Genomic DNA, 72089 nt, shown 5'->3' on the forward strand with positions numbered 1-72089 from the left:
GCAAGGCAAGGCAAGTTTATTTATATAGCACCTTTCAACACAAGGCAATTCAAGGTGCTTCACAAAAATGAAAGACATTCAGACAAAGGCATTTAAAAACAGTCATTAAAAAGAAAAGATAATAAAAGAAACATTAAAAGAAAAAATACATGAATAAAAAGTTACAGTGCAGTTTAAGATATGTATAGTTCACACAGAAGTTCCATTTTACTGATGCCTTTCTTTAAGGTTTCTCCGAACATGAGCTGTGTACGCATGGCACATACGTCCCGAGCAGCACACAGAGAAAACCAGCCAGGACAGAGTCCCTGACACTGATTCCCTGGGGCTACTAGCCCCAAATGTTCATTCACCAAAAACGAAACACAACCGCTCAGTTTCAATTAAAAGCAGCGGCTAAAAGAAAAGTCTTCAGCCTAGTGTTATTTATTTCCATGTCTTTTTTTGTAGAAGCTTCTGGAAGCCACTGCAGAGGGGCTAAAGAGCTGCAGCTGGTACCCTACCCCTGGCCTAAGTGATACAAATGAATATGATAGCATTACATGAACATTGTAAAAAAAGTACATGAGATACAAAAACAAAAAACTGAGGGTGTTGACCAGCATGGACCAGCATATGTTGTGTTTTGGTCACCAGCATGGTCCACCAGCATGGACCAGCATGATCCACCAGCATGGACCAGCATGGACCAGCATGATCCACCAGCATGGTGACCAAAACACAACATATGCTGGTCCATGCTGGTGGATCATACTGGGGACCAGCATAATATGCTGGTTTTCTGGTCAACAGCATACCAGCATGACCAGTATACAAGTGACCAAAACACGACATATGCTGGTTTTGCTGGCATACCAGCAGACCAGCAGACCAGCATAGACCAGCATACAAGCGACCAAAATACAATGCTGGTTTTGCTGGCATACCAGCAGACCAGCAGACCAGCATAGACCAGCATACAAGCGACCAAAACACAATGCTGGTTTTGCTGGCATACCAGCAGACCAGCAGACCAGCATTTATCTATCACCAGCTTAAGTTATTATTAAATATACAATGTATTCTGGTAACTATCAAAAATAAAGACATTGTATAGTGTTCATAACAGTATTTTTATTTAATAAATTATACATTAACAATACAATAATATTACAACAAAACCTTACATCTAAATAAATATATCATCTAAAATAGATGCATTTGATTTAAAAAATAACAAATATAATTCAAAATTTAAATAGCAACAAAGAAATTATAAACATTTTTTTTTTTTAAGTATTTTTTTTCTTTTTCTTGTTAATATCCATTATCTTCTCTGGTATGTATCTTCCGGTCTTTGCAAATCAGGCCAGCATTTCTTGGTCCTGCACGTCTTTCTCGTACAGCCACTGCTTGAAGCAAACTGAAAATAAGAAACAACAATGTTTTAACAAATCGTATTAAATTAGGTGATGACAGCTAGTGAATAAGGAAATAAATGAAATATTGAAGGTCCTAATATTCAGCATAGCAGTTTTGCAGATAACAAAGTAAGACTGTGACATCACATCTGGAAGGGGTGGGGCTAACATGTGCTCCGGCTCCTCTGGATATCAACAGCCAGCCGACATCGGCACACACACACACACACACACACACACACACACACACATTTTAAACTGGGGACAAACAAAACAGCAACAACCTGGAAAGTACAAGCATTGAGTCAGCTGTCGAGAATATTCAGAAAGCCTGCCGTAAAGTTGAAACCTGGGAGGTGAGCAAAGCGAGGAGGACACCGGAAAGGAAAGGAGGAAGGTATCCGGATTGCTGCGAGCTCTTGGCGAGAGACATCCCCGGACGGTGCCGCCTGCAGCAGCATCACCATCAGCATGGAGGGGGAGAATCACGGTTTGTCGTCCTCCCACTAATATACACTGTTTTGCATGTTGTGGGCGTTTACAGTCGAGCCCTTTAAAGTTGTCTACCCCTGTATGTTCGGGGTTTCAAGCATTGCTGGATATCTGCTGTGCCAAGTGTTTGGAAATGACAGACTGATGTTGCTGTCAGTGTGACAGTGTGGTGGGACTGTCACTGAGAGCATGGCAGACTGTACTGTGTATAATTTCCTTAATTCATAAAGGGACTCATTACTTGATTACATTGAAACGCTTTCACAGGAAAGGGAAAATCCTGTTGTGTGTTTAGATGGCATCTTAAAACAGGTGCCCCCTTTGGTATTCATGCCAAAGGGGTATACAATTATCTTTGATTAATTATTTAGCATCGCACTGCAGCTACAGTATGGGAGCATTGTGGACACTGTAGAAATCCACATAGACAGTAGAGTTAATGCAGTGAAAGACAAAAAAGTTCCGTTCCTGGGGGAATTGAGATGCAAAAGGATTTATTTATAAGCTGGCTTCTCTTCTGAGGTGCATATAGGCTGTTCAGATGACACAGTTTCACAAAATGCGTTCTTGTAAAACTGTCTTTAGAGGAAGTTCTGAATCACGCATAGGGTGATTTCCTCCCCGCCCTGTTGATGTCAAGGCCATGATGAGCTAGCTGATGGCTCAGTTTGGGCAATGATAGAGGCTTTGCCTCAATTATTTAGCAGTTTCGTTTTTTCTGTGAGCTTAATGCATCTCAAAATAGAACCATCAGAAATGGCCTCATTGCAAAACTGATGCTCTGTACACAGAAGGGAGGGCTGGTACCCCACATAATTGATCCAAAAAAACTGAGATCTAACCTTACTACCAATGAGGGCTTTATAGTTATAAAGCTGTATTTTGTTTCCTCACTTACCCAGCTAAAGTATTGCCCCTTGATTGTGTTTTTGACATAGACACAAGGAACATGTGACTTTTCACATACATAATGTTTGTTTCGAGAGGATAATCATATTAATTTGCAGTCGTCTTCCCTTGTCAGTACTTTTCTATGTTCAATGAATAGGGCAATGATTATGTAATTATCTGCTAAAGTGTGAAGCACAAGAGAAGGGACATGCCAAAACTCCTAGCGCATTCAAATAACACTCTCACTGTCCCTGACACCTCTTTAGTCAAATCAGGAGCTTGTGGATCAGAATGAGTAAGTAATATCATCTCTTGTGTCTGAGCACCGTGACTGTTCAGCGTACTTGAAGCTGAGAAGGGGGGAGGATAGAAATAATCCATCCGCTGTCAAGATTCAAACAGACTATTTTCGTACAGCTCTACTTTATTATTGATGCAGACTTATGCAACAACCCCATGCTGTGTATTTGAGGATAATCTTTGCATTTTACAGTCTTGCAGTGTCATGTGTAAAGTCACCGGCTAAAGATTTAGGACAGAATTACCATACTGTGTTTTTGAACTGTGATGGTTCCCTAAATCAGCAATCTCTGGATTCATTGGGTTGTGCTCTGTTTCAAGCCTCACTTCAAAGGCTTTGAGCTGCACGTTGTCAGAATCATCATCTTTTTTTCTCGTGCTCTTTTGCAATCTACCTGCGCTTGTCAATGCAGCTCAGTTTTCCTTTGCATAAAGAGATGTGTGCAAACAAAGGAAATTGTGTGCTGGTTTATAGGTGTGGTGCACTAGCTGCAGGTGTGGTTTCTGTGGTTATGGGTTTCGCCTTCGCTCTCAGTTTGAAATATAGGAGCTTCTGCTGGTCTGTAATAAGTTGATTTCAACTGTATACTGCCACTCTCTACCAATCATCAGACAGGTTTACTCCTGCACAAAGCTCCTCTCTCTTTCAAAGCATACTCTGTCAAAGCAGCAGCAGCAGCCAAATCTCAGAGGACGTGTGCAGACATATCGTATTCCTAGTAAAAAAAAGTGTGACATGAAAATAATTTTTTTTAGTTGAAATATGTCACTTCAAGGTGAATCCAGGTCTGCACTTGTGCTGTAGGCCTACTTAATAAACCAAGAAAAGCTACAGTGTAGAATAGTAAGCTGATGAAAGCATCACACCTTTATTTTCCATCATTAAATCTACACCAATCAAAGAGAGATGAAGATTAAGGGAAGCACATAGAGAAAAGCATTAAAGGCATTGAGACAGGAAATGACACGTGGGCTAGGGTGTTGCTGATAATGTTGCTTAAATCCATATTCAGCCTGATAAGCTTTATTCCGGTGAGCATTTTGTTGAGTGGTTTCCGCATAGGTGCTTGTTCTGCTTCCACCCAGCTATTGTTAATCACTGAATGTGATGCTACAGTGTAGGAGTTCCACCAACACAGTTTGGCGAGCTCTCGGTTAGTTTCATACCCATATGGGGAAACTCTTTTATCACACAGGAGATGTGTCTACCTACCTGACTGTTTGAAGACAAACATAGGAGTATTTTTCATCAGATTCTCCCGCTAGACGTGCCTGCTGAGGCGGCGGGAGGTTTTCTGCTAGATTTTTCAACCTAGAGGAATTCAATCTGCTGTATGGTACATTTTACTTTGTGAATGACTAACGCCCTTCTGGTTTTAAGAATAAAAGGTGTTGTTCCATTCTATGTCCACCTGGTGGCATGTATGCATAACAGAGTGCATGTGTGGGTCCAGTTCAAGGTAGGGACTACACACTACACATGGTGGTAATGTGACATGCATTGATGCTATAGGAAGTTATTTTACCATTTAAAACCATCTGAGTGAGTAGACAGCGGCGTGTTTGTCGTTATGACTGCAGACTGTTAAACTGAGCAATGTTTATGCCCCAAAAATCCTTACTCCTTAACTTTAAATGTTAAAGGTCCCATATCATGCTTTTCCAGTTATTACCCGTACCCTTGTGTGTTATGTAGCTTTTTATGCACCAAGTGACGTAACGACGACCCAATGGACCAATTGGTCCAAATGGACCAATCCGTGGAGCTCCTCACACACCAAGATCCCTTGGCTTCACTATCAAACGCAGTAGGGGGACCTATAGCGTCGATTTTCAACTATCAGGGAGTCCCATTGACTTCCATAGAGCTTTTCTCAGCCGCAGCTGCGTGGATCTCCACTCACAGTTTGCCACACATTCACGTGTGTGTGCTAAGGCTGAGTTCAGGCTGAGTTTCACCGTGTCTCGCTGTCTCGCAGACCCCACACAGCAACCAGGAAACGACACCAGTAATCCAGCTCATACTGTCCGCTCCTCGAGTCTCAGAGGGCGGAGCAGCGAGCCCTGCAACGTCCCGCTAACACGGCACCCAGACCCCACGCAGCATTCTCATCTGTTTGTTTGTATGTTTGTTTGTAGCCTTTATTTATCCAGCTAAAAAATCCCATTTAGATCAATGATCTCTTTTACAAGGGAGACCTGCCGTCATTACTGGTGTCATTTTCTGGCTGCTAACAAACGCCATTGTAACACATGAACACACATCAGAGCACAGTGGGCTCATAGGGAGGGGGGGAGGGGGGGGGGCAGGAGCTCCAACAAGGCGTTTGGGACAGAGTGAATACACATACTATACAGAGATGCTGTATGAGAAAACCAATTCGATTTTGGAACATTGAACAATGTAAATATATTCTAGTGTACCTCAACTATGGAATTATGATCAGTAGAAATGGTAGTAATGTTACATGGGATAAACAAAAAGGGGAAACAATCCTAGAAAAACAGTTCAACAGGGCTTTATTAAAAACTGTTCAGGGAACCTTTAAGTCGAGCCTGTAGTGACTGCAATCGGTGCTCTAAGTCTCCAACGCTGTGTTGCACTATAATAACCTGCAAGACCAAATGAGGCAATAGACATACTGAATCAAAGTTTACCGTTATTGCTATGGCTCATTTGCGTTTATGGCTTTCATTAGGGAACTTACAGTTGGCTATGGGGACTCAGGCCTTGCCACTTGGCAGTTTAGTCTAACACATTGACGTTATTTCATTTAAAGCAATGAACTGATAAGGAACTGATGTATTAAGGTATCCATCTATCTATCTATCTATCTATCTATCTATCTATCTATCTATCTATCTATCTATCTATCTATCTATCTATCTATCTATCTATCTATCTATCTGTCTGTCTATCTATCTATATATCTATCTATCTATCTATCTATCTATCTATCTATCTATCTATCTATCTATCTATCTATCTATCTATCTATCTATCTATCTATCTATCTATCTATCTATCTATCTATCTATCTATCTATCTATCTATCTATCTATCTATCTATCTATCTATCTATCTATCTATCTATCTATCTATCTATCTATCTATCTATCTATCTATCTATCTATCTATCTATCTATCTATCTATCTACCTGTTTACTTATTTAAACTCACGGCAGGTGCTGACTGAGTTGCTGCTGACAACACACTCTTATTCAGAGAGGTAATGTGGAGCAAAGCGGTAGGGGAGGAATATGCATATTAAAAAAGAGAAGACGACATTTGTGCTGACTTCAACGTGTACAGTGTCGCTATTCCTCCCGTGACAAGGCGATGTGCAGCTGCAGCACTAAACAATGGTCAGGACTGACTATGCAGTTCAGGTAGGGGTCACTCCAGGGCACTCGGCCCTCTGGCAATGAACTGAGCAATGATTGTTAGATCAGAGGTCATGTCAGAGCCTGGCAGGGTGAAGAAATGCAGTATATATCAGTTATAGCTAGATGGGTTCTGTAATGCCACCTAGCCTGAGTTGCTGACATGCTTGCCATTGATGAAGGGTCAAATTGATCATTAATAGTGACTGACACTAAATGAGAGAGCTGTTATTAAAGGGCCCATGTCATGCTTTTCCGGTTATTACCCGTCCCCTTGTTTGTTATGAAGGTTTTTATGCATGTAAACAGTCTGCAGAGTCAAAAACCCTCAAAGTACACCCTGTAGCGAGTAAAACTCTAACACAGAAAATACCTGTCTATGCTGCCCCAAAACGCCTCGTTGCAGATTTCTCATTTTCCATTGTTTGCTTCCTGAGTTCTGTGACGTGTGAACACCCAAAATAACAACAAATGACCGGATTGGCCCAAATGGACCAATCCGCGGAGCACCTCACATACCAGGATCCCTTAGCTGGTAAACGCTGTTAATAGACGAGTTGGGATCGCGGAGAAATGCTCTCCGCAGACCCTTTCTCACTGCGTTATAATCCTTTTTCTTACCCAATATCAAGCCACACTTATTGTTTTTACTTCGGCTGTGAGTGTTTGTGTGTGCTCAGGATGAGCTTGTTCTCGCTGTATCGCGACTCGGAAACCTGTCCGCTCCTCGCAGCAACGAGCCTCACAATGTCCCGACCAATCAGAGCACACTGGGCTCACAGGGAGGAGGTGGGGGGGGGGGGGGGGGGGGGGGCAGGAGCTCCAACAAGCCGTTTAGGACAGAGAGTGAATACCTGGTGAATACACATACTATACAGAGATGCTGTATGAGAAACCAATGTGAGTTTGGAAAATTGCACAATTTAAATCTATTCTAGTAGACCTCAACAAAGGAAATATGATCAGTAGAAATGGCCATGACATGGGACCTTTAAGGAGTTAGAGACTGTGTGAAATTGGCAGGTAGGCTAATTCAGAGTGGCAGGAGTTCAGGAGTTGGTAAAACATTTTGGAAATCCAAAATGTAATCGATTTGCGATGATTAGGAGCACATCTGTAGCAGAACCAGACACCAGTGTCATGTGATTTCAAGACCATGAAAATGTGACTGTGTCGCGGTGAATAACCTCAATAGCTGTGAAGATATTATCTGATCAAAACAAATGGCTCCCAGTGTTTTGCCCAGGAAGAAATTATTTATTTCACCCCGTTGCCAAGCAACAATGATATCTTGAATTTATATACAAGGCTTTTGAAGCCAAAAAAATGATGAGTGACTAGAAGCTAAAAAGCTACTGTGGAGATGGAACTCAAACACTGCAGTGCACAAAACAAATAAATGTGCTGCGGATATTTCTCCATGAGCCTGATGCACAGTAAAACAATTGAATGAACTGTTTCTGAAATGAATCCTCCCGTGGTTTCTACATTTTATCAGGCAAACTAGCTTCCAGCAAAAACAAAGTAACAGAAAATAGAGATCTGCCCTGAAGTTACATTAACATACGCTTTAAAGTACAAGCTGACTTTTCCATTTGTGTGTGCATTCTGTTATGTCTAAGAATATCTGCTTGAATTAGTATGGAAAGTATCAAGAGAGTGCAAGTGGGAGAGAAAGAGAGAGAGAGAGAGAGAGAGGAAGGGAGACAGAGAGGAAGAGAGAGACAGAGCAGAGGAGGATAGAGAGAGGCTGAGACACCAGCAAAAAAGGGGAACTGGGCGAAAGCAGAAGTGATTTCAGCGTCCTGGCAAGTTGCACATTCGCTCTAATCGAGAGGGAAGAGAAAGTAGGTGAGTGTGAGAGACTGGCCGGGGAGCGCAGGATTCATCCAGCAGCTGGGGTGGGGGGGGGAATAAGTGACCGAATGGAGTTCCTCACAGTTGGTGTCTCTCCTTGGACTGAGTGACTCCCAGCAGCCTAAGCGGGGACCTCCAGGCCTCAGTTACTTCCCCTGTTTCCATCTCAATCTGAATCGTCAGGAGGAAGCCCTCACACAGCCACCAACAGATCCCTCACATACACACCCATCACTGAAGCTATGGGGTCAGTGAGTGAACTCTGCGTGTCCAGCCTTCAGACGTTCTTGTGTCCAGCCGTGAAGCCGCTTCAGCAAGCTCCAGGTAAACTCACATAACTTTGGGCCTTATGGTGTTGTTGTACGATTGTTTGCAGGTCGCTTGTTGTTGCATTTCTTCCTGTAACATGGCTTAAAATAGATAAATCAACATCAATTAAAATATGTCTCATACTGGCGATAAAAACATGTTGCTTGGCAGTGTTTGTGTCCTTGTAGGTGCTTGTTTGACCACATTCACAAACACACGGGATGATAACAGCGGGACAGAAATAGAGGTAGCTTCCCGTGGCTAAGGAGGTTCTCTCATTAACTTAAAGCTCTGTGCACACACATGCTGAGAGGGAGCGGGCTAATGTTATTACTTACTGAGTAGATCTAATCTCCAGCAGGTCTCACACACTATCCCCAGCCAAAACCCATTGAACTGTTCAAGGTGACTTCTCACAACCTCTTTCACACATCGTATGGCAACACTATAACCTCAGGTAAAAACAGCCACATATTTCTGCTTTTTCCCGAGCATTAAAAAAGTTCTCCCTGTTGCTGTCTTCTTCGATAACGGGGACAGCATGTTGTTGTGTCTACAGAGATCGCCTCCTAACCTGCATAAACAACTCTCATAATAACAGATGGAGGAGAAGTTGAGCTGGCTAAGACGTTGACCTCTTTAGGAGCTTTTTCATACTCCCCATCTGTTTCTAAGACGTATCCCTTCACTTCACTGTAGTCATACCAGAATCTGAACTGTAATGGAGCCAGTTTGTGTTACTGTTTGTTTTGGATTGTTGGTTGTTAGGTGATGCAACTGCATTACCCTTCAGTGCAGGGTTGTGTACAGGTTTCTATTGGGAGTGCTTAAAACTATGTTGGCAGACAGTGTTGACATGACTAAAGCGGCTTCGCTGGGTTGTGGTGAATCAGCTGACTGAATGGGGAAACAGTGCTGTCTCAGTGATTTTAAAAACACCTGAATCAGCAGCATGGTCAAACATGAGAGGGGACTTCTTTTTCCGATTTGGTATTTCAAACGCTACGTAATCTAGAATGTTCTGTTCTGGTATCAAGAACATGGTGACAACAAAGATTATCCGATTGTTGTCTCGCTAAGAATAATTACTTGACACATTGGGTAGAATGGAAGAAAAGTTCTGGTTTGATATGTCAGCGGGTTGTCATTTGAATAGTTAGCCTCCAGTCTAAACTTAATATATTCCCAAAGGCTTTTTCCCAGCTGTCACCATCTGCAAGTGCCATTTTTTTGCATAAACCGTTATGAAAACCTACATGTTGAAATGGCAGCCGTTGCATTTTGGACTCCTTGTGGTGGGAAGGGTTTGCGCAGTATTCTGTATGGGTTGGTGTTTCTGTTTTTAATCATGAATCATGCTAGTGATTCATGTGTGACTCATCAAATGGTCGTGAGTTCTTATTGTATCATGTATCAGCATCACTACTAAATTACTCCTGAAATTGAGCCAAATGCTGTTTGACATGAACAAAGTTATGTATATGAGTGATAGATTAATAAAAGTCACCTGGCTGTTTCACTAGGTGACGTGACGGCTTATTTCCCAAAGTCTTTATGTTTCCCAGGGTAATTTACATTGATTATTTCAGTTGTCTTAGTCACTCCTCTTAACTAAGTAGGCCTACAGTGTTATGTCACTGCCCTTTCAGACTGTAAATGTTACTGTGAGTCTAACTTTCACAGTCTCTGAGTGTGACTCAACATGCCCAATGAATCTTCCCAGGGCACAGACTGGGACTGATAGCAGCCAGAGCATCGCCCAAAGAAGACGTGATTGTAATTTAGATGCTTAATATCAGCGCTATTTGCTCTCTTAGGCCTGGGGTTTGCCATGATTTTCATTTATGGAAAATAGTCCATTTGGGCTCCAGCGTCAGTTCAGGAAAAAGTGATTTATTTGGGAGCACCAACAAGCCCGTCAGTGAAAGAGTGTTCAGAATATTTGCCAAATCAGCTTGTTGTTAAGGAGGAGGGTGATGCTATGATAGCAAACGACCTCTGTGTGGGATCCTCGAGATCGTGGGCCTCCTTTTTTTAAGCTTGATATTACATTTGTTTTGGTTATTGGGTGTCTCAACTTTGTATGGTAAAAAAGTAATGAACACTGAATATTTACATGAAAGACGATTATAATGATGTCTTAAACGATACGTTTTTCTACTGGTAACACACAGTTTGATATGTTTTGGATTCTGAACAGAACAGTCCCTGCCAGAGCTTCAGAGAGGCGTGTGTGGGTATCAAAACAAAGGCGAATGAAATCCATACAGCTCAGTAAGCCAACTAAAGTCCCTCTGATTGCTTGGGAGGAATTGTTTTCTCTGAGTTCTTGGTTTTTATCTTGAGGAAACGCAGTGAAATTAAGAGGCGTTTGTGATAGAAAATAATGTTTTTATTGTGTTTTATACTTTTTCTCTGACATGTATGGCATACTGTATCTCTTATTGTTGCACTGCTGATGTACGTATATCGACGCTGTCCTAAGCTTTCATGCCTGTGGACACAATCCATCTACGAACAGAAGGGGTTTTATTGTGTCATTCCCTGACATGTATGCATAATGTATAACAGATGAACAAATGCTTTGTCAGCCTGCAGTCTACCAAGGCTTGTTGGGGTGATGTCAACTGCAGAAATGTATGCAGTGCAGAATGCTTTGTGTCTAGCCCGAGGAAGAGTGACTTCTAGACAGGCTGTCCTACTTCAGCAAGAGCTCTCTGAATTCTACACTCTCTTTCTAAAATGATTTGCAAAGCCCCATCTTCCGACAGCAGTATGTATATCTAATGTAAGAGTATGTGAGTTATACTGTAGGCTGCTTCAAAGGAAACGCCTTAGAAAGTATACAATCTTGCTGTTAAGGAAACGTTAAGATCATGTTGTATGATATAGCTTTATGCATGTAATACAAAGTGATGGCTGCCCACAGATTTATCTTAACTCAGTAGCACATCAGAAAGGTGAGCTATTTCCTTATTATGACTCAAGTCAGTAATTAATGGCTCAGTTCTGTGGGCTCAGAACAGTCTCATAATACACACATGCACACAGAAGGATTCACACTTGTTTTTCCGGATCCACACTTGTGTTTTTCAATGCACACACAAATGTGTTCCGTTTCATATACATGTAAACAAAATCCAAATACAGAAAAAATTTTAAATGTGTATTTTTGATCCACACATATTTGTTTTCCGTTTAAAACCTCTGAACCTGCAAACACAAACCGCTTTCTGTGCATGGATCGCTGTGCATTCGTGTGTGGGTTTTTTGAGACTCCCCTGACGGTCAGCCGATTCGTACTTGTAATTTTTTCTATCTATAGCCAATCAGATGTCTCCTCAATTCTAAGCCAATCACATGAGCGCGCCCCCTGAGGGTAGATTTCTTGCGTTTATGACGTAGCGCTTCATGTACGCACTTTGCGCAGTCCGGAGCTGACACGTCCATGGAGCTGACACGTCCATGGAGCCTGCCTGCAGGCGCTAATCTCAGGACACCTCCACTCTCAGTACATTGCCACTTTCCGAATGCTTTATATTATTAAGGTACAGCGCCACTTTCCGAACCATTGATGAATGTTTATGTGTACACAAAAACGGCAGGCAAAACCGTTTTAAATGTGTGTTTCCTGTATGGCGAATACAGCTGCTTTATTTATGTCTTCGCAGTTGTTGTGAGTGTGGAGGGAGCAGCTACAGGTTAGCTTAGCCTAATCGATCAGTGCATTACGAAGCCAGTGCTAGACGGTGAACTGTTAACGGGGGGAGACGAGACACGCAGCTCTGCATGATCACCTGATGCTCCGCCCTCTGTTTAGCGAGCTGACCGGATAGCGCAAAATGCGTATAATGAAGTGTCATGAACGCAATAAATCCTACCCTCGTGGGGGCGCGCTCATGTGATTGGCTTAGACTGGAGGAGACATCTGATTGGCTATAGATGAGAGAACTTACAAGTACGAATCGGGTGAGCGTCAGGGGAGTCTCAAAAAACCCACACACGAATGCACAGCGATCCAAGCACAGAAAGCGGTTTGTGTTTGCTGGTTAAGGTAAATGGTTAATGGACTGTACTTTATATAGCGCTTTATCCAGTCTTTAAGACCCCTCAAAGCGCTTTACATACTACATGTCATTCAACCATTCACACCCATTCATACAGAGCAGTGTACCTTACTCTAGGACCTAACATTCACACACCGTTGGTCATGCCATCGGGAGCAACTCAGGGTTAAGTATCTTGCCCAAGGATACATCGACATGTTGACTGCATGGGCTGGGATCGAACCCACAACCTTCTGGTTGAAAGACGACCACACTCCCTCACAGCCACGACCACACTCCCTCACAGCCACAGTCGCTCTTAAGGGGTTTTAAACAGAAAACAAATATGTGTGGATCAAAAATACATATGTAAAACTTTTTTCTGTGTTTGGATTTTATTTACATGTATATGAAACGGAACACATTTGTGTGTGCATCGAAAAACACAAGTGTGGATCCGGAAATACAAGTGTGAATCCTTTTGCGGATCATGAAATACAAGTGTGAATCCTTCTGTGTGCATGTGTGTATTATGAGACTGTTCTGAGCCCATACAGGTCTGCCCACTCCCTCCCTCGGAAAATTAAAGGATGGATTTACCTCTGACTGCACCTGTAAAATGAAAGTGGTTTCAGGATCAGCTAGTGCAATGAGTCATGTTGCATGGCGCATCAAAACTCCAGATGCAGCTAATGCCAAAGAATGCCTGCCATGCATGTAGAAATCGTAGAAACAGAGGAATTTTTCATGTCTGGTGTTTCCTTCTTTCAAGGTTACACAAACTACACTCTGGAAACTAATTTTGTTTGTAAGTATAATACATAATTACACTATATATTAATAAATTTTGCATGTGTGGAGGCCTTCCCAAATAATTGCCCTTATATTTCACAATTTAGGTATAGTTTTAGTGATATGTGTCCAGTGTGAGCTGTAATTACTCCAGATGATCAGCAGGGGTCATTCTTGGCATCTCTTTTGATTGTAACAAATACTTTTCTCACTTTTCCAACCTAATTCAGGTTATTTAAACACCAATATTTGCTGTTGTAGCTTAAGTTGTGTTGTTATGGTGATATGGCTAATAATAGAGCCTTGTGGTTTCAGGAACAACCCTGTGGTACAGTTACAGTTATAGCCATGATGATTGGAGAGTAGACCACTACATTGCCCCGGGCACACACAGCCGGAAACAAGCTAACCCTTCAGGCAAGACTCCCATTGGTTGTATATACATCAAGATCAATTTAGTTGAAATGTGCTCTCTGTATGGACACATTTTAGAAAGCCGGCTTTAAAAACGGGGGTCTTGAGTTTGAAAGAAATTGACATTTACTAAAAAACTAATATAGAGACTATCAAGTTGCATTTTGGGAAGAGTAGGATCCAGTGGAGGTTGGCTCATATAAAGTGCTAAAAACCATGATATTTCGGCCTCTGCATACTTTTTTTTACAATATTTTCCCCCAAGTTCACAAAATGCTAGCACATTTCAGAATTTGAAGACAGGGCTTTTTCTGCCTAACCAGTTGTAGAAACTTTCTGTGGGAAACAATATGGGGCAACATGGCTTGTGCAATGTCCATACAGCTGATTAGTTGGTCAGCCAGTTTTCACAAGAAGCTGGGGGGCACATTTTTAAACTCGAGAGCCAGGATTGCTCTCGAAAATCGGCTCTGTCACATGCAACCACACTGTAATCCAAGGGCTTAACAAAGTATGCCAAGATCAGCTATTTCATAACAAGGCTTTTGTGTGTTCAAAATGTTCAGCGATGTTATTGAGCTACTTTCAGCTAATGCAGATTCAGCTGCTGGAAAGTTGTCAAAAGAAGCTCTGTCCGAATAACTGATTCTACCTTTCCTATGTTGCAGACGGAGCAGCAGATGTGCTTAAGGACCAATATTATAAATAATGGAAACAAAATAGTATCGCCTGCCAGTATTTTTCAGTCGATTAATGTATGTTCAAATTGTTTCAAAAAAGTGTTGATGCATATTATTGTATCTCTAAGTTGTTATTTTATTGTATTAGCTTAAATTGTCAGGCATTCCTGTTTTTTTTCAAGCTAAATTGCCCTTAAAATTGTTAACAAAACCTTGTGAACAAAAGAGAAGAGTGATGAAATAAAAAACATTGTTCTTTCAGGAAATGTCTCAAACATACAAAAACAAAACCCTCTTTTACATTTCAGCATCTAGTATGACGCTGCTTTGACACTTGCATATTTAACTTCACATTTATTCAAGGGTCAGTTCTGTCAGGAAGTTGCAGACAACAACGTGTTGATATCAACTGAGGATCTCTTTATTTGAAGGTCAAACGGGGCTCTGGTTTCACTGGTACTGGGTTCTTCAGGACAGCAGCAGAGCTCTGGGGTATGGATGAACTTTCTAACAATGAATAGAAACTTTGTGTGAACAAGGTTCACTTCACGAACTACATTGTCAGTTGTTGAGTTTTGGCAGCACAACTGAGGCATTCATAGGCCACAGCTTGAAGCCTAGCCTCTCAAATGAAGTAGCCATGCAGACGAAGGCCTTTCAGGAGTGGGGTAGGATTTTATGCTTTAGGTATTGTGATGGAAACGTCTGAAGTAATGGAGACAGGACTCAGAGAGACATGGGGAGAGCAGGAACTTTGATGGCAAACACTGATGGTTTATTTGGAGCTTGGGCCGGATAATTCACAAGACATGTGCTGTGCCATGAGTTGGCGGTTGCCAAACCAATTCTGAAGATCTCTTCCCCAGACCCATGTATTTAGCTAGTTCTGAGAGAATAATCAACAATTTGCATAACAAGATAACACCATAACACCTCTATCAGTTTACGCCAACAGGCAGGAACAGGCAGACAACACACTGAGAGCACAGCAGGCCAAGGTTGCAGGCAAACTGGGTCAAAGGTGTGGGCCTGGGAAAATATTTCCCGACAGGTATTTAGACACATTTTTTTCTCCTAGTGAAACAGGATTGGAGAGTTAAAAGAAAAACAGGGAGGAGGTGTTATCTCCTCTCTGTGAGCGCAGCATTCCTCTTGGCGCTCCTGTGTTCATCGACAGGCAGCGACAGGCCCTCTCCTATCTGACAGCAGCACAGTCCAGCAGGTGTTATATAAACAGTAGGCTGATTTAGACTCTTTCAACATAAAAATGAGAAACTCTGTAGCTTTCCTGTCTGTCCTAACAGTTTTCCCTTAAAAATAATCCATGAAATATCTCCCTGCCAGAGCAATCATCAGATGTACCTTATCACAGTCAGCAGTAAAGGTTAGTTTACTGTGTTGATGGAGCAGGATGAACATGTCAAGGTGAATCCTGACAGTCTCAGCAGGATTTGGTAGAACCAGTTTTACCATTGGCAACACAGCAGTGTGTTTGCTACGTGGTTGTAGTCTTGTCGCTGGGATTCACCATTTTGAGTAGTGCAATAACAAATGGTTAATGTCAATCAACTATTTACCTAAACATACTGAAACATCCCGAATGAAAAGAAGACCTTTAGTATTTCAAATTTTAGCTTGTTTTGGTTATATTAATTAAAAATGAATGGCCAACCATAGCATAGGGCAAGTGTCAGTAGCAGCCCAAAAAACCCAGAACAAAAGCAAACAGACGATTTAAGTTGCTGAATAAATAGCGACTAATACCACGTATGGGAATATAGCCCACTGTGATTTCACTTGAAAATCCAACAGGTGTTTGAAAGTGCTTGTAAGTATGATTGTGTTCGCCACAGCCCACAGACCAGTGTTGCTGCTATTTTCTGAAGAGATAAAAGTCAGACTGCAAACACGTCTGCTCAGCGGATGTGGTGAATTCGCAATCGTAACATCAGCACCAGTGAACTGCAGTGCCTGTGTGTGTCAATCACTTTTCTCTCCCTGCCCCCACTCAACCCTGTCCCAACAGCAGCGTGTGTGTGTGTGTGTGTGTGTGTGTGTGTGTGTGTGTGTGTGTGTGTGTGTGTGTGTGTGTGTGTGTGTGTGTGTGTGTGTGTGTGTGTGTGTGTGTGTGTGTGTGTGTGTGTGTGTGTGTGTGTGTGTGTGTGTGTGTGTGTGTGTGTGTGTGTGTGTGTGTGTAAGGCAACAGCAGACTCGTCATCTGGCCCATTTGCTGCACCTTCAGACTACGAAAGTCAGCTGTGACGGGAAGCTGTTACCGGATAGGGAGCGGCTCCTACAAATTAAAGTTCAATTAATCATAGACTTAAAGTAAAGAACTATGCTTGTTAATTAGTAGGTTTATTTTTGTATTTTCCAAATTTGCTGAAATCGAGTGAATTTGTTAAACTCATACCCACTCACAGTGATACAACTCAAATTGTCCTATCTCCAACGCGTTTCTTAAATAGATATCTTACGCTAAATATATTTTCTTTTCATTATTAATATAACTGCTAGCTACTACTTGAGATCTTATAATAATTAGACTATTTGTGCTTCCTACTTTTGATGCTAATTTGTTATAGCTATTTATCTTGTAGGCCCAATCAAATACAAATTGACAATATTCAATAGAAATTCAATTCCCCCCTTCTTTTCAACCATCCTTGTTTCGGCCATGATAAACCCGTTTGGTAAATGTTTGTGCGGATTTTATTGTGAAAGTCACAACCAGAACCTCATCGTTTTTGTCCTGCCGCGTGCCTTGACAGAGAATCGCGCGCAGGACAGATTGGCTGGTTAAAGTCCTCCTTCGTCTCTTCTAACCACTCCCTTGAGCTGTCGACAGAGCCACCCTTCACTTACCGAAGAAACCATTCCCAAGTGTGTTTGTTAAATCGGCAGAAAAACTTATAAAACAGGTCAATATATTTACCGATACTGGTAATCAGTCAAAGTTTTTGTCGCTCGGAAACCACTTGTAACTTTTTCAACTCGGAACTGCACGGAGACAGCATGGTGTTAAAATCGGAAGACGGCGTAGGTGAGTGAAGCAGCCAGGAAATACATATGTATCGTCTGAATGTCGTTGAAATGTCTTTACATGATGTGTTTAGATACAGGATATGTTTATGGGAAGTTTAAACTTTGTTTACGGGTGAAATGTTTAAGGGAAATCTCAGGAACCAAATGTGTGAAGTGGGTGCTGGATCGTTTGGCCTTGTTGACATTGTTTACTGCTCCATTCCCCACACTATTGTATTGACTCAGTCAACTATGTGCATTGTGTTGTGGGTTTCTAAACGTGGGCAACATCTATAAAAACACAAATTATATAATAGTATATAATTCACAGTCAGTTATAGTGTCTGTATGCAAAATGCTATTAAAACAAATTCACAAAATCATCATAAAACACACAAAAAGGCTCCTTTATGTTAGCATTGCCATTTGAAGTTTGTAAATTGCTATTAATACATTGCCACAGTCTGTTTGTTAAAGATACAGTAAGAAATATATATTGTAGGTTTTAATATGTGCACTGTGGGTGTTATTTTGTAACCACATGTATAAACACTTCAGTAACGCATTTTTGGCCCCTAATGCACAACACATTTTTAAGTGACTGCTGGTCTGTAAGCAGCAACAGGTGTGAGAACAGACAGTAACTCCTTCCTATGGCAGCAAATCACTGACATTCAAAACATTTAATTTCATCTTTAACATTATCCTAGTACAAATAGTTATGTTATCCTCACATCCCCATTCCAACAGATAGTTAAACATTATAAAAAGCATAGTTAAAATGCCAGTACTATATAGAAATAAAGGAGTGAGCAGCCATTTAAGTCAGACACAAACCCTTTGTTGCTGAGCCTGATGCCTTCATCTCTGTGGTTGGCCTGCCAGAATTAATTAGCACCCCCGCCCGTATTAATCGTGTTAGAGAACAGTGAACATCTGAGCGACTGATCCTGTTATATGCTGCTGCTCTTTTGTTCTGCTGATGGAGAGGCAGAACTTCCACACTTTTTGCTTCTGTTTTCAGGAATGAGACAGGGGAACAGTCGATTCTATTCGAGTCCATTTGTCTCTGCCACTTAGGGGTGGGTGGTCTGGGAAGTTGGAGTAGTTGTCACTAATGGTTCCCTAATGAGTGGAGCTGAGAGATCTAATGGGGCCCACCAGAACAATGCCCTGCCTGGCAGTAATGCCCCGGTGGTTTGATAATCGCCATCCTCTCCCCATAATCATATTTTAGCCTTCTTTCCAGCTTCGAGTGGACCTCCTTACCTCTCAGGCCAGTGCACAATTACAGCTATAATGTAATTGGACAAATGTGTTTACTATGGTGCAGTGAGGTGTTGTTAGTATCCCAGCAGAACATAGTATGCTTCATTGCTGAAATATTTAGGGCAGTGCCACCAGTCAATTAAAGAGGCAGACAAATAATAGCTCAGTTTTTAAACCACAGCAACCTGCCAAAGTAATGTTTGGTTATATGTGGGTGTGGGATGGGGATCAATAAGTCTTTTCATTGTCTTTTTATTGTTCTATATGCATTAACAATTCATTAGATGTATTAATTAATGACAGAGTTCAACATGGGAACAAATATGAATGGCCTTTCATAGCTTGTTTAAGAAAGCAAAGGGCAATTAAAAAACCTGACCAAAAGCAAAACATCTAAAATCTTTTTTTTAAAAGTCTGAATTTGGAAATAATCTAAGTTGTCATTTTTTACATCAAATTAAAAAAAAAGATCTTGGCCACACACTATCCTATTCTATTGCCTTATTCTCTGTACTTGTATTACTTGTTTAAGACATTTATTAACAACACATTCTAAAGGATTGCTAGATCAAGCAAGCTGTAAAAAGGAAATGTATTTGACCATGTCCCCTTGGGATCTGGAAGCTTGTGTGTGTGTTTCTTTATTCTCTGACACATTATAGACTTAGAACATTGAATCAATGTATTCTCTGAAGTTACTGCTCTCTCAAACGGTGCTGCCTGTCAGGATAACGAAAGGACTTGCGTGGGAAAACTTGTTTCTCTGAAATTTGCTATGAACACGGTTGACCGTTATTTGGTGGCTGTATTCGTTTTCATAAACTTGTCTTTAAACCGGTCTGTGAGAAGCCATATCCTCTGTGTTCCACAAATGTATCAAACAATCCTCAACTTTTAAATGTGTGAGGGGACGCTGTCTGAAGTGTGTGCCAGCCCCGCTGCATCCAGGCTTCATTTATTTTATAATAATATTCACATTTTTCTCACATTTCACCAGAACTGTTTTTCACTTTAACGTGTTCCTTCTATCTCGCACATTTGAGCCTGCAGTACATTTTTTTGTCTTTTCTCCTGAGCTGATGAAGTTGGTTTGCAGCAGGTAGAGACATGCCTGCATTCATTTTCTACATACAGGCCTCTATGATCAGTCCCGTTGACAGGGCATAGAAATGTAAAATGGCGCTTGGCAGGAACTCCATAGACACCGCATTTTAATAGACTGTGCTGATTTGACTACCCATCACAGCTGTGGTGCATTCAGGGTCTGGTCACAGTCTGGTTGCGCTGGCGTAGTCTGCTCAGCAATATTTGTATATGATTTTTCTGAGCTGCAGGAAAGAATAAAAAACTGCAAGTATTTCCTGATATTCTTTTAGAATAGCTTATCACATCTTTTGTTAATTTACAAATGATTGAGGCAGTGTGTCCCACAGAATTTGATTCTATTTGTGGGGGCACCGCACCCCCCCAACGTTCTTGTTGCATTTAGGTATTTAGCAGACGCCTTATTCCAAAGCGACTTACAATGACCAATTACAGTGACATTCTCCCTGGAGTAACCGAGGGCTAAGTGCCTTGCTCAAGGGCACACTAGTAGTGGTGTTCCAGGCAGGATTTGAACTCCCAACCTTCCGATCCTCAGCCCACCTCACAAAAAAAAAAAGAATAATAATTTTTTTTTTATGAGATCCATTTGTGGCGGACGATATTTAATTGTGGCGGCCCGCGACAAATAAATCAATGTATGGGAAACACTGGATATATACTATATGTTTTGTGTGTTTAATCCTTTTTTTCAAAATGCATTGAGAAAGCTCTTGCACCATATAACTTTAGACAAAGAGGCAAACAATGCATGCTGAGTTGAGGAGCTGCTTTGGTGGGGTCATGTTGTTATTTGTGCACTGTTCAGATCCCATTTGAACTCTATCACAACATGGTTACATGAGAGCGGGTGAATGAAAGTACTGCAGGATGGCTATTTTGTTACATTTTCCACAGGATGTGTGGGTTTAGCGTCAGCTTTCACTCCTCCCCTGAACGTTGAGAACAGCTAACAAACAGGAAGCAGAGAGGTTGTCAATATGCTCGACAGCAAATGAAATCCCACAGGTTGTGTGTGGGCTTACATTTACACTGCCTTATGACAGAAAAAGCCACGCAGGGACAGAAATAAGAAGAGAGGAAAACACGGCTGGCTCTTCCAGCTTTCCCATCATGTGTTTTCTGGATGTGTGTGTTTTACTGGCCAGAGAGGATGTTGATAGTAGTTCAGCCCTGATAAGAATCAAGGCCAGCAGCATTGGAGGACAAAGGCATGCATTGTGGGTAGAAATAGCACTTCCGCTTTTGAGGAAAAACATTGAGAACATTGTCCTAACCAAACAATTCATGTTGATAAATGCCAATAAAACAGAATGGAGATTATTTCAGAAAGCTGATCTCTTGTGTTCATATAGTGATGGATTGTGTGCGTGAAGCTGCGGGATGTGTATGCTGCGGACTCGTCTGTATGTTTGCTTTACATCGAAGCTGCTGTGTGTGGTGGCAGACCTCGCTATACGTTCTGCAGCTCCAGCCTCCACCCAGCCACATCCTCTGCTCCCAGCATTCCTTCACTGAAGCTTTAACACAGCCAGCAGACAGAGAGCTGTTTCTGGGATATTAAGGTCCTTTGGGGGATCAACATTCCTTTGAATCCCGTTACTCGATGGCGAGGCATACACCTGACCCCACTCATGTACAATACAACAATTACAGGTTGTTTTTTGTGGAAGAGACAAGGCTAGGGGCGGTTTTAACTGGGCAGTGCAGTGGCTCCTAACCTCAGGGTAAATCTACAGGCTCAACAGTAAAGAGAAAACTAATGTAATGAATATGGGCTCTTAAGGTGTTTATTTATTTTCTTGCTTACATATCTACTTTACTCTGTAGTTTCGAGGTAACTCAAAGACAAAGTGCCTGATCTTAAGATAAGATAACAAGTACTTTATTGATCCCAATTTGGGAGATTTGTGTGTTGTAGCCGCATAAAAAGACAAGGCACTGTACATTAGAGAAATTAAAAGACTAGAAATAAACAATCCAAATCTTGACCTGCAGGTTTATTTGATTCAGATTTTAATACTGATAGTCATAGGATGATCAAGTGAACATGTTTTCCTTCTGGCATTTCAATATGATCTGTTTAGTCGTGGAATCCAGAATATAAATCACCACTCCGTGTCAGAGCCGGCTGTAACCTACAACACATGGGTCCCGTACTGACAGCAGTGAGAGCAGCTGTGTCACTGGGCCTGCAGAGGGCTCCAGGTTGACTCATAAAGATATGCAGACGTGAGGGAAGCGCTCACATCTGCTCTGTGATGCAGACGCTCCCGGGGCAAGTCAACACTCATGCTGTACCAACACGACGAGGAGGAATGCTGTGCAATCTTTGGGCATGAATCATTTGGGATAATGCCAGTGGTGGGATTTACTAAAGTACATTTACTCAAGTATTGCACTAAAGTACAATTTTGAGGTATTGAGTATTTATGGTATGCTACTTTATTGTTTTACCTCACTTCAAGCCAATATCGTTCTTTTTTTATTTCACTACATTTATCTGATAGTTTATGTTACTTTTGACTTTACAGATTCAGATTTCTTAAGACAAATAAAAAGTTATCTTCAGGACAGACTCTATTGTTAAACTGGGGTTTGGAGGTCATGATGATGGCATGACTCATCGGGAGAGAAGACCTGGCTCAAAAGAGCTGACTCATACCAACAGCTCATAACTACCTCACTGTGGTGACCGGATGTGTCTGGAGAAAAAGATAGACTTCCTAAAAATACTGCTCCCCGTCTTGTTCAGTACATTTTTCTATCTTGGTTTTTCTTGATATGTTTGAATCTGAAGTTACTGAAAAACTATTTATAATCTTTGGTAGAAATGTGACTTTATACTAAACTTTTTTCTTGGAAATGTGCCCTGTTTTTGATCTGGGGTAGACCTTATATTTGTAATGTTTTGCTGCTAACTATATTGTTTAATAATATGAATTCATTACATTTTTATTAGAGTGCTTTTCCAGGTGCTCAAAGCGCTTTACATGACATATCACACTATGGACAATACCCACTATGAGTCATATCCCTTTTTATAAATACAATCTATGGTCATATCTTATGTTCCCTTCTAAAACACTGTTTGTGAATGTTTAACATTTGTGTATTGTAATTATTGTATTAGGACTGGGTGTCAACCATCAGTATCGTCCCAAGGAAGTGGTGTTATCAATTCTAATACAGATCACCAACTAAGACAGATTTCTCCCAAATTGTTTCAAATAGTCCACAACAACATCTCAATGTGACAATCCCGATTAATCACACATCTGGTTAATAACAGCTCTCTGTATTTAAAGACACGTGGGCATTAGGATAGACTTTCTTTATATTGCCCTGTGAACAGGAGGCAGGGAAGGGAATGACCACTGGGTGGAGCCTCTATGGTAGTGACAGCGAAAAAGAAAAAGGGAGGGAGTGAGGCAGTGAGTAAGACTTCCTAAATGGACTGTCAGTGTGCTGAGAGCATGCTGGGAGCTGATAGCAGAGCGGTACAGTTGAGGAAAGCCGGCAGTGTCTCTCTGTGACTGGAGGAGCAGGCTCCTTCTCTCCGCAGCCTGTCATGTGGACTTCTGGCCCGCCTGCGTTACGCCACAGGAGCTGACAGAAAAGAGGACTTTTTTTATATCAAGGAACAGAAATAAGAAGTAGGGAAGGAAGAAGAGCTCTCTGGAAAGACACATCATTTGCTCTTTGGAGGACTCTCGTACAGGTTAGCACTTACATTTGTTTGCCGTCATGTGTTTTTGAAGTTGTTCTTGTATTGTTTTCCACTCTGTTTGTAGAGCATGTTATTTCTGGCCCTTTGATGTCATTTTAGACTTTGGTCAGTTTTCATTGATTCTGTGTCCAACCACAGCCATGCTTTGATTAAATCAGTGAAGGGTTATAGTGTGCTGTCCACATAAAAAGCAGCTTGGATGAATTATTTAAAGTGCTAGGGGTTTGTCTGCTCTCCTGTCATTCTCCACCCTGGTTTGTTGTGTTGTGGTTAAGCTTAGTGGATGGAGCTCCACTCAATGACACTTAAGATGAATGAGAGCTGATGCAACCAATGACTGAGCAGTGTGGTCAGTTGGGTTGAGGATTGCTGTTTGTATTGCTGTTGATGGTTCGATTTTCCAACAATAAAGGTAACATAAGAGGCAAGGTATTTATGACCACATGTCAGACGGTGAATTCCCTTAACTAATGTTCTCAGTGCCACAAAAGAAAGCTGGGATGACCAATAAATAAATATCAGGGCAACATTCAAAGCCAAGGATGCTTCAGCCACCGACAGTCCCCTGCCGGGGCCTTGTAGAGGAATTCCATCAGAGGCCACTTTCAGACACAAAGGGAAATCTGTGATCGTCCCACATCTCTTCCCACTATCTCCGTGTTCTCCTGCCACTTGCCGTCCCACGCCTCCCCGGCCAAACACTGGACTTGTTCTCCTGGTATCTCCCCTCTCTCAGTCTCTCCTCACATCCTCCTACCCTCACAGCAGGTCAGGTTGGATGCTTTGTGGCTTTCTGATCCACACCTGGTGGTCCAGTTTGGTAGAAAGGGATCTGAAGGTCAGAGGTGAACATGTTCTATCGGGCCGGTGCCCATATTCAGGACTGGCATTCCTTCACTGCCCATGCAAGGCTTTGTTGCTAGCTGTCTGGTTCAGAAGATGAAGGTGTATTTGTGTGTCTGCGTCTGTGTGTGTGTGTGTGTGGCTTCAAATATATATGAGGGACAGTCCCCTTGGGGTTTACTGTAGTAATGAGATTCAGTCTCGGATCAGAGATCAGCGGATGAGACGTTCTGAATCGCCCTTTGTTGTTCAAACAGCAGAAAGGATCAGAAAGGTTTTTTAGACCCCGGTTTACCCGTGTGTTTGTGCCTATCCCAGCTCACATTATCGATTGTTTGTGTGCGCGTGTTTTGTGCTGAACGCATTAAACCTCATCATGAAGTGGACTGTTTCTTGTTACAGCTTGTGCTCTCATTGGTTTTGGCTAAGGGTCGATTGATTGGAGCCTACAGGGACCTCGGTGGGGTGAAGGGCGCATTTGGCAGTTTTAAAGGGGGGGGGGGGGAGGTGGATGTATTAAACTGATTAGATTGGCTAGACAACTCAAAGAAAGTCGGGGATAAAGATGGAGTAGATGAGAGGAAGAAGACTAAGGCTAATCAAGCCTAATTAAAAGATTTTGAGGAGACGCAGAACGGATGGAGAGAGAAACTGTGTCATTCATCTGCCTTGATTAGTGCGTCCACTTCATCAACATGAAATGATGTCATTATGGACAGACACGTGGCTTCAGAAATAGATGTGTATATCTTTGCATATTCCTTCATACATAGATCACAGGCACCATAGACACATTCACTGATGTCTCCATCTGGTTCAGTAGATATAGACAGAATAGATCTGGTGTCACACTAAACTGTGGAGCACATGTATATATTATTAAGTCCACCTAAGTGTGCATCTTGTGACCCCGTCCAGTTACTGTGTCACTAGGGGCAACTAGGCGATGATTTGTGTCGTTTTGTGCTGAGAGGAGCTCCCTAAATTGGGTCACATCTGCAGGGAGGGAGGGGGGGAGGGGGGGGGCTGAGATATCCTACAAGCACTTAAGAATTTAATTTCCTTATTTTCCAAGGAGAGTTCTTCAGTGATCTGGGTGGAAATGAGACTTCTGCCTTGATGGAAATCAGGATGTGTTTTAGTGGGCTCCGCCGCTGTGGGAGAGGGAGCTATAATTGGTAACTCCCTTGATGTCAGCTCCCCAGTGCTCTCCGCTGACCCAGCCCTCACTAAAAACGACTTTGCCCATCTAGGAACTCTGCTGATGCTTAGAAGCCAAAAATAAGGACATACCCGGTCAAACGGTTGAATGTTTTTTAAATAAAGCACCTTAGGGATTTAACAATGGTAAAACATGATATTTTGCGCAAACAGTTTGTGTAAAGGCCAACTTAAAGGGGACCTATCATGCAAAATGCACTTCTTGATGTCTTTTATACATAAATGTGTCCCCGGTGTGTCAGAAAATAAAACCCTCTCTCTTTTCTACCGTACCCAAATCTCTAAAAACGGGGCTACAACGGAGCTGGTCCAGATTTGCGTCCGATATGACTTAATATCGGAAATGTAGGCTGACTTTACACCCACGGCCCTATCAGAAATGTTGCTATCAGAAACAATGCCCGACTGTTTTGGACATAATATGGTCGGTGCATGTTTACATTAGCATCGCTAACACTCAGAGCTAACCTGTACTGCACAGAGCATGTGTGTGAAGAAGCAGGAAATAAAAAGGAACTCACCTTGTGGTATAACCGGCAAGAGAGAAAGCCTTTGAGCTCCATACTGTTTCAGAAATAATCCTTGATAATCCATGATATGGCGTTTCATCACGACAGTATTTAGTTTAGACAGTAGCTGCCGGCTCCTGCATGAGCTCAGCCCCCTCCTTTTTTTTAATCTTTTTTTTTTTTTTTTTTTTAAAGCTTTATACCCAAAATCAGCACTTTTGAAACAGGAAGTGAAATAGAGGGATATGAGGCATGGCTAGAATGGGCGATCTGTTTGGTATTTTGAGCAAACACTAGAGAGACATGTTCTTTATATATTTTCATATATCTGAGACCTATGCTGTTGCCTAAAAATAGCATGATAGGTGCACTTTAAGGGAATTTAAGGCAACATAATGAGTAATACATTAATTTCATTCAGCACTCTGTTGTAATGAGGGCCACTGCACTCACAGAATACTGTCCCAGATTTGGCAAAAGGACACACACATCATTCCACACCGCCTTGGTGTTATGAAGTTCTTTAATCGACAGTTAATGTATAACATTTCTTTAAAGCCTAATGTTTAGCTGTCATTTCAGTATCATTTTCTTCTATGATTGCCGTACCTTGTTCGCCAACAAAGACGATGGGTGCTTTCCAAACGTGTTTTCACTGATGTAATGGATTCATTCTGAATATCAGCGCGGACAGTACCAGTCAGATGGTGTTATTGTTGAATGTTGGAACAAAAAGCAAGTTGTTTTGTGCACTGCCAGGCACAGGGTGAGAAGCACTGTTTTGATCAGGGCGTTGGTGGGTGTGTGTGGGTGTGTGTGGGTGTTATGCATGTATATCAGTGCATGTGACTGTACCCTATTCTATGTGCACGACTTAACTTCTTGTATGCACGCCTCCGTGTGCATGTGATTTCCTAGAATGACCTTTCTGAGCAGCGCGAGTGAAGATGTGGGCGGCCCGTGTTTCTCTTTCAGACCGTTGAAGTCAACACATACAGGTTTTCCCCAGTTCGGATTAGAGGGGCTCCTAAATTGACGTATAGACAGAGCGGATGAGTAGTGATACATTTTGTAAACATGAAGGTGAAAATGCCACATTTGCTCTGATCGTCCTCTCACTGAGTTGTCATTACATGGATCCTAATCTCGATAAAAGATGATCAGCTTTCACCGGGTTTGTGGTACAGAAACAGATTTAAAGCTATCACTCTTTCTACCTCTTCGATTCCTGTCTGTCCTGTTTAAGGCGTCTTTCATTGTCATTACCAGTAGGGCTGTGCAATTAATCGTATTTTAATCTCAATTACGATTTTGGCTTGCAACGATTACAAAAACAACGTAATAGAAATAAAACGATTTAAAAAAAATATATATATATATAGATTTTTCAGTTGAATTATACTTAAAGTTCAGGGTAATCAACTGTTAAAAACATATTCTTCAAATTAGTTTTTTAAATGGATGTTTTCAAAGTAAATGGATAATCGTTTTTAATAATCGTGATATCAATTATTGACCAAAATAATCGTGATTATGATTTTGGCCATAATCGCACAGCCCTAATTACCAGTACAGAGGATGGCAGAATGAGAGCCAGCAGCGCTCCCAGACAGAAGAAAAACAAGCAGCATTGACATACGTGGACGGGCTCCCCCCTCATCAGCTGGTTTCAGGAAAATGACACCCACTTGGTGCCCACCTCAGGAGCATGCGTTGGTGGGGCCTTTCCTTTCCCTGATGTGGTCTTGATCCTTTCTGCTGAAGTTAGAAAGGCAGTGACGCGTGTACCTCATTGGCTGCTTGAGTAAGTCTGATTGTGTGGCTGACAACAGATGACATGTGGGGTGGTAGGTTGGACCAAGGCTTCATCCTCCGTCTGCCCGGCTCATGGGCTAAGATACCGATTTGGAGAAGGTCCTTGTTTGTGCTCTTGAGACAGAGATGGTTTCCTTTGCTCAGTTTCTTTTAAATTATAGTCCTTTTCTGCCGCTCTTCTGCCCTGTCTCCTTCACTTTGCGATCCTACTTTAAACCAGGAATGCTGTGGTTTGGTTGGTTCCCAATTTCTTCTGCATCTACCAGTCGTCCAACCTGACATCATACTTCCAGAAAAAGGAAAAAACGGCCTGCTTTAAGCTTGTCCTCCCCATCGCTCTGATAAACTCACAGCCCGCTCTGCATTTACTCAGCGGGACATTTACTGACCCAGTCAAACTTAGACAGGGTCAATAAATACTGGTAGAACACATACTTAGACCTGTCAGCACTTGGCTTTGCATCTGTGTGTGTGTGTGCGTATGTTTATGCTTCTCAGTCTGTATCAAAACATTAAATTCTTCTCCGATGTTAGCTGCAATTGAGGGAACTGTCTGACCTAAAACAAAGGTCATCCAAGTGCTTGTCCGATGTCAGCTTCATTTGTAAGTGAGAACAGTTTTGTTTCCATGGATACCATGAACATTAGGGCTGGTTTGCCAGGGAGAGTGTAGGCTGTGAGGTATGACGTGTGTGTGTGGACGGCCATGCTCCCCCAGCTCTCTGAAAAAAGACAGGAAGACAGCATGGCTTTGTTTTGGGGATCCTTATCAGCCCCACTCTAAGGCTCTTGCTTTGGACTTCCATTGTCTGTATCCCTGTGTTGAATATAAGCAGGCATTCCATTTATGTCATGGGTATTGGCCTCAATATGTTAAGGTGAGCATACCTTCTGTTATTCAAATAATTGCTTCCCATTATGCAGATCTTTTTTTCTCTAGGATAACTTTTATTGAGGATTCTAAGCTTGGATTAATTCTTCTTTAAGGGAAAATTAAAAAAAGATATGTTTTGCTGTAAAGTTGAGTTTATACTTTCCGGATGGTTTCCCTCATCCTTGTTTTATTGATTGCTGCGCCAGATTTTGTTGAGCTTTTACCCTTCATTTCACTGACCTCTGTCTGCAGGTACACTGCGTCAATGTTAACGATGCGTTGTGGTTTTATTTGGATGATGTACTCTACGGCAGAGGAAAGGATACAGTTGTAGAAAGAGGGAGATTTCTCTCGGGTCATCGTTGGTGTAGAAGGTTATGAAATGAGTAATCTGAAACCTTGTGTTGAAGATTCCTCTGGACTCAGCTTTCATTACTCTATAACCATTACCTTGTTAACCGTTTGCAGAGATCCACAGAGTCAACCTTCGCCTCGACCCCTTTAACCTTTGAACCCTGCTAGTGAGGTAATGAGGGGGCTTATGAACTGGGGGAATGAGAGTCAGAGTCATGACAGTGTCATTGTGCAAAGAGTTTGTCACTAAGGATCTTTTGTTTTGTGAAATAATGTTGCAGTATCTACAAAAACACATGGTTTGGTTCTCTAACCTTAGAGGGTGCAGACTTTCTTTATTATTTTTACAGGAATTTCAATTTAGTTGAACTTTAAAAAAAAAAAAAATGTTATTACAAGTTAATTATTAATGTATTTCTTCAGCAGGTGAAAACAAGTTTGAAGGTATTTCAAATACTCGTAGCAATACATAGAGTTGCAATTTAACATTGTCCTCTCATTTTTTTTTAGGAGACTTAAGTTTGAGATTCTGAAATAGTACGGCGAAATGTCTTCAAACGCAGGGCTACAATAAAAAAAAAAGAGCCGAGGTTGTGCTTCGATTGCTGTTATAGTTACGCTGCTGGTGTCCCTTTATGCTAGTAGGGCAGGTTGTCCATCCATCAGGACACAGTGCTCGCCCCTCAGTACTCAGCAGAGCTTATTATAGCAGCCTACAGTGGGAGTCACATCTGTGCTTCTCTGGGGCTCAGTGCTGCCTGGCTGACCTGAGCTGTTTCCTTCAGTCTGACCGTTCACACCTAAAAGTTTGATCCTCTTCAGAGTGCACCTTGCTGCTGAACACTTGATTTACTGTGCCGATGTTTCATACGCTGAGCGTCCCTTTCCTCTTAGGTACAGATACAGTGTCTGCTACTGCTGAGAAACAGCTTATATGGCTATCATTGAAACAGCCAGACTCCACAAACGTTGCCATGTCACCCTCTGATATCAAGGAGAATTATAAAGGGACACGCCTCATGAGACACATACGCATAGAGAAGGTGCATTATATTTGGGCGACTGTCCTAACCCTTCATCCTCTCTCCTCCCTCCCCAGTGCCGGACGACCTCACCCCCGAGGAGCAGCAGGAGCTGGAGAATATCCGCCGGCGCAAGCAGGAGCTGCTGGAGGACATTCAGGTAATACTGGAATAATATACTGGGGGTTTTTGTTATGATTATGTGCACAAATTGCTCTGAAACAGTAAATGGGCTTACAACTCATGAGCTCCGGTTTGACTGCAGAAAATGTTAACCTTAAGCCTTTTTACTCTCGTTAGGTGTATTGTTCAGATATGCATTTACTTGTCTCAGTAGAAAAAAGTGTCATGACAACAAATACTATTCAAGTTGGCTGAAAATACTTAATCTGATTGGACTAAATATCACTTAATATCACAGTTGGTATAATCTTAATAGAATAATTCAGTCAACCGCCCATCAAAAGGAGCAGTCTTGAGATTTAGGGGCTCAAGGGGAAAGGGGATTTCATTTTCAAACTAACAATATCCAGACATTTGGCATCCTTCCACTGCCTTCAGCTACAACTGGGACTCCTCTGTTTTTGGTTAAACATTTATCTTCTAGCCAGTTATACAAATGTTCCTTTTGCAAGGAATCCATTTAAAACATTTCAACCCGAGTGGAATGTGAGGTATTTCCTGCCAAGGGCTCACTTCCTTAGCTAACCATTTCTTACTGTTTAGCCGTTTGTGTTTTTATGGATGCACCGTGTAAACAAATACCTCTTTTTATGGACACAAGCTATTTTTGTGATGTTTTCATTAAAATGTGTTTTTGAATAAAAAAACAAGATAAACACACAGATTTAAAAGGGATCAGGCTCTCAATAGGAACATGCTCCTGCAGCCAGTCGAATATCCTTTGTGTACTTTCCTATTTCCAAAGAGAGCCAGGATTCAAAGCAGCTTGGCCGAATTTCCCTAAAGTGGTTTGTTTGATTCCTGTCCTCGGCCTGAGATAATATTTTGATCCTGCCTCGGAGAAGAGCTGCTTGTTGAAGCGAGCTGCTCAGATCAGACCTGTCACTCAGTAACCAGCTCTGTAAGCAATGGATACTCAGGGGTGACCGCAACGTCCTGCTGTGTAGAGTTGGCCTCCAGACGTCCCGGTGGCCCCTCACCTTCCCCTGGCTCTGACCGGCAAACACTACAGGCATGATCCGACACCCTCTCTTTTATGAGCCCCCATCCCTGCCCCTCCCACCCTCTCTGGCCACCACTTCTCTCCTTTCCTCTCATTCCTTGTAGCCTGCACACTGACCCCTCTCCTCCTCTTCCTCGACTCCCACATGTCAAGGCCCCCCCGAACACAAACACCCACTTTCCCGTATGAGCACAGCCTTTGTTTGTGGAGGCAAGCATCTGAGGAATGTGTTAGAATTGCGCAGGCCTTCAAAACACAGATGTTCCCTTTGTGGCTTGGCCTATGGTGAGTTGGTATTATGGATGAGGAATTATAAACTAATGCCGCAGCTGGATTTGAATGGGGAGGCTCCATGATTCTAACCTTTTTAGTCGCAGCCTCTCTTGATAAAGGGTAAGCTCTATCTAAGTACAGGACTCCTCTCATGCTACAGTCTATTATTCCACACTTTCATCAAGCTGACATCACCCTGCGGCAGCCTGGCACCAGCCCTCCTGATCGACTAAACCTGAGACCATTAATCTCTAAAACGCTGCACAAAATACAATCCACTTCTACGCCATCTCACTCCATTTGTATTGCGGTTATCCCGGAATGTTTTCCGCCTAATCGAATCCCCGATGAGAGGATTGCTTGGAGAGAGCGCACGCACGTGTGTCCATATGTGATGAACTGTAGACAGTTGATATCAGCTTTTTGTTTAAGAGAACTAAGGAGAGCTGGCAGGGCACCAGCGTGTGATGCTTCAGCTCATCAGGAGCCTAAGATGCTCTCTTTGTTGAGCTGATGGTTTCCGATGTGAGTGTTTATGTGATAAAAGGCCGGATGTGATCAAAGGCCACCTGGCTTATAGACAAACAGGTGATTCAGAGATGATGGCCTCTCCCTCGGCACTGTTTAATCAAGACGGACAAATACTTTGCATGTTGTTTGTGTTGGTCACACGCGTCTCCTGGGTCAGGGTAATTAGCTTGCACATGATGAATGACATTTGAAGTCTTAACGTTTTTTTCTCTTTTCTGCAGCGGCTGAAGGATGAGATAGCAGAAGTGACAAGTGAGATCGAGAACCTGGGTTCCACTGAGGAGAGGTAAGAAAAAAGGGTCCGCCCCTTCTCGTCCCCTCCCCCCCTTCACACACAATCTCCCTCTGTGTCGCCTATATTGACTTGTTGTTAGCCTTCTATTAACTTAGCAAATGAAGCTATCAATAATGAATGTTCGATGGGCAGGTCTGGTGATCTGGTCCCACCAAAATGGCTCCCAAAATTGGCAATGCTGCTTTTAAGGCAGTTTAAATGTTTCATCAGGCGCACCCCCATTATGAGAGGCCTCAGTGAATAATGCAGTGGGTGTACGGGCAGAGGCAGACAATGGACCATCCCAGGGGAGGGAGGCTTGATGTTTGGACTACTCAAGTGGATAGGGATCCCATCAACTACCGAATTATCTTTCTTGGATATAAAACCCATTAAGGTTTACTGCACTTTCTTACGATCAAAGTTTCCTTTAATCCATTTTTGAAGGAAGTGCATTGTAGTCTGTCTTGCCTCTGTTCAGTTGAATGTCAGACTTTGGCAGTATATAGCCCAAGGAATGCTGCTGTGAGTGAATCAGTGGGAAGAAGAAGTGGCGACCTCTCACCGGCTGGAGATGGAGATGTAACCATGGTGACAGCGGACTCTTTGAGTGCACTTTGACCCCTGAATTACTCCAGCCATGGGAAATGAGACGTTCCCATATGCATGATGTTAAACGCCTTATCAAGGCTTTGTCATCACAATGGAGGGGGAGGACAGGCCAGTCTCCGCCAAACAAATGAAAGACACTTTTAGGAAGTGAAGCAAATACATTTAGTGTTACTGGCCGAGCCTTGTGAAATCCATTTGTTGGATTCGCATACCAAAAGATCTAAGTGTATTCCGCTCAGGGCAATGATTCTTTTTTTTTTTCAAAATGACCAGAAATCACTAGATTTAACTTTTCAAACAAGAAGATTGTCTTTGACCTTCTGTGGTATTGTATTGAATATATTTGGGTTTTGGTTGGTTTGGTGTAGTTTCCAACAAGGTGATATTTCAGAATTATTGATAATTAAAGTAGTTTAGTTTGAAGCCCTTCCTACATACCAGAGTTTGTTTGTATACAACATTGTGTGAACATAAAGTCAAACTTCAAAACAACCTACACTCTTCTGTTCCAGGAAAAATATGCAGAGGAATAAACAGGTGGCCATGGGCCGTAAGAAATTCAACATGGACCCCAAAAAGGTAGGTCGGGATTCTTCCGAAATGTGATTTGGTCCACATGCTCTGATGAACAGGAAGTAACCTGGGGGGCCCCTCTCTCTTTCTCAGGGGATCCAGTTCCTGATTGAGAACGACTTGCTGAAGAACACCAGCGACGACATTGCTCAATTCCTCTACAAAGGCGAGGGCCTCAACAAAACAGCCATCGGAGATTATCTCGGAGAGAGGTGAGGATGAAGACTGATCTTTATTTTCCACTATCTAACCATCTTCCACTCACACTCTCTCATGACTCACCAGCACCCATCCATGTGGTTGATAAAAGCCTTGAATGGCGAGTGCATATTTTCCGTCTTGCTGCGTTTCCTCTTGGTCAGGAACACACCCTTCCTTTCAAGTTTACTGGAACCACATTTATCCTCTCAAGATGTTTGTTACTCCATCTGTCTTTGATTATCTTTCTCATTCATATAACACGATAAAGAAACTTGACAACGCACGTGTTGGAAGACACTCCAGACCGTCCCTGTTAGAGTGAAAACATGACAGTTATGGCCAGCACACGCTGCTCAGGGACTACAGGGCCGGCAGAGTTACAGTCAGGGTGTGGTCTCTGAGGTCAGGACAGGAAATGGAGCTCAGGCTGTGGATGGACGCTCTAAGTGTGATTGTTATCACCTCTCCAAGTGTTTCTGATTCTACAAAGAGAGGCTGAAACGGCGTGAGAGCCTTGAGACACGATTGGTCACTCGTCCACTGGGAACAGTAGTGACTGGATAAGACTGTCAGCGAGAGCTCCTCAGAGCCTTCCCATGATCCCACAGGGAAGATCGTTTACTGTAAAGGGCCTGAATGTCAGGGATGATGTCATGAACGAGATTAGATGAGAAATGAGAGGGAGGTGGCGGGTGTTTTCCCTCTCCTATTGTATTTGATGGAATACCACAGACCTCTGAGAGTCAGATCACACTCCTGATGGAGTCTACTTTTCAAATGAGGCAGTGAACAAACGTTAGAGGAATAATAGGAAGAATTGATGATGAGTATAATCATAAGTTGCAGCATTAATCTTCTGTATATGTTTTTCTTGGTTATGCTGAAAAAGCCATGTTAAATGTTGACCAGTGATACAATTTGCTCTGCTTTTGTTTTTGTCCCTGTAGAGATGACTTCAATCTGGAAGTCCTTCATGCCTTCGTGGAGCTTCATGAGTTCACAGACCTGAACCTGGTTCAGGCCCTCAGGTAAGACATCATCTCCCAAGAAACGAACATCCCTCACGTCTGTGATTTTCAGTGTTGTTCCTTCATGAGAGCTAGTTCAGCCTTTTCACAGTGGAAGTGAGTGTTGCTGAATGCTGACTGTGTCCCCTCACAGACAGTTCCTGTGGAGTTTTCGGCTACCGGGAGAAGCTCAGAAGATCGATCGCATGATGGAGTCTTTCGCTCAGCGCTACTGCCAATGCAACCCTGGCGTTTTCCAGTCCACAGGTACAGCGCCACGCCATGAAGACAAGCTTTCAGTGCTGTCATGAAAAGCCAAAGAGCTAAGGATGTGTGGGCAGTGAAACAAACAACATAATGTATTCAGATTTAGGTTAATTTATTCTAAAATATAGCCATCAGCAATATGAATAATAACCTATTAAAACACTTATTTTTCTTAAAGCAGATAAACTTGTTTCCTCCCTGAAGCACTTCATTTTTCCATAAAGCATTGAGATCTAATGGCATGTCGACGGAACTGATATCTAAAGTGCTCGGTTCAGCAGACACAACGTCTGCTGAGGTGAGCTGTGCTCTACAAATAATGTCCATATCAGACAGCAGCCTGCCTCTAACATGGATGCAGATGGATGTGAATAATGCATGCTCCTCAACAACCTAACAGCCCGATTAAGTGCTGCTGCTGCTGCATCAGCCTTGTGCTGGCCCCGTTGACTTTTAGTAAACACACACATTAGAGTGCACGTCCTGAAACACACATGCATACTTAGCTGCCCACTCGCAGCCTCTCACTCCCGCCCACTCTCCCCGCTAACGAAGCTTCGCCTGTCCGCTCCTCTCTGTTCCACTGTGGTCTCCTAAGTGCAGTCCTTTCATCTCGGCTAATTTATATTTATATTTAAACATTAGACATTAAGTTAGACATTGGCTGCAGCTTTATGGTAAATAGCAACCGTTTGCTCATCTCTCTCTTATAATTGTGTGTGTGTGTGTTACAGACACCTGTTACATCTTGTCATTTGCCATCATCATGCTAAACACCAGCCTCCACAACCCGAACGTGAAGGACAAGCCGGCTGTGGAACGATTCATCTCCATGAACAGAGGAATCAACGAAGGAGGAGACCTACCTGAAGACCTGCTCAGGGTCAGTATGGCTGTAACACACAGATATCGTGAATGATTCTTCCACAAGCTCTGTGTTTATACTCCACTCCCTGTGTTGTAGAATCTGTATGATAGCATCAAGAATGAGCCTTTCAAAATCCCAGAGGACGACGGAAACGACCTCACACACACTTTCTTCAACCCAGACAGAGAGGGCTGGCTGCTAAAACTGGGTGAGTGAAACTGGAAATACACGTGCACATTTATTTGGGTACACAATGTATTGCCAAGATAATGGTGTTCTCATGTATGTGTCTGTGCAGAATGATTACGTTGTGTTTTCATAAAGGCACATGTTAAGTTAAGGTGTGTATGAGCTGCTAGACGCTCGACCTGAGACATCTGAAAACATCTCTGCCCGCTTTCATGTATTATGAATTTGGCTTTGAGATCAGACAACCACATGTGGAGGCCTTTGCATTATTTACCACAGGGCATTTTCATACACTGACGTACACACACAAGCACAAAGACAGCTGTTATGGCTTGTAAATCAAGTTTATGCACAAACACAATGTTTAGAAAATGTTACTTAAGAGGACATGTGTTTTAGCTTTTTACTGCAGACATTTTAACTCAGATGTTTACCATAGTGGAAACCCTCTTCAAGCATTATTTTTGAATTATTATTATTTTGAATAATTCAATTAATTTGAATGATTCTAATTATTTGTCTTATCCTTATTAGAGTTTAAAAGTGTTTGTGTGGTTTGATGGGTGTTTTTGTCCTGACTATGTGAATTTGTTTTGACTTAAACATATTTGTGGACACCATTGAGCTAATGCATACACCTGTATTGTTACAAATGTTTCACAGGATGTCTAATGTTACTTTCACTGGTCACAATACTTCTACACAAAGAAAAGCACAACCCTGGACCCCTGAACTCTTCATCCTCTGTTTCCTTTGAGATCTCTCTGTTGAACAGATTCACAATTGAATTAAAGAGCGCATGAATGTTTAACTTGAAATTGGATAATCCAATCACTGTGAATCTTTACAATGGACCTAAAGAAGAAAGTGAAGAATTACTCTCTCTCCAAATTGTCAGTTTTTAATAAAGCAATCAGGGGTAAATGACTGGACATAACAAACATGGAGCCAAGTGGAGGCGATATTTAATGTAGTGCTTTACAGTAGCTGTGGCGTTGAGTACAACTCCCCCTTGTGGGCTGATGCAGCAACATCAGATATGTAAAATCTGTTGACCCTCAAAAAGGAAGCTGTAAAGCAGTGCATCAAAGCCTCCCTGGAACCAGATCATCAGGACTGTGGTGCAATAATTCCTTATCATTTAATTTGATTTCTTTTGTTTTCTTTTCCTCTCCGTTTGTTTGTGTCCATGTGTTTGGCTGTTGTCTTTCCTCAGGAGGTATGTACACCTGCTCTTCCCAAACGCTAGTCCATCTCTCAGCTCTCGGGGTGCTTTTTGGTGGTCCGCCATGCTTTTTGTTCTATTTCCTCATGTTTTGTAAAAGTTCAGGCCGGGCCGCAGATTTTTTTTAAATGTATTTTTGTGTCTCCATTGACTCATTTGATCTTCTGATGTATGTCTGTGTAGTCTGTCATTGGTGGTCCGTCCACACTCTTTCATCTCTGTGGGTGGTTGCTGGGCACTCACCGGGTTCACTCGCCACACCATGGGCTCGGCTCGGGGAGCGGAGGCTTTGTGACCAGTTTGCCTCTCTTTTCTCTGTATGCTGTGGTGGTCACTCTTTGATCTGTGTTTATTTTTGAAAGCTGCATTATGCCTTTTTGCCGTACAGTGAGCACAACAAAGGAGTTTCGCTTGACTCTCCAAATTCACCATGAACCCAGTTACTCATTGGCTTATTGTTGTTTGCTCTCTGGTGGCATGGAAAGGGAATAATGCACCGTTTCAACCATGTGGCTCTGCTCTCCTTATCTTATGATTAAATGGATCTGAAGGGTAACAGTGGGGACCGGTGTGGCGCTGGACTGGACCAAACTGTGGGAGAGAAGCGTGGGCAGAGGAGCGGGCTGAAAGGGATTTATTCAGGATTGCTTGCACATACACATAACATCTACATAGTTAAGAGGTTTGGTTGTGCATTCTTGTAAGTAATGAATGTTTCCTCTCATAACTACATTTGCACCCTTGTTTTTACAAAAACAAGAAGTGAAATGACATGAGAAGCAAACTAGTTTCTAATTTGTCCTTTTGAGAATAATCTTTTTCAACTGAATCACAAAATCTAAATATCGTTTAAAAGAGACCCTGTTCCCACCTACCCTCTACTCGCCCAGCCTCTCACAGTCCGGTCTTGCATGGGTGCCTCCCCCCCCCCCCCCCGCTCCACTACGGCAACATGCCCCTGCAACAATCTGCTGGGACGTCCCGCCTCGTCCCAGACATTCTTGCAGGGGAGTTGGTCATGTCTCTTATGGGAGCTACAGGAGCTGACATGACCATGAAACCGATCTCAACCTCCGACTGAACCAATCAGCTCGGGCCGTCAGCTGTGTGATTCTGCCATCGCGTCTGTTTTTTCTGTTTGTCTGCTTTTTCCTTGGCGTCACGCTGACAAGTGGAGATGTGGCGACGGGGCTCTCCATCTCTGCCTGTCGAGTGAAGCGTGTGTCGATGGTGTCTGTAAATTGTAACAAGCATAGACTGAAGTGTTTGCCCTGTCATGACGTCTGTGATTTGATGGGATATCATATACAGTGCCACTGCTGCTATATGATCAAATGTGTGTGTTCTACATGTTTACAAACATCCTCTAAGCCTCCTTTATCCGGGTAGATGGGTTTCACAACGCAGCTTTTTACTAACATTGGTGGTGGGATAGCCCAGTCTAGACAAGGCTTAGGTCTTTATATCGAGTTCACAAAGATATCGAGTGCCCCCCCCTACTCACCGGACACTGCTACTATCAGACTTAGAAGTTATTTAACAAAGCCCCCCCCCCCCCCCCTACTCACCGGACACTGCTACTATCAGACTTAGAAGTTATTTAACAAAGCCAAAACAGGAAATTCTAGTCTGAGATGCCTGTTGAGAAGCTGAGCATAGCTGCAGGCGCAGAGCTCAATGAGCCTCTGTTTGTTGGCATCCCATCCTCCCAGAGAGAGTGCCATCTGCTCCTCTGATCAGGTTTCCCCTCGCAGGAAGTATGGGTGACAAAAGGGGTCAGAGGTCAGCTACAGATCAGGGGTTGCAGAGTTAACCAGAGAGCCCCCACTGGGTGTGAAAGAGAAGTTAATCTTAAGTCACTCCTTACTTTCCTCATTCAGCCCTCTGGCAGTCATCTGAGTTCTTGCTTTCCACATGTATACCTGGCTCCTAGTTACTTCATTGGGACAGTAGTTCATTAAGGTCAGTGAGTGCAAAGCAAATGGATCTGTATCCTGTCTATTGATCCTGGCTTTCCACACTCATTCCTCAGTCAGCTATTAATGAAAGAGAAACAGGGCCGAGTTAGCACAGTTCCCAGACACACCAATACATTCGTGGAGACGTAGCTTCATCGTAGAGCATTAGGGGAAAGGATAAAGTCAAGAAAAAATAACAAAGTAACTGGTGATGGTGAGCGCATGGTGCAATGGTGGAAGAGGGTGAATTGCTATAGTGGGTAAAAGGAGTCCTCTGTAGCCGTCATCTGTCTGTCTGTCATACATCTGTCTGCCTGTCTGCTGCTCGACCCGGTGCTTCGGTGCTCGTTTCTCTCTCTCTCTCTCTCTCTCTCTCTCTCTCTCTCTCTCTCTCTCTCTTGTTGAGCCTCTCTGACGCTGGCTGTTTGCTCCACAGGGGGACGTGTTAAAACCTGGAAGAGAAGGTGGTTCATCCTCACAGATAACTGCCTGTACTACTTTGAGTACACCACAGTGAGTACAATCAGTTTCTCAGTCACAGTGAAGACTGTGCTCCTTCTGTTCTTGTTGTTCCCGGTGTTCCCGTGTGCAGCTCTCTCACTCACAGAGTTTCTGTTTGTCCAGGACAAAGAGCCCAGAGGAATAATCCCCCTGGAGAACCTGAGCATCAAGGAGGTGGAGGACAAGAAGCCTGTAAGTACAGCTCCCTCTACTGGTCATTTATTTAATTTCACACAGTAAGAACTGTTACTTGGAAATCTTACTTCCACCCATTTTCTAAATGGACAATAAAGAAGGATTTTATTCGGTGCTGCCCTTTTTTAGGAAGTTAAAAACTGGGATTATTTTAGCTGAATTTTCACTGCTTTGATTTGCACCTACACCACTGTGATATTTGCACACAAAAAAAAATCAAACATAATACATTTAATTGACAATTACATCTTGACGGGTATTTTATTTCCTTATTGACAAACAATTGTACTGGGAGTAAGGTCCTCACAACTTTATATATACAAAATACCATAGAGAGGGATTCCTTAATATGGATAATGTACTGTAGGTAAATTAGATTTTAGTTTTTAGAATTTGTTGATAAATACAGTTATTTATATCTATGCATTATGTTTTCTATATTATCTAACCTCCATCTTCTCCTCTTCTGTAGAACTGCTTTGAGCTTTTCATCCCCGACAACAAGGACCAGGTGATAAAAGCCTGCAAGACTGAGGCTGACGGACGCGTAGTCGAGGGCAACCATACCTTCTACCGTATCTCCGCCCCCACGACTGAGGAAAAAGACGAATGGATGAACAGCATCAAGTAAAACATGTTTCCTTCTCTTCTGACAGGCCTGGCATTATGAAGTGCATGTGTGTCACCTACACGTTCAGTCGATCCTATTTCTGTGTTTCTTTGAACTTGGAGTAATCAGGCTCTAAGGTCTTTGCTACAGGAACCATAATGTATGAAGGGAAATAATGTTAGATGTATAAACTCATTTTACCACACATACATTCTTAGTATCATTGTAAATTGAGCCCTACCTGCATGCAAATGTCTGACATTCCAGTACTTTGAAAGTGCAGGAACACTAACCCCCCCGCCCCCCCTCTGCGTCTGCTTCTACAGAGCTGCCATCAGCAGGGATCCCTTTTACGAGATGCTGGCAGCCAGGAAGAAGAAGGTGTCGTCCATGAAGAGGCACTAGAGCTGCCCTGCGCTCCAGATGTTGCACTTGACAGAGCAGGTGGTCCGGGTATCTGCCCGCCCTGTCTGGGGGGGGTGCAGAGGCCGCGGTTTAGGTCTGCCTTAGACCTCTGCAGGGGATTTCTCTAGGACTTGGGACTCTACAGGCCAGAAAAACAGGAAGCATGCTGGGGTTTCTAGATAAGAGTCGGGGCCAAAGTCTGTTAACCTCCTCTCTCAGCTTTGTTTGTGCTCTCTGTTTATGAAGCTGAAAGGAAATCTTGCTGTTTAAGACGGCAAACCCCCTTCGAAGATGCTTAAATAACAAACAACATAAATCCCATATACATTGTTGCACACATACTGTACACAACATGCATACACTCGTGCAGCCCCCCGTAGCACACATCCTTTAAACTCAGCAGGTCTGACCGTGTGGCACTCCAACCAAAATATTCCTCGCTTCCTGAAAGAGAAGTGAATACCTTTTTTGACGTGCTTTAAAGTGGACCTATCATGCTATATTTTAATAATATATTGTAGGGCCATTCCTATACAAAACATGTCTGTGAAGTTTTTTTTTCAAAATACGAAACAGATCATGCATTTTAGCCATGCCTCATTTCGCTCTATTTGCTCTTTTCCAGCCCTGTTTTTGCAAGGGCTGATTCTGTGGCAAATGAGCTGCAGCTGACCACGCCCCCCTGCAAAGGAGGGGGGCGAGGCACGAGTGTCATGTTACCATGCTGTTACCATGCCGTTACCATGCCACGGCAACCTCTCATTCCCCTGATAGGTGGAGAGTTGCCCATATAGGCTGAGCACCCCGTTTCTGACGTCAGAACAATTTCAAATCTGTATCAGTCTGTATCAGATCCGTTGCAGCCCCGTTTTTAGAGATTTGGGTATGGAGGAAAAGAGAGGATTTTGTTTTCTGACACTTGGTGAGTTCCCTGAAACAACGGGGACACATATTCATGTATAAAAGACGTACAAAAGTGCATTTTGCATGATAGGTCCCCTTTAATGTTACCGTAATATGTGTATTTTTACAGCTTTAAATGTTGATTCCTCTTGTTGTTTGTTTACTTTTGTTAAGAAAAAGGCAACAGAAACTGCAGGGGGGCGGATGTGGGAGGAAGGGCGGGAGGGTATGATTTGCCAACTGTTAGTGATTTTATACTTACAAAAAAGAAAACGTAAAAAAGTTGCCACTCAGGAGATTGTTATGACGTTCTGAAACTTTCCACGTGACATGGGTCCTGTTCACGACAGCCATTTGAGGAATGAAAGCCTCATCTGTGTCCCGGACCGAACTGTTTTTGTAAATGTGAAGCTGCATTGTGGGACGCTGCGGGTGAGGCTGTCTGGACGGGGTCTCAGAGTTGTCTGACTCATGTTCTTCATTTCCTGAAAGTCCTGGAGACGCATCCTGAGGATCAGTGTCTTTTTAAAGGGACGACTGTTTATCACCCTGGGCTTCTTTTTGAGGTTGTCTGGAAATTAGAAATGGTGGCCCTATTTTTCAATTTCACTTCCCATACATTTTTATATTATTTTGTCTTAATACAAAAAACTTAATTTCAGTGTTAGTAAAGTTACTGCTGCATGGGGCCTGTTGATCTAGATGAAACGTCACGAGAAAAGCTGCTGGTTAGCGACAGTTTCTTCCCCCAATCGACAGAATGTAATCTTTATTTCCTGCGGTTAATATTGATTTTCTTCGTAGAGAGTTACCTATTCAAGGGTAAAACAAATCACACGCATTTTCATCTCAGCCAGACCTCATTGATCTTTGTACAAAACTGTGCTTCAGGTTGTTTATGTATAAGACATAATATATGACATATTGTTATAGAGGCTTTAACGCGACACAAATAAACATGTGGTTCAATAAAAGCTCTGCCTGGAAACGAATGGGCTGTCCCGACTCAGGATCCAAATTGTGATGTGAAACAATACAAAACTGCTCGGTGTGAGGAATGTGCTGCGCTGCACCAAAAGATGGAGGTCAGGATGGCGTATGGTCATGCTGAAGCAGTCATTTTGTCGAATGGCAAACTCAACTGCGTGGAGGTACAAATTTGCATCACAGTCGGTTGTCTTTTCTACTCTTGTCTACTGTCATCTGTGCCTGCTGCTCATCGTCCTCACTCACTGCCTCTTCTGGTTCTCTTCTTCTCTCTGCTCTTCTACGCACTAATCCTAGGGAAATTATGAAAAAAGCAAAACAATCATAATTCTAGACAGTATTGGTTTATTTATCAAAGTTGTACATATTTAAAATGTATTGTGGGTATGTTGTCTTCATTTTGTTTCCTATTAGCTGTGCCATTTTCTTTTGGTATTCTGTTTAATAATGTTTGATTTGAGGTTTGTATCATTGCCATTTAATCAAGCTAAAAATAAAGACAAATGTGTCAACACTGGCTATGGAAGTCTTTTACACAACCACAAACTCCTTCAGATCTCTCTAGTAAAGTCTCTCCAGCAGGGGGCAGTGTGTGATCAGCAGCGATGGGCTTTCTGCTGCAGGGACAATTCAAATACTGAAGCAAACTACAAAGATAACTTGTATTTTAATATTGCCTATTAGTTGCAGCCATTACAGTTATGCCTCAACAACACACATTAAAGTGTGGCCATCCTGCTGTATTTCTTTGAATACTGAATGCTTCTTGAGGGCAGCCTTGGAATTGAATCATTCCTTCTCTGGTGCACAACTGCCAAACATTGCGTTACTCTAACCACATTTACCCTGTGTTAAACAAAAAGCACATTCTCCTGCCACTGTTTGAATCCATTCTCATGCTGCAGCGCAACATTTCCTTTATTTATAAAGCTTGCATGCACGTATTTATGGCACAAATGTCGGCGCAGCAGGGAAAGGTCGATATTTACAAGTGAATATGTATCGTATTAAATTATGCCTGGAAAAGCAATCAATATAAATGACTTTCTCAATGGAATGGGCATTCAGAAAATGTAGTTGAAAATGCATGCATATCTTTGGATTTCTGTTGGTGTGGAGTAATCTAAACTTGGATTTTATAGGTTTAAATAAATGACTATTTTAAACTTGTTGAGATTGTTTGCCTCTACTGTCTATATGAATAAACGACGGGGCTGTTGCCAAAAAGTCTCTGTTGCGAGAAGTTGAAAAAGTGATAACAATTATGTACTCATCTTGCAATCAAAATTATGTCTAAGTATGATTGATAGCATTGTAAATGTGTAACTTGCAGACAGAGTAAACCACCGTTGAAAGCAGTTTGGGTCGACTTTTCAGCTACAGAAGCACTTTGTAGTAACACAGATTAGCTTCAGTCTCTGTTGAACATTCACAGTGAATGCTAAATGCTACTGACATGCAGTGTAGTTACAGAGCTGCAGAGGCCCATGGGTAATGTTGAGTAGTAGGCACAGTGATAATGTGAAACGGTTCTCTCGTATGAGTTTATTCAATTTGAGACATGTTTATCTGAACTGAGAGAATTGCTTTCAAAAGTCCTTTAATCTGTGAAAGATTAAAATATTGTTTTCCCCAGCAAAACCTACATCCAAGGCTAAATGAAAATGTGTGTTTTTTGGTATATTTACCTCTGGGCGATTGCCTGCAGTGTTTGGAGGGAACTTGGGTGCAAATTATGAAACAATTTCTTCCAGATGCGCAGTGAACATAACAATTGCAAAATTAGATTCCTGTTTCGGATCCTTGCATAATGATATTAAAGGGGACCTATCATGCAACATCCACTTTTTCATGTCTTTTATAAATTCGTGTCCCCTCTGTGTATTCTGAAAGTTTCAGGGAAAAAGACTCACTCACTTTTTGTCCTGATCCATTTATATAAAAACCTGTCTGAAAATGAGCTGATCAGATGTTGGCCACTTTATGATGTCATAACGATGTTGTTGTCCTCTTTAACCATTAGCCAATCACCAACCAAGGAAACACCCCCTACCTTATCAACTGGATCTCCTCCTAGAGCAACATTGTATTCTTTTTAACCAAATATCTGTCAGAGGGGCGTGGGGAGTGGCTCCTTATTTTCATCTAAAGATAAAAGATAGAGAATCAGCACTTTTGAAACAGGGCTGAAACAGAGGGGATTATGGGATGCTGCAATGCATGATCTGTTTGGTATTTTGAGCCAAACACTTTAGAGACATGTTTTATATATCTGAGATCTATAATATATGGATGAAAAACAGTATAATAGGGGACCTTTAAATAAAAAGATTTTGGTTGGATTGGAAACAGACCGTACGTATTTTTACACAACTGGAGTGAAAAAACCTTTAGCACCACTGCTATAAAACAGGACCATAAAGACGATTTTGAGAAACACAATGCAGGGCCAAGGACATGAACGCGAATGATGGGAAATGAGAGGCATGTTGCTGGGGCATGAACAAAAAAAAAGTGAAAAGAGTTAGAGAATGTGTTGTGGTGGTGAGGCAGCAGGAACTTTTTGTTTTTCACCATCTTCACTTCTCATATTTCTCAGTGCAGCACGGATATGCAGACTGTTCTTGTACGTGTTTTTGTTAGAGTGAGGTTTCTGAGTGCGTGACCAGGGGAATGTGATATACTGTTGGAAGGGGAGGTTTCATCATTCATGACCCAGAATGAGTTCACAGGGAACAATAGTAGGAGGGTGCTTGCGCTGTACAGAAAGGAGATCCTTGGAACAAACTGTACCGAAAGTCCAATAATAAAAAAAACATAATATAATGCTCACTACCTGACCTCACCGCGCTGAAACACAGCAGACCACATCACTCAGCCATGCTGTCATGTTAGGCCTGCTGGTGAATTCTCTTCTGTGTGGTTATGCTGATGAAGGGGGAAAGGCCTGGTTTCTGCAGCCGCTCTCATAGGCCAGGCAGAGCCATCCTCTGTGTCCTCCGGTAAGTGGAGACATGTGAAACCAGTCAGGCTCCAATTAGGCCCAGACTGTTTCCCAGAAGCGCTTGAGGCCTCCCCCTGCCTCCCAGCCCACCGCGGCGGGAGCAGGGAGCACCCCACGGTGTCCGGGGCTGACCTCAGCTGGCATGAGAGGAGCCCTTTCTCGTATGAGGCAAAGAATGTTACACACAGACAGGCCTGGGCACACACACCATACCTGTTACGCAAACCTAAATGCATCACAGCTACGGTGGATGTTTTCAAACCTGTTCATATCTGCATAAAATTAGCTTCAACAGGTTTCGCTTAGTTAATTTAAGGGACGATTTAACACAAACACAAAAAAACACCTGAACACACAGACTGATTGGAAGCTCATACTCACATTATTTGTGCAGATACCTTATAAACCAGCGTTTGAGGTGCGTGTACACTTCAGGTGCTGTGTTGGCAGAGGCATTTTTGCTTTACTGGAAGAATAAATCCTTCTCAAATCACTTCAGGAATCTCTTACTCTGCTAAAGGACACTGAATTCATCCCAGGGGCAGGATTTCTGAGAAAGGGAGTTAAAACAACCACAACAAAGTCTCGCCCTCCCCTTCCCACTATCTCTCTCCTTATCTCTCTGTCGCTCGCTTCTTCACACACTCTTGATGCAAACACCGGATTGTAAGCCACAGCTGAAGTTGAAGTATTAACGCTGATAGTGAAAATTAATAAAACGATGTCTTTGGTTCAGTACAGCGAGTAAAACACTAGAGTATATCATTTATTTGTCTTGGTTTAAGGCATTTTCCCATAAACATGGAGTTGCATGAAAGTTGCCTGCATGCAAAAGCTTGCAACACATCTCATTAAAACTAGAAAAATAAAGATTTACGACCGTGCGTTAGTTGGAACTCTGAACTATAAAAACAACTGAAGCTTGCTTACCGTTAAACTATAGTAAAAACAGCTGCTCTCTGTATGTTTACTTTTTGTGAATCAATAACTTTAGGCTTATGTTTGAGGTGAGATAGTCCCTCTCTTCAAATAGAATGCAATTTTCCAAAAAGCAAACACTTCCAGGAATCACAGGGACTTCCTTAGGCGAAATGATTACTTATAATATTGGTATGGAAATTAAAAGGGTGTAAAAACAAACGGGTTCTGTTTCACTTCCTGTCAACGCACTTCTGGTTGAACAGAAGCATGCTTGACTGCATGACCCTAGTTATAAACAATAGACATAGTTGTGTGGAATAAAAAGTACTGGAACTATTTTACAGACAGGCAGTTTAGTTTAAACGACAATTACTGGAAATTAGGGGTAAAACTGAGAAACAAATTTAAATTAAGTATGTCTTCCTGAATTGATTTTTAGAACAGTGCACGCCAAATACATTTACTGGAAACGCTTTTCTTGTAATATTTTTGGTAGTGAATTTGCTGATGCAGGGTCTGCAGAATAACTATGTGAACAACACTGAGGGTTGTTTGTCCCAGTGGGAAAATGGTATTGTGGGATGTTTTCCTGCACATTCATTGAACTGTGGGTGGCTTTTATTCTGGGAAACTTTTTCAGTGTGGTGTGAAAAGAAGCACATTCTTTCCTGTGGGACTTTTTCGATTGATCTCATATCTTAACAAAGCGTCCTGTATATGACTTAATGTTGATTGTGGAATATTGTGCAATGTTAATGAGTATACAGGCATTGCAGAAATCTCAGATTAGTACTGCTGGTTGATGTGTGAGATGGAGCGATTTCTGGAGAAGGAGTTTGTTTGTTTACATGCATGTCGAAGATTGGAACACACTGTACCTGCTTTCCAAGATTCCTAGTTAAAGAGGGAAAAGGGAGGCCATGGTTTGGAGCGCCTCCATAAGAATTTCCTGTCTAAAGGGAGTGCCTAGCTAGAAGGGGACGAAAAGGAAATGCCTTGAAAAGAGATGGAGCAAGAGTGGCCTCCAGTTTTGCTTTCTGATCCACAACTTTATAACAGCATTTGAGGGTCAGAGTCAGAGTAAAAAGCCCCATTGAGCTCCACTGTGTGATGCTTGCAATCAGAATACATATCTGAAATATGTAGGAAAGGCTGTGGAGACAAGGGCTCTCTCTGTTCGGCCTCTCTGGGAAACTGGGTTGTGCAGAGGTCAAAAACTTCAAAGTGCAGAAGTTGTACATCTACAATGCAAAATGGGATTATTGCAGCGGATGCACAGAGAACTGAAGCGTAAAAGACGAAGGGATACATACATACATACTGACCGAAAACTCAGCTGCAACGCCTTTAAAAGCTCAATCTAAAACCAGTGAACAAAAAATCACAAATGATGCAGCTCACACCTGCACCATAACAATAGGCTCTATTCAAGGCTCCCAATGACCTCATATCCTTTTTTAGTCCCCTTATATGACTTCATTGTTTCTGCTGTAAAGCTATTCCTTGCAAGGTCATCAAAAGCCAAGTCATACACGTCATTTACCGACTGAGGGACTATAGGATCAAAGCTTTCCTGTGGCTGTCTGATGCATCCTGGGTAGTATCTTCAAACATCTGGGACACCAAACACCCTTTTAGATTTTGAGAATTTGAAGGAAAAAGGTGACATCCTTATCCTGGCTGCTCCAGGATTACAGAAAACGTTCCAAAGGTTAACCCCTGGATTCTTTGAAATGTCCCTGTCCTCTGCCTGGCACATATCACCGCTGCTATCAGCAATCTTATCTTGATGGTGACCACAGAGACGATGTGTGAACCTTGCACATACACACTAAATCCATCCGGAAATGTCCGACTTACTGGCACAGCTCAGGATCAAGTTACTTCTACTGTGTGATAGAGGAAGTGTGTGTGTCCGTGTTTGCATGTGTTCATCAGTGTAGACCCATGTGGATAACAAGTGCATTATTGTTTTTGCATATGAATACTGAATGCATGCATATCAGCGTTTGCAAAAATGGCATGTTTTGACAGCATGCACCCTTGCTTAAGCGCATTTAAACATTGTGTGTGGTTTTGTGTGTGTGTGTGTGTGTGTGTGTGTGTGTGTGTGTGTGTGTGTGTGTGTGTGTGTGTGTGTGTGTGTGTGTGTGTGTGTGTGTGTGAACATCTCTGAGCCAACCTGCTATTACAGTGTAGACAGATTTATTACCATCTGCACAATGACATCAGCCAGCTATTCCTGGGGTTTGTGGGAATCAAAGTCCATTTTGAAGATCCTGATTATGTCACTGGCTCCCTTTGTCTCCAAACATTTGATACTGATAAACGGATGGAGGCAAAAGAGGCAGGCGAGCCGAGATAGGCGGGAAGCGTCAGATCAATCATATTATCTGCCATGATGCAATCTGAAGGTTTGAAGCAGCAGTTGATCACGATCAGGACACTGGCCGATTCAGGGAAGGTGGTAGATATTTGCATTTTCCAGATGAGGCTTGTGCCAGGTGGTATGACCTCAAATGCTTATTTCAGTCTGAAAATGCAGAGATCAAAGAGGTGCAGATCGTAATGTTGCACAGGAGAGTTTCCTTCAGGGCGTTTATTAGTTTTCCCTCTTGTTTGCATACATTAAATAGGAACGTCCTGGAATACTAATAAGAACATTTTCCCACGTACTTACTAACAAAAGGACTTGTCTTTGCAGCCAGGGGATTATTCAAAGTAATTCAGGATGCATAACTCCTGATAAAAACGCAAATATTAACGTTTACCCAGAGGTGGAGGAAGTACTTAGATATTACATTAAGTAAAAGTAGAAGTACCAGAGTGTAGGAATGCTCTGTTTTGATTATAATATTGATGGATTCATGTAATAATAATACATGTTATTCATGAAGGCACTTTTGAAGGCCCTCAAGGTTGCCATACATAAAGACAATATAATGAATCAATAAAAAACAGAAAAACAGAGGTTGTGTGATGATGTGATAAGGGTGGATATGCCAGTGGGAAGAGATATGTTTTGAGGGGGGAGGGGGAGGGGGGGGGGGGGTGCAGAGCGCAGAGCGGCTGAAGGCTCTGGACCCCATGGTGGTTAAGTGAAAAGGTGGTGCAGTGAGGTGGATGGAAGCAGAAGATCTGAGAGTGCGGGGGGGTTTGTTGATGTGCAGGAGGTCGGAAAGGTATGGAGGAGTGAGAATGTGTTATTAAAGCTGGTAAAGGTGCAGCTGGTTTAAATTACTTTGTATCCTGCAGGGTAGCTTGTAATTTTACTCCAGGTGTAACTAAAGTCTTATTTAAGTGTTGATTATATTTCACATTATAAAGTAAAAGTACACGACTTACCTCTGAATTGTTGTGGAGTAGAAGTAAGAAGTAGAATAAAATGGAAATACTCAAGTCAAGTATCTCAACATTTTACTTAAGTACAGTACTTGAGTAAATGTAATTAGTTACTTCCCACCTCTGCGTTTACCCATTGATTTTTGAAAAGATTCAAATAACAAGATATAACCAGTTGATAAATTGTTCACCTTAGATTTTGTAACGTCTGGACAGAGTCTGGCAAGTTCTCTTTCTAGTCTTTATTCTATGCTAAGCTAAGCTAGGATAAGCTAACATACAGACATGAGAGTGTATTATACAGTATGTGTTCATCTAACTCTCTGCAAAAAGGAGAGAACGCTCATTTAAAAATATGTCTAACTATTCCTCTAAAAGAAAAGGGCTTTGCTCCCAGTTTATTGCAACAATTTATTCAGATAAAAATGTCATACTTGCTATAATAAGTTTCTTTCTTTTAGAAGAGAGATTGTATCACACTGTTAATCAGCTGATTTACAAAGTATTCTTGAACATTTGAACTTCACGTTTCCTGTAAATGTTGAGGTGCCATGTGCTTAGCAACCACATCTAGCACAATGCGGCTCGTGGTGGAAATAATGACACACTGGTTGCCAGGCCCTGATGACGTTTGTGAGATTCACTTCTTTCTTTAACTTCTTTCTCAACACCGTGACTGTGCAGTCAAACTGAAATGCATCACAAGTCCTCATAGTGTGCATTTCCTGAATTTTCTTTCACAAGTGAGCACTAAATGTTAAAATAGTTATTGCCCCAATTGTGTCAGCAGTGTGTGATTTGGAAATAAAGGGTTTTCAAATTCCAGGTCAGGTCTCTCAGGAGTTAGTCCAGTGATGTGGGTGTCGATTATAGCTCCAGCTGAACATCCCAGTTCACTGTCACATGGCTGAACTGTTGGCAACCGTCCCCCATGGGGTTCCAGTTGTAGCTTCACACACAAGAAGTTCCTGTTATCGTCTCATTGACTTATGCCAGAAAAACAAAAGCAAATAAAAGGCAACAGGCTGTGGGAAATCGCTCGTGAATTCATCACATCTCTCCTTTTGTTGTGTCGAAAGCTTTCCTCCTCTGCTCCCCCTCCTCATCGAACCGTGAGAGGGGCACAATTTGCCCTTGCCCCGTCAATAGGCCACAGTGTGGAGAAATGTAAACAGCCTGTTGGAGCGGTGCCCAGGGTTGAAAAGTTTGCTAGTCATTTGCTGGCAAGGCCAACGACAAACAATGCCAGAAAGTACGTCATAAAGTCAGGAATCAAATAATTTATTCAAAGAGTCTTCTTGGCAATGTTCTATGGGCTACTATTAAGAAGGTCTACTGTTGTATGATAAATGAACAATTTATAGATAATGATCTATTCCAGTAGCAGGAAGTACATAGCTCCAGTACTGTACTTGTATTTGAGGAACTTATTTTTTACTTAAGTTTTCCGCTTTATGAAACTTTGTACTTCTATTCTACTACATTTCAGAGAAAAACTAACTAGACAACTTTTACTGCAATGCATTTATAAAAGCTACGACTACTTAAGATATTCCGCAGTAAACAAATTATTTGCTCATAAAATAAAATATTCATCAACATGATAGAAAGAAGTTAAAATCAGCTCCACCTTGAGAAGCTACACTATTCAAGTACACTTATTCATGAATCATAAATAATCAAATGGAAAGTGTTTTAAAGGTATTAGTGTGATCTGCTTTTAGTTCTTCCCAGAAGACAGCTGTGACACTGATCATGCTCTCAGCCATAAATAGACTCCATGCAATATTATATTAGGGGAGGAACTCCTTGTAATGCATGTGCCCGGCATGTTACGCTGGATTTCACTGCCAACTATCATTGAAATATTTCACACTTCAGATTATAAATGTCAATCCTCCATTTATATCACCTGTTTACAAACTGCTTCTGTTAAAGGGTGGAAACCGATTGGATCAGCCCTGCAAATACAATACAATAGTGTGGACAGTTACTACTGTGCATGCCATGGAAAAGAAAGAAAGAAGAAGAAGAGTTTCTTTATTCAGCACTTCCTGCTCAGCAGTAGATGACTCATTAATAATTACACAAATATCATGTTCTTCCCTGTAAACTTACAGTAATGCTCTTTGGTAAAGTTTCTCAATCAGTCTGATGACAAATATCTCTGATGATGGTGTAAACATGTTCAAAGAATTCATGGCCTCACTTCACAAGGTACAGGTAACACAGGTTCACAGGTAAGGTGTTAGGTTAAGAATTAGTTGATAACAATGTTTCCACTATGGGGTTTTGTGGTTTCTCATCAGTGGTGGTCTGATACTTCCCATAACTCACAGAAAGGAGACAAAGAACAGAGAGAGAGAGAGAGAGACAGAGACAGAGACAGAGACAGGGACAGAGAGAGAGAGAGAGAGAGAGAGAGAGAGAGAGAGAGAGAGAGAGAGAGAGAATTACATTTCAACACGTGTGTAATGTATCACTGTATATATATATATCATCAATAATATGTAAACATTTGAAATGTATGTTAATGTTGTTAATTAATTATTTTGTATTGTGATGCTTTGGCAACATTGTTTAATTTAACTTTCATGCCAATAAAGCCCCTTTGAATTGAATTGAATTGAATAGAGAGAGACAGAGAGAGAGAGAGAGAGAGAGAGAGAGAGAGAGAGAGAGAGAGAGAGAGAGAGAGAGAGAGAACCAGGAAATTGTAACTGATGATTGGTAATTACACAGAAGCGGTGTGGCTCAACCAACACAGAAGTTGTACAGTACTATGATGACATAAAGGTAGGAAGGTAGAAGTAGGAAGTCAATCTATGATAGAAGGCTATCAGGAATTAGATTGGCCGATATACCAGGAACCTACGTAACTCAGATAATCCGTTATAGTTCCACCTTATTGAGATATCACTCTATGATTAATACTGTTGCAACAACATAGGTTCCTCTTTCATACCTTTCTTTAATTCAGAATTCACGGTTCCAGTAAAAGACTGCTTTGTATTCTTTGTTTAACCTACCTATAATGGCAGATGATATTCGGCTCACTCATTCAGCAAGCAATAAGCGGCGCCTTTGTAAATGCCAACACCACAAAAAATGTAACATGATTGAGCTTTTAAAAGACCTCCCTACTCAGTAAAAATCTGCTTGGCCAAACAGTTTCAAAAATATTTAGTTAAATAACAGTTTTCTACTCTTTACCCCTGTTTCCAGGAGAGAGCCCAGCTTTTTTCCCCTCGTCCCCAGTGCGTTTACGGGAACCATGAGCTAGAGTATATTTCTGAGTCAGTGTGGGCAAACCTAAACAGCTGCCTTTTCCACTAAACAGTGGATTAGACCAACATGCTATCATGCGAGGCCTTGTCTCTTCCACTCAAAAAAGGTTACATTCATTGACTTTGCATGTGAGTTCGAACTCATTTGCTGCTTGTGTCATGCCTGGAGAATTAGGAGGATAAACATTTGAAAAGGGCTGTTTTACGTTTCTTAATTTAGCTTCTAACAACCTACTAGAATTGACACATGCAGGAAAACACACACAGAAACACATTTTTCATTGCCAAGCCTCACACCCTGAGCCTCAGAGCAACAGAGTGGAAAGCTTTCTCGTATCCAGCTCTCTTGGTCCTTCATCCGCCTTGCCTGACCCACCATTTGAGTGTTGACCTCTGGTATACACACTGTCTCCTATTGTTTATTTATTTTTATTTATTTATTCTTATCTAACAAGTGTTGACGTCTGTAGGCACTTACAGGACTTTTCCCCAGCATCTTCCTCCACACTATGCTTAAAAGTCCTTTTTTCCAACTCTTTTAAAAGAGTCACTATACATGCTAAAAAGCCAAGTCAGCATGCTATAATAATTGTGGTTTCTATGGGAACATGGTGATCTAAAAAATGAATGAGGGGGGGGCGCTCTCACGCCCTTCCTCCTTTCATTAACACGTATCATGGTCCCAGAGGAGAATTTTGAATGCTAAATACATGCCTCACAATGGTGACACAATAGATTTTCTGGAAACAAGTAGAGCTTTACGAGGCCATCCCAGTGATGCCCTTCCCCCCCTATCCTGCTCTGAATCAGACAACACCTGACTCACCTCTGTAGACACAGCTGGCTTTTACCTAAACCCATCAGGCTCTGTGGCGTCAATCCGTTACCCATAACCTCCTCCCTCTGTCCATCTCTTGGCCCCAGGTTTGGTAAAATGAACACCACAAAAACTATGCTTTCTGCTGAGAAGTTTCAGAGGTATTTCTGCCTGACTTGAAGTTACAGGCCGTCTGCTATTTGATGAGTATTCGTGAGCTGGTTAAAGCCCAGCAATGCCTGACATGACACTATAGCCTGGAGTTAGTCTATAGCACAATAACCACCTGAGGCTAATATGATCATAGATGAGTCAGCAAGCCAGATGCCGATATGGATGGAATGAGCAGCCTATCAGTCACATGTTGCCAAAGATAAGTCTGTCTTCACATCAGGATTGGAGTCATCTTCCTTTAGACAGCCTAATGCTGATTACCAGATTTTTGTAAAGCTGATAAAGATAGTTTTGGGAAGTGAAGGTCCAGGATGAGTTAGATTCACGACGGGAAGTATGCAAATTAGATCTTTAATAAATAGGATTAAAATAAAAACTAAAAGTGGAAGAGGAATACTACTTTTTTGAACCTATTTTTTGCTTTTTAGTTAAATGTTTCAGTTCTGGGTGGATTACTATAAGAAACAGTCATTCAACATGACGGATAGGCCTACAATAATATAATAAATAGTTTGTAACATTGCGTTTTTGTTTGTTTATGTGTACAAAATGATGTTTCATTTTGAGTGAGCCTTTACCAGATTTGAATGTGGACCAGGAAACAATAATTCAATATGCCCATAATTACTGCAGAGATAAATAGAAACAACAATTCACAACATGGAGTATTTAATCATACGTTGCCGCTGGATACCAGCTGTTTATAATGGAAATGTAAGGCTTATGAATCTGGCGCCCTCTCTGGAGAAGTGCTGCTCAGCATGTGAGCCACTATTACTGAGAATTTCTCAGAAACCGACTGCACAATGCTGGTGTGAATCATTACCTCATTGACGCGAAAGCAGAACTTCTGCCAACAAAAGAGAACATATAATCAACCTCTATAGCTGTTTCTTAAACGCTCATAAACATAGGAGAAATATTGTATTATTTAAAGTGTTTATAAGACTGTAAATAGACCGACGCTGTTAACATAGATTCATAAGTATTGCTTGGAAAACTCCTCCTTAACTTCATTTTTGGAGGAACAGCGGGGGGAGGGCGCTTCTCATAGCAGGAATCTTTAACAAAAAAAACATGCTTCCTGACAATCTGCCAAGAGGGAGGCTTTCCTGGAAGCGGAGGCGGAGTCTACTCTCGTTTATAATGGCTCCTCGGCACCTAAGCTTCACAAGTAACTCACAGCACAGCAGGCAAGCACTCGGGCACATAGACACCGAGAAAAGTTATAAAAAAGTCTGAAAATTGTTTCAAAGAAAAACGTTTGTATCATCCGGACAGACGCTGAACAGACATCTATCCATCGATTTGGAATTATTCTTAAAGAGCGAGTTTGGAAAAACATTAAAGGTAAGCAAATGTTTTTTTTTCAATACTTATTAACAATGTTTATGATAATATTAATTATGTTTTGCATGTTTATCTAAGTGAGTTTGTTGTGGTGAAGCCAGTATGCCGTGTAGATTGCGCAATTAGGATTACCATGTCTTTACTGGAATTGACCTGAGTCTCGAGGGCAGATTACACAAAAAAAGTTTCCCCGAAATGCCTGTAATTTACATGGACTCAATTAAGTCAACACGCTGTTGAAACCATGACTCCTATTAAACACAGGATCATCCAGTTTGGGTCTTTTATTTAAAGCAGACACAAAAAGTCTTGGCGTCTGGAGAAATGTCCCCATCCTTAATATGGATGTTTAAACGCATGATGAAGAGAGCTTGCACATCTGGAAAATAAAGGTTTCCAGAGCTGCCTGAGCTGAGGAGTGTCTCATTAGACCTAAACATGAATAGAAAAGCTCAGGGTTCATATTGTATGTCAATGTTAAACTTTTGAATTGCATTTGAATGTTTAGTGTCACGTTTTCCACACTGAGCTCACATTTCCTCTCTTGTTTCCTTAGGTGTTTTGACAAACTGCTCTCCCACAACAACAACCCTCGGTGCCTCTTTTGGACCCTACCTCTTCTTCTCTTGTCTGTGTGGCACCCAGTGCTCCCCAGGCTGCCTAAAGAGCGGGCAGAGCGCCATGGTAACTTACAGCAAGTTTGACTCCGCAATGAGCAGCAGCCTCTTGGACTCCAGCATGCGGCTGCCTCAGCGTTTTAAAACGTTCACCTCCAAAACCCAGTATCAGATGGTCCTCGCCACACTTCACAAGCTGCAGGAGAGTGGCTTCTATTGGGGGGCCATCACCGGGAAGGAGGCCAATGCCATGCTGGCAGCTGAGACCACCGGCACCTTCCTCATCAGAGACAGCTCCGACAACCGGCACCTGTACGCCCTCAGTGTCAAAACGGCGTCAGGCACCAAGAACCTTCGGATCCAATGTGACTCTTCCTCTTTCTACCTGCAAACAGACCCTAAGAACATTCAGTCTGTTCCACACTTTGACTGTGTCCTCAAGCTGATCCACTTCTACATGCCTCAGAGCAAAGTGAATGCTCGCAGTGGGAATATGTACTACATTTACTCTGGAGGAGAGAAGATTCCTCTGGAGCTCATCAAACCTCTCTCCTGTAACCTATCCACCTTGCAGCACTTGTGCAGGAAAACAGTCAATGGACATTTGGAGATTTCTTCTAAAAGAGACCAACTTCCTCATCCCATCAGGGAGTTCCTCCAGGAATATGAGGCTCCTATCTAAAGTGGACTGATGCTCTTGAAGGGGCAAAGACTAAAAAGGAACCGTATGGTTTCAGTGCAGCTAGTAAAGACACACGCTGTGGAATTAAGCAGAGACAGTCAAGCCCACGTTCGCGCTTGTGAAAAGGAGCAGTTTATTGTACGGTCTCACAGAAAAGTGGGCAACAAAAGCCCAAGAGAAGAGAAGAGAAGAGAGAGCTGCTGTAATATTGTGGTATGAAAGAGAGTGAACCCTCACTGATGACATACATTTTACTGAAAACTGAGGTGAAGCTTACAGTCAGATGTCTACTGTCTGATGACACACAGGTTCCCTCTGCTGCTGCTTACCTAATGTGCTGTGAGGCTGTCGAGCTCACACACATCAGACTCAGAAAATCGGCCATCCATTAAAGCTGGACAGGCTCTTACGGTCAGGCTGTTTTTTTGCTGACCTCGGATGATAATCTTGGACGTATTAGACACGTCCGTCAAGCATCCTGGCACCTCTGTCCAGCTTGGAAATTCCCAGACAACGGAAACTTAGCTGAGTGGACACTGATGGCTTCCTTGGTGCATATTTGTAACAGCCACCATGGAAAAATGACTTAAAGTATTCTAACAAGATGTGGAAAGAAGACATGTTTCTGATATTTTGTTTAGATGAAGGGTTTATGCCAAACTTGCCTGAACTAGACAACAGTTTGTTGTATTACAAACATGACTGAACCCTAGAGGATCTTACTTGAGAGAACAGTACTACTGCTTAATATGGCTTTAGTGCTGAAAAATGTATACCAAAATATGTGGAAGTATTTTTGGCACAAACAGCATTGCCATTGCTTGCAGATGAATGTATTTAAAATGGTATCTGTCTTTTCCCGTTAAGGAAAAGAGTCATAATGTATCTTATTTTCATGATTTAACATGAGTGAAGATTATTTTTCTTGTGCTGTCTTTTATAAAGATGTACTTTTGCCAGCCAAACCACTGGCTACGGATGCTTGAATATATTTGTTTGACGAAGCAAGCAGACTGATACAACTTTGCACTTATTTATATTTGTAAAAGAACATTTCATTAATTTATAATAAAAGAGCACTATTTTTCTATGAAATGAGATCTCATCGTTTGATTTGTTTTATGATCGCTGACATTTTTTCCACAGGCAGACTAAACTTACTGAGTGTAACATTCTACATGTTATATTCTTGGCTTTTTAGGATAAATTTAGTAAATGGTAAATGGACTGTACTTATATAGCGCTTTATCCAGTCTTTAAGACCCCTCAAAGCGCTTTACATACTACATGTCATTCACCCATTCACACCCATTCCCACAGAGCAGTGTACCTTACTCTAGGACCTAACATTCACACACATTCACACACCGTTGGTCATGCCATCGGGAGCAACTCAGGGTTAAGTATCTTGCCCAAGGATACATCGACATGTTGAACACACAACCTTCTGGTTGAAAGACGACCACACTCCCTCACAGCCACAGTCGCCTTTGTGTAAAGAGCACATTAGGTTTCATTAATTTGCTACAGAGGTTAGGTCACAAGTTCATTTTGTTTTATGGTTTCCTCCTACATTTTTGAATGTCACTATCTTCACCTAAACCCCAGATTACAAACCACATCTCTAGATGACATAGCACATTTAGAGATACCCTAAATGCAAACAGATGTCATTATGTTATCATTTTAAGATCGATATTTTTCTAATGAAAAGATATGTTTTGTGAGAAACAATGCTATCTTATTAGTTTTGCCTTCAAACAGAACACAAATATTTGTTGGGTAATCTGATAACTTCTTCCTGTAACAAAGCAGTTGAACAGCTGCTTCACATGAAATACAGCAGAACTGTAAAAATAACCTCCCTCTTCTAGGGAAGTACGAGCTGACTCCTTTGAATCAGCTGTGACTCAAAGGATTCTCTGTAGGTGTAAGCATGACCTAACATGCCCTCACATGTAAATACATAATGATGTCTGCTTAAATCCTAAATGCCTCTGAGAAGTGTACAACTTCTCAGAAATGTCCCCGCCCTGTATACATGCAAACAGTACACACTCAATTAAAATATGTCAACACCTGTGCTTCAGTACATAGGAATTCAATTCAAGCCCTGTGCTGCCAGCTTAGGAGAACAAAGTGTTCCTAACGTGTCTGGTATTCTGTCTTTTCACCTGCACATCGCATGACCTCAGACAACCTAACCGCAGCGCTTATCAAGAAATATGTCAAACCTCTCCCTCCCCCCAATTTGAGAATTATGGTAAGAATTATTTTTAGAACTACACATACACACTACACACCTGTGCTCAATGGCCCTCTTCAAGTGCCTTGTTGTATCTGTATGTGCGTGAGTGGTTTCAATATATAGTCTCTTTAACATCCGGAAAATAAAAAAACATCCTTTCTTTTTCATGTTTTATAAGACAAGAACATATTTTATTTGGTAATTTCTGTAACCAAACTGAAAACAGGAATGTCTGTTTGTGGGTTCATGGCCCTAAATGTATGGGTACACTGCAAATGTGAGCTTTATGTGTCCTTTAACTATTACTATGACAGTTGCTTTTAAACATGATTTTATACATGTTTCAAAAGTCTATAAAAACCCAATGCACAACTTCAGTATGCTATCCCAAATAAAAAAATAGATCTAACAGAGGGTCTAACCTCCCTGGCATTATTACTGCATGAAGTATACCATAAGAAAAACATAAGAAAAATATCATTCAGAATTTGGTGTAATAACAATGATCTAAATTTGTGTCTGTTAGACTGAATTGTGACGAAGGGACTGCTAATTAAATGATTTTGATTATGATTTATTATAAACTACCATCCCAGATAAGACATCTTTATGATAAATGCATGGACCCCTTATGTCTAAACTGTATATAACATTAATAGCCACTACAGCCAGGAACATGTACACATTTACGACAAACCGCTAAAATAATGGATGAACGGGAATTTGCAATAACCTCCACGTCCAACATAATTACAGGAATCAGCCCCTGCTCCACCTGCTTCCATGGCACTTTATTGTTTCCTCCCCGCCTAAGGGGCTCAGTGCACAGGGTTCACAGACATGAGGGGTCTCTCAGGTGATTTGTGCTCTGTAAGTCGTACAGAAAACGGTATTACTCTTCTCAGTGATGTCCTAATTTGAAACAAACATGGTTCTCCTGAAGTATATGGGCCCCATAGCGTAATGAATGCCTCATACTTTCTGAGAAATGATTTGCCTTCCATGTAAAACAGGAAATACCCCCACCCGGATTATTCAACAACTAAACAATCAGAGAATAATGGAAACATGACGAACTGCATGTTCTCCTGTTGAACTTCTTTACAGGGGATGATAGCAGAATAAGACTGGAAGTTCTGAGTGGATGTCTTTGTGTATATTAGTACCAAATATTAGCAGGCTGTTGCAAAAATGCAGAACAAGAATAACATCACTTCACTCCCGATTCCCTGTTAGTCTGAACTCCAACTAACACACAAGGGAGATACATGGACTATAGCACAAGAAAACATGTGCATGCTTCTGTAAAGTTTATTATGGGTTTAGTGTTTTAGTGGTTTAGTTATCTCAATTTTAGTATTGTTGTAATATTGAATGAGAAGTATAAATACCTTTTCATTTATGCATTAAGTGCCTTCAAAACCAGTGGAAACCAGTCTAACCTTTAGGGGAGGGCTATTAAAAGCATGCAGGCTGGCTCAGGAGAAATTCTCTGGTAGTCTGTGGTCATGTGGTTCCAGAGAATAGCTCACACAGAGTCAGAGCACTGAGCATGCAAGCCTGATACTATTTTGACATTGTGTGCAAGCTTCCACTTCAGGCTTTTCTCAATAAATATGAATGTGTTGTTCACAGCTGTTCTCAAATGCAGCCAAACAGTTTGCACAAAATACAGAACAGGTGAAAATGATAGCATTCCTAGTCACTCATTACACTGCATTAAGTTTTCCATTTGTTAAAAGACATTTTGAGGCACACTGGAACCTTTTGTATGTATTTCATGTAGATAGCTTTAGAGCATTTATATTGGGCTAGTTTTTGGCTACAACGCGCAAAATACACTGATTGTTCTTGTTTCTGGTTATTATCATTCTTAACAATTCACGTTAAGCCTTATTTTGCAAAACAGGAGACCGTTTTTATTAATTGTAGGATAAATACATTTTAATCATTTTAAATATTGCATTTTTTTTTAAAAGTGTAATGTTTGTACAAATCAGACACCAGCTGTTTACAAATGTACCGATTTCCCAGCAGAAATGTCCCAGAACTTAGATGGATTTATTATAATACAAAAAGGTGGTTAGATGTAATCTTAGATTTATAAAAAATACAAACATCCAAGTTTGAAAATACATTTACACCAGCCTCTTGTTTGTATTATCAGGACGTGGGGTTTTATGGGCTTAAGTATTGCTAGGTCGACATCCCACATTATTAAAGTGTACACTTACACAAACAGCAAATAAACAAACATGATTAATACTCACAAACATGGTTATACACATGGATTTCAATTTGGCCATGTGATGTGTCTTTAAAACTATATTAATGATATGTAAAAAGCTTGTTCCACTTATATATCATCCTATGTATGCACTCTAGCACCAAAGCACAATAAAGATACAATGTTCGTAGGATGATTGGACTGAACTTTAGTCTTATATTCATAAGAAAGCATAATTTAAAGATACCCCCAACAACGACAGAAGTCACTGTAAATGGTCAGGTAACTTTGCATAGTCTGATAACACAATTATATTCAAAACACTTCCAGTTAAGTTTTGATTCCAAGCATGTGACTGGAACATTTCCATAGACATACGTTTTTGCATCGCTGAGCTAGCCTCTCTCCCATGAGGTTTTGACAGGATGCCTGTCTATCAAGACTCGGAGGTTAAGTCTTGCATGATTTTATTAGCTAAAGACAGACATAATTATATAGAAAAAGAGACAAAACAGACAAGCAAGGGCTCCTGATATCACTGTGGGTCATTTTTAGCATTGTTTCTAGCATTAGAATATGGCAGAGCTAATGTCAGATAATCAGCAGCAGATATGTTCCTTTTGAATGGCTTGTTTTCTCTTTATTAGATATAGAGGACAGATAGACAGGAAAGGGGAAGAGGAGGAGGAAGAGAAGAAAACATTCAGTAAACGGCCATGGGTCGGATACGGTCGGATCTGAACTCGATGCGGTATATAATACTACTTGACCCTGGAACATGTGGCGCCAGCAGGCAAGCCACCTGCGCCCCATGAATAATCTTTAAAAAGAGATTTCTGGACCATCCCCACCGAAATCCAGCCTCACAGTTTCTGAATAAAAGTGCAGACTGTCTGATGTTTACCTTTTTTATAAAGGAACTGGTTTTTCTCAGGGAACTACAGAGAGAGTTTGAATTGTTAGTTCCTCAGTGAACTGGGCTACCGTTGTGTGTAGGTATAGTCATTTTTCCAACTCCCAAATATTTGTTTTGCAAATAATGAGAAAGGTTGCCTCTTACTGAAAATGAATCCAGTTTAATTCTACACCATATAGCTGCAATGTAATATTTACATTAATATATTCTGCAATATAGGGGAAGTAGGACTATTATATTACTATACAATACACTAAAATACCATTGTTGGGAAAATACTGAATGTACTCTTCCAATATCAGAGTAGCACATGATAACAAAGGCCCTACGTAGCTGTGTACGTACTGTAACAGGAGGTATGATTACCTAGAAGAGCATCAGGAGTCAGGAAACACTGTTTTAGGTATATAGCTGTGACAACGATTAACATGATGATTCAGCCTCAATGGAGATAGACATATGACAAGCATGATCATTTCTGACGTGGGCCTTAGCTACTCTAAACTAAACATTGTATACTGCTTTGAACCGGTATTCCTCCATCTTGAAGTGTAACACCCTCTCTTGTATATGGACATGTGAAGGACACTGTTCAGGAACTAGTTGTACCATATGCTCTGTATGTGATGACTACTTCCATTCTTGCAAGGATTAATAAATACATGTATCCTGATATTGAAGCTCAAGCCTTTGACGAGTGATATTTTTCAAGCATGGGTACCATTTTACAATAAGACTATCCTTATAAATGATTCATAAAGGGTTTATAATTAGGTTATGAATTAGGTTTTTAACACTTTATTTATCATCAAGAACCATTTATAAACCAGTTATAACATAGTTTGGTTAACCAATATAAGACTTAGCAGTACAGATAAATGTAGGCTCACTATTTGGCAAGCAACCGGTAACAGTTGCCCTGTTTATCTCATGTCTTATAAAAGCTTATTAATGATTTATAAAGTGTTCACAACCTGATTAATAAATAAATTACAAACTATTCGTAAACCCTTTATAAGGGTAGTCTTATTGTAAAGTGGTACCCAAGCATTCATTTTTGTAAAGTAGTGATAACAGCTTTAAAATCCTCCTTATCGGAAGCCTCACTGAATCCTGAACGCTGCAGAAATGCATGTTACATTCATATTGTGCTTTTATCTGTGTATGTGCGTCTAGTCATTTTGCCTCATTTGCTCTCTTTCAACTCAGAAACACGTGAGTCTGCAACCCCATTGGAGCTTCTGAGCGAGTCGTTGAGAAAAAGTGAAAGCCTGCTTCCCGCTCGTCTTTCCAGTCTCAGTGTGTTTACAATTCCACAACTGCTGGTTGCCTTGGAGACATGTCAATGAGCTCCAGATGCCAGATACGAGAGCCAACCACGGAGAAGCAGTGAGTCACCGTCACCGAGGCCCGCAAGTCCCGCCCTCCGCCCGTTCTCCGGGCACGCTCCTCCTGTTCCTCCTCCAGGTCTCCAGATTTACTGTTAGCACTCCACTTCCCTGTGCTCTGCTCCACTCCTCGGTCTGCCTGTAAAACTATAAATCTGCGCCTCCATCTTTTATTATTTGATCCTGAATCCTTTGCCACTTCAGCAGCTCTCTTTGCAGACTGTTTTATCACTGTTCTGCGTTGCCTCAGAATAATGCCTTCCAAGCAGAGAAGAGAACAAACTGATGGAGCAGGAATAAATATGAGGTAATGCTACAAAATTAGAAAGCTCTGACGCAATTGTGCACGAGCTCTTGTGGCAGTTTCCAAAATAATCATGGCTATATTTATGTCACAAGGATCCCGGATTTCAAGTTAGCATTACACAAAGAACATACATATCTTTAACTCCAAAGGCAAGGCAAGGCAAGTTCATAGGCTAGCAACTTTCAAACCAAGGCAATTCAAAGTGCTTTACAAAAATGAAAGACATTAAGAGCATTAAGAAACATATAATAAAAGGGCATTTAAAAACACTCATTTAAAAGCAAAGATAATAAAACATGAATAACAAAGGTACATGAATACAGATTACAGTAGCGTGAGATACACACATCTGAAATGTTTAGGTCTGACTCTCAATCATTGCTAACCTTTTAGCAGAAATAGTTTTCTTTGACCTCCCTTTCTTTCTACTTTCTTTTTTTTAACTTATCCTTTAGTTATTTCAGGTGTTTCATGCTAAACGCCTTTGGAAAATTCTAATCTGCAACTCAATATTCAGAAAATTCAATGGATCCTGGCCATATTTGTGTATAGCATATCAAATTAATTTGCTCCCAGACATTCATGTGGCTTGCTAGTTTTGGACCCCATCTGTAGTCAAAAAGTCACCACTAACACACAGCGGCGTGCGTTGAAGCTTCAACGCTTCTTCCCATTCACTTTGAATGGGGTGACATCACGCTTTGCCGAACTGCATTGTGGTCCCGTCGCTTCGCTTTGCTCGCGTTGCTCGCTTACATTTTTTTTTTCAACTTTTGAAGCTTTGACGGAAGCGTCAGCCAGTCAAATCACATGCCAGTACAAGCTTTAGCCAATCAAACCGCGTGCTTGTGTGTCCGGGGCGGGAGATTCATGTGATTGGTTGTTGGTCGAGTTTCAGACATGCCCGCCGGCAAGCTTCAACGCACGCTGCCGTGTGGACGCTGCTTTACGCTACGTCCACACGGCAGCGTGCGTTGAAGCTTGTCGGGCGTGTCTGGCGCGCGACCAACAACCAATCACATTAAAGGTGGGGTAGGTCATTTTGGAGAAACCAGTTTGAGTGCGCTAGAATGTGAAAATGCACGGACCGTTTCTCAATCGTGAGTACACATGCTGCAGAGCAACTATTTCAAGTATACTACGTCATAGAGTGGCGCAGAATGCTGGGCATTTAACATGCATTTAAACAGTCCTTCGGAGCCACTCAATGACGTAGTATACTTGAAATAGTTGCTCTGCAGCAGTTTTACTCACGATTGAGAAACGGCTACAGCCGGAAAAAATCTGCCACTTCCTTACAGAGCCCCTCCTCCAACACACACGAATGCGCACATGACCAATGAGGGCACGAGATAAGTTTGTGCACAGATTGAAGGCTGACAGGCAGGTAGGCCATCCAGTTATTTTAGCCGGGCCGGCTCAGATGATTGGTCGTGCTTTTTACAGTAGGCTACTACGGCTTCCACAGATGACATTTTTTTAATGGATTTTTAAGATATTCATTGCTATCGGGATTTTAAGAGCATTCCATTGAATATAACAAAAAGTGTATCTCGAGCCGGTTTCTCAAACTTACCTACCCCACCTTAAATCTCCCGCACCGGACTCACAACGCGGCTTTTATATGATTTGATTGGCTGACGCTTCCGTCGAAGCTTGAAAAGTTGAACTTTTCTCAACTTTTGAAGCGAGCAACGGAGGCAAAGCGACGCGACGGAACCACAATGCAGTTCGGCAAAGCGTGACGTCACCCCAGTCAAAGTGAATCGGAAGCGTCTCCGTTGAAGCACGCTGCCGTGTGGACGGTTAAGGTCCTTTCAGTATTTCTACTAATCACTTAAGCATACATTAGTGACTTTTGACTTCAGCTTCGTAATTTTTTGTTGTTGTTATATTTAGACTCATATATATTAATTACCAAGGTCATAGTTAGCATGGTTTTGCTGTACTGAATGATGGATAAATATTTGACTCGAAACCAGCTTCACAAGTATGAACAGGCCACCTATACATATTTTGACTTCCTTGGTAATTTGACTCTTTTAGAGGATGGGTTTGACGTAAAGGTCCTACTTTGAGTCACACAATAGCCACAATCAGACCAGATAAAGCATTTATTTTGTTTCATTAGTACAAAGTCAGTTCAGGTAAATCAGTTCAGGTTTTTATTTCTTTACTGCATTTCCTGAAACTGAAATAACAGTTGCAAAGCTTGTTATTGTGAAGTGGTGCACTGAAAAGTAAACAATGTCAGCTGAAGAGAAATCCCTAACAGTCCTCCTACTCTGCCGGGAAGCACCCTCTGAGTCACTTCTACAAAAAGCTGCGTGGTTTAACGTAGCAGTACACAGAAACAGAGCAGAGTGACGTATTCCTGGGGGTTGGATACTGCACGATATACTTAAATGCAGTGTGCAAACAAAGCCGTCATTATTTTAAACATAGGAGACAGCAGGACACCCATACACGTCATGATAAGCTACAAATTGCAATCCGATTACACTGAATAGCATATGTGATAAATGGTAAAAAAGATTGGTTTGTTCTTCAACAAGTGTGTTGCTGTGGTGATAACCTGACTCACTTCCTGCTCTTCTTATCTGAGTGGAAAACACTTCGAACAATCACCATTTGTTGCACATCTCTGGTTATCAGTATACATCCACACTACAGTAATAAGCAAAAAACTACTATGCAGGCCGGGATACTTTTATCTCTCTTCTACCTGTTGTGGCTGATGAAAAAAAAAAAATAAGTAAAACATTTCTTCTGAGTTATAAACACTTTTATTGTAATACACTTTTTGGCTGACAACAGGGTTTATTCATTTGTTCTAAAATGAATACAATGTTTATAATGAATACAAACAACGCTATGGTTGCTTTTGTCCTTGAATGAAATAGGAAACCACTGTTTGTGTGTGTGTGTGTGTGTGTGTGTGTGTGTGTGTGTGTGTGTGTGTGTGTGTGTGTGTGTGTGTGTGTGTGTCTTTTATTGGAACAGGGTCAGTCTCTGTATATAATGCTATCCCGGTTCTTTGTGCAGCACAGGTTGTTATCACCATGGAGACCAGGTAATGCAGTATGGGAAGTGCATGCTCTATGTTGAGAGATGTGTCCATGCAGTAAAGGTTCAGGGGTACGTACTGCCCATATTTACCACAAATGGAATCTGTTTTTATTACTGTAAAAGTACTTCTCTTATTTGTAAAGAGAGAAGTGGGAACTTTTGCAGTTTTATTTGCATATAAATAGAGGGAAAATAACACAGAAAGGAACTTTCTTTCTCTTGTGAAACCTCATAGTTTTCCAAGAGTAGCCAAGTATTTTTTACCTCAGAAGTTCGCAAGTACTTCCCTCAGGGATTTCTTCTTAATTTTCTTGTGTATCATTAAGGCTAGAAAAACCCTCTTAGATCTTGTTCTGTTTAAAGATAAGGACCGCCTCTACGTAAAGCATGCCCACACAACCCTAACGGAGAATCATACATCACACACTCCTGTAGCTGTCTGTGGTGCCCTGATTAAACAGAAAGTAAAAGCTGGCAGATCATGACATGAGGGTTTACCAAGCTCCTCAGGAATTTCCTTTGAGTAATAATTCTGATCTATATCAAATCGTTGTGGCAAGTTATAGATTAACCATGTTATCTGCACTGTGTTTTCTGTATCATTTCCCATGATGTGGGCTGATAAGTGTGTTGAGATATGTTACATTTGTACTGCCATCAGACACAAACATTTAATTCCAGTAAACACCAAAAAAGTAAAAACTGTAAGTCGTAAACGTATTGACACTAATCAGACATTACACTGAATCGTTCACCCGTTGCATCTTCTTATCAGGTGAATGATACTCTATATAACTCTTCCAAGTAAGCGTCAATACTGAATACGCGTATCTATTGTCAGTGGAGAGTTCCTCTTAAACTAATCTCATGCTTTATGATAAAAGGGAATGATCATTAGATTAATGGTCTCAACTGTAAACCAGTCAGATCAAAAGCAGGCGCAAGTGAAGTAAAATGGCTTCACACTGTGATCTTTGGCATTTAAGACTCATCATTAATGTCATCAAACTATAGCAGCACTAATTGTTCCTCCTTAAAAATGTTGTTTTACAGAAATCAATTCATTTTTTCTTTATTTCCTTTTGTTCCACATTTCTGTGCTGACAACACTTCTGATTGTCCATTGTGGAAATTGATGTTAAGATGCACAAAGTGACTCAACATTTGATATAAAAAATATCCAAAGCCACATTCTCGGATCATGTGTGGATCACAAGCCAGCAGCAGGAGCTTTACTGGAAACCCTCTAATCATTTGACACACAGTTGAGCCATTCAATATATCAAGCCACTTACTTAGTCTACAATGACAAGTGTGTGTGTGTGTGTGTGTGTGTGTGTGTGTGTGTGTGTGTGTGTGTGTGTGTGTATGGTGTCATTATTAAATGAAAACAGACTGCAAGAAAATCCTTCATTTGAATAAAGTGCTTAATCGAATATCAAGAGTAAAAACATTTCTTTATCAAAACAATATATTTAACTTGGTAGCTTCATCAACATAACTATGTGGTGGACTGAGCTCTGATGCGTGTGAGTGTGTGAGTGTGTGTGTGTGTGTGTGTGTGTGTGTGTGTGTGTGTGTGTGTGTGTGTGTGTGTGTGTGTGTGTGAGTGTGGGTGTGAGTGTGAGTGTGTGTGTGTGTGTCTATGTGACCTCCTCGTGTGTGCGCATTAGGCAAGAACTTTACGATATGGGAACAAAACGCTGAAACCAGAGTCAGGTCGAGTGAACAGGTCTTTCCTGTAACAGAGGTCATCCGGTGACCAGAAGTGACCCTGAATGCCCCCGAGGAGTGCCGGGATGGTGCGTCAGCAACACAGAGCAGCAATTACTGGATCTCTGCTAAAAGAAAAATACACAAAACCAGAAAGAGTCAAAGCAGTCTAGTGTCATCAATGGTGTAAAAATGTTCATTTTATCAATTTGTACTTGAACATATAATGTCAATACATTTGATTTTTGGACTATAATATCAATTGCCAGCAGCAGAGTGCCACATATTAATATTAAGACAGAAGTGTGCAGTGGTGGAAGAAGTGGCCAGCCTATAGTAGGTTGTCTACTCGTCAAAAGTAGCTTAGCAATCTAAAATAAATACTCTGATGAAGTATTAGTACCCAATGAAAAGTGCTTTATTATAAAGTGAAAACATTTTTTATCCTCAAAATATACTTAAAGTACCAAAAATGTGTTTAAACTTGTGCTATCTTTGCAGTTTAGCCTGTCACAGTCAGTAAAACTGCAAACAAACAACTACGTCTGAGTGTTTACGAATGTTCATTAGTTCAGTATAATAACAGAAAGGCAGAATATAATATATTATAATACAAATCAGTAATAGCACAAGAAAAATGTGCAAATCGTAAAAAGACTTTTGTGAAGTGATCAGCATATCTGAAACAAAACAGGGAAGCATAGAGGAAGTCATATTCCATTTAAAGCAAACAATGGATGTTGTGGGTTACAGAGGACATTCATTTGAAATAGGCCGGTTTTTTTCCTCCCCAGCTCTGCCTGTTTTTTGTTTTTGTAGAGTGTTGTGCTGCAGTCTGTTCAAAAAAATACCTTATTGTTTTTCAACCATAGTGCATCCTGATTTAGTTTTAATTTGAAAGTGCTCAGCAAATGGAATCCTGCAATGCATGTGCTCCAAGGCTAGTCTCTACTATGTTTCCAGAGGAAGTGTTGGTGTCAAACTGTGTTCATCACTTTCCATTGCATGTCCTCTATAGAAATGTTGATGAAATGTCCTCCCTTGTACTTTTTGGAAATCTGATGCAAATTAGCAGTTGCTTGGAAAAGGCACACATTGAAACCTGTGGGGCTTTCTGTAGAATCTGGGAAAGCTTATGAAAATGACTCATGATAATGTATCCCAAAGAATATCTTAAAGATTTTAAACACATTACAAGTGGTCCTCACAATAAGTCAAAACTCAGGACTCTGCAGATAAATTCTCCTGGTTTCATATCCAATCAGACGAGAGAAAAGGTGCCTTTGTTGGATTTCTAATCCTTTTTGGAAGATCCACCCCCTGTACTCTGTTTTCAGTAGAACATTCCTGTCAGTACACGAAAGGTGTCCCAGGAAAAACAAGCGGCTGCCATGGAGATGTCTGCTGAAGACACTAAGATCTCTGACGTCACAGGAAACCGAACGGCACAGAGAATGCTCCAGACACAGCTCCTTCACACTTCCATGGAAACGTAGCACAACGAGCAGGGAACAATCTGATACTACACACTGTATAAGCGGCCTCACACAGGCCACACACCAACTCCAAAGCACATCTAGCGGCACACTGACTCTCACAACCAAACAAACCTCAAATGTCACTGCCATGGCAATAAAAGCCCTCATTATGGGCCTGCAGGCCTAAAGAGATTTGAATCTGCCTGTTTTTTTTTCTTAATGGGAAAACCCTACTTTAAATGGGCTTCAATTCTGGTGCTTTCCAGTGAAATAAAAAGTGTGTTCGGTAATCGAAATGTTACCTTTAAAAGGGAAACTAAAGTTACCAGTTCTCCTTACAGTATATGTGATAGATGTAACTGCATTTTAGAATGGTCCTATCCACTAAAAGCACATCATGTATGTGTTGGTAAAACATGATGAGAACATTGAGGTTTGCGATCATGGTAATAACATCTTGACAAAGAAATCCATGCGTTCAAGATACATTTTCAGTGTAGTTAAAATGGGAGTTTTTACTTTGTTTAGTAATCTAAAGACAAGAAATAAAGTATTCACTGCATGATTACCATGAACGATTGAAGAGTGAAATAATAAATCATTAAAATGAATGTTATTCTTGTAGCCACATGCTAAAGACACAGTTCAATATAAACATAACACAGACTCCTGCCAGGCATGACTTCAGGTCCAATGGGAGGGTTTAATGATGCGGGGAGTGTCTATAGCATTGGCTAAATGAGGCTCATTTGCATGTTAGCTTGAAAAGAATGTGTAGGTCTCAGCATGTCATCAGCTCAAAAGACTCAGATGGAGACGAGCAGCTATCTTTTTTTATGATCACTGGCTTTGTTTTTCTCCAAGAGATTGTTAACTCACCTATCCAACAAAAACCTCACGGCTGAGGAGGTATGATACATTTCGCATGACTAATCTGCAGAGAGGCACCAGCATTTCTGTCTCGGTGGCTTGTTTCTTTTCCAATTTGGTCTGTTCTAATGGGCAACATGGGCCTCATATTACAGTAAAAATATAGCAGTGAGGTATATTTCGTGTAATTATTAAATACTAAGCATAGTGCTAAGAACTTATTTATTTAATTTAAGTAGTGTGTGAATTAATGTAGGAAATGGAATGAATGACTTGACTCAGTCATGGAAACAGAAAGGTCAGAAATGACAAAATGTTGTTAAATGACAGATGACGGAAAATAAAAAGCACGGATTGAATTACATGTTGAATATTTAAACTTTGCTGGATGTCCTTTCCACACCAGTGAGGTCAATCAAACATCCACTCCAGAGAAATTAGCTCACAGGTCAGAAGAAGACAGGATATACGCACGCACATTCATTCTCAGTAGGATGACTCATGTGTTTAATATGACGATTTGGAGTTCAAAGAAACTTGGATTCAACACTGTCCCTCCCTCTTTATATCTCTCTTTCTTCAGC

At 41.5% G+C, this 72089-nt stretch overlaps 2 protein-coding genes across 7 annotated transcripts; both read left to right on the top strand.

Annotated features, from left to right (window-relative positions):
• The first annotated feature begins 1669 nt into the window (after window positions 1-1669).
• On the top strand, window positions 1670-43607 carry cyth1a (cytohesin 1a). Of its 6 annotated transcripts, none has more exons than XM_079641953.1 (13): window positions 1670-1890; window positions 30408-30490; window positions 32542-32606; window positions 33719-33785; window positions 33873-33991; window positions 34928-35008; window positions 35142-35254; window positions 35989-36137; window positions 36219-36331; window positions 39929-40007; window positions 40119-40187; window positions 40663-40817; window positions 41127-43607. In XM_079641953.1, exons 1-13 carry the CDS (start codon window positions 1872-1874, stop codon window positions 41203-41205), a joined length of 1191 nt encoding a protein of 396 aa, XP_079498079.1. In that variant the 5' UTR covers window positions 1670-1871; the 3' UTR covers window positions 41206-43607. The 6 variants fall into 6 exon arrangements, 4 of the variants coding, with proteins under 4 accessions (XP_079498079.1, XP_079498077.1, XP_079498078.1 ...); XM_079641951.1 differs by lacking the exon at window positions 1670-1890 and adding an exon at window positions 8359-8648 and having other exon boundaries at window positions 36219-36330; window positions 39931-40007; XM_079641952.1 differs by lacking the exon at window positions 1670-1890 and adding an exon at window positions 17377-17608 and having other exon boundaries at window positions 36219-36330; window positions 39931-40007.
• Window positions 43608-55807: 12200 nt separating this feature from the next.
• Window positions 55808-58384, top strand: socs3a (suppressor of cytokine signaling 3a). The gene is made up of 2 exons (XM_079646810.1): window positions 55808-55990; window positions 56547-58384. Exon 2 carries the CDS (start codon window positions 56672-56674, stop codon window positions 57287-57289), a length of 618 nt encoding a protein of 205 aa, XP_079502936.1. The 5' UTR covers window positions 55808-55990; window positions 56547-56671; the 3' UTR covers window positions 57290-58384.
• Window positions 58385-72089: the final 13705 nt, after the last annotated feature.

The sequence above is a fragment of the Notothenia rossii genome (genome assembly GCF_949606895.1).
Source record: "Notothenia rossii genome assembly, chromosome: 8".
In the NCBI taxonomy this organism is placed as follows: domain Eukaryota; kingdom Metazoa; phylum Chordata; class Actinopteri; order Perciformes; family Nototheniidae; genus Notothenia; species Notothenia rossii.

Coding starts and splice junctions, on each gene's coding strand:
- socs3a (XM_079646810.1), top strand. CDS start 56,672: ATGGTAACTTACAGCAAGTTTGACTCCGCAATGAGCAGCAGCCTCTTG.
- cyth1a (XM_079641951.1), top strand. CDS start 8,567: ATGGGGTCAGTGAGTGAACTCTGCGTGTCCAGCCTTCAGACGTTCTTG. Junction 30,491..32,541: donor AGCTGCTGGAGGACATTCAG/GTAATACTGGAA, acceptor TCTTTTCTGCAG/CGGCTGAAGGATGAGATAGC. Junction 40,818..41,126: donor GAATGGATGAACAGCATCAA/GTAAAACATGTT, acceptor CTGCTTCTACAG/AGCTGCCATCAGCAGGGATC.